Genomic DNA, 72,089 nt, shown 5'->3' with positions numbered 1-72,089 from the left:
TTTATAAGCCATGCTCATAGAGTGCCTCCTCCATAGCAATACTGACGATGAGTCTGGGTATCCTTGTAAGGACAAAGCATTTCTGTTCTCATGACAGTGGAAATGTCATTGCAGATTTCAGGGAGGCCCACGCCGGTGGACCTACTTAGAGAGCTAGTCTACCTCTCCAAGCCTACTGAGGGAGCTCATGGAGCCCTGTCTCCCTCCCTGTTGACACCCAGCCTTTCCTGGACCTGGGGCAGGGTAGCAAGTCTACTGCACATCAAGAGTTCCCAGTACATATGATTCAGGGTGTGACATCCAGTAGGCTAGGGTAGTGCAAAATACAACCTTAATTCATGGGCTCCCTGAGGCCTATGATCACAGGGTTTGTTGTTCCTGTGGCTACTCCCTACCACAGGCTGAATTCGGAGCATGAGATGCAGAACACAGAGCATAAGAAGGATATGTCAGATGTGAAGAAATTACCCAAGGATATTAGTGAGTCCTTGTACAAGTGCAAAGAGCTGAGTGAGAAGACCAAAATCTACCATTGAGTGCCTGACTTGGGTGAACTCCAGAACTTGGTTAGGACTGCTTCTTGTTGTCTGAAGTTTCTCCAGTCCTGCCTGACCCCGCTGTCAGGAGGAATCTGTCCCTGATGCCTCCTACAGCCAAATGGTCCAAATAAACACACAGAGCCTCACATTACTTACAAACTCTATGGCCAATGGCTTAAGTTTCAGCCTAGCTACCTCTGTCATCTTAAATTAACCCAATTTTATTCATCTGTGTTTTGCCATATGGCTGCTACATTGCCAGGCTGTTGGCATGTTGCTCGTTGGGTGGCAGCTGGCATCTCCTCCACCTCTGCCTTTCTTCTCTGTCTCTCCTGGATTTTCCTGCCTGGCTCCTTACTGCCATGCCATAGGCCAAAACAGCTTATTTATTAACCAATGTGAGCAATACATATTCATGGCATACAGAAATATATCCCACAGCATCTTCTTCCCTTCTCCACCTTTAAACCAAAGTGAAGGCTGTGGTTCTACTCTGTTTACCCCTTACCAAGCAGCCTGCCTTATAGCTCTTGGACTTGTGCATTCTAGACTGAGTTCTCTTAAGTGTGAAGAGTCTGAGAGCCCCTCCCAACATTTTCCTGTCAGCTTCTGGAACTTCTAGACAGAAAACATGGTTTGCACCATGGCTTTTGTGGCTCTGACAGGAGCTAAGAGAGCTGTTTTCTATGAGACACATGGATGGAATATATTCCAGATGGGTCTTCTGTCTCCCTCAGAGCATTGTTTCCCTCTACCTGCTCATGTTTTCCCAATACTGTGAACAGTTATGTACCAGGATGTGTGTTCAGGAGGTAGCAGATCAAGTCTTCAGAGGTACATGGATCCCTTTTGCTGTCAGGGTCTTCAGAAGTAGTATAAATCTTTCTGGATATTGGCTATTCTCTTTCTTTGGCCTGCACCTGAGTGATTCTGGCCTGGATAATGAGGGCTTCAGCCCAGGGCTGTTGGGGATGGTGACATGGGACCTTGCAGGAATCATGGTATTAGGAGGCAGGAGTGGCAGATGGAGGCAGAGCTCATCATTTTTGGTGATATTTCAGCACCCTCTACAGTCAGCACCTGAGTGAACAGTCTCAGCTGAAAGAAAAAGTGAGAATGTTGCTAGAGGACAAGAAAAAGCTGCAGGGCGAGCAGATTTTACTACAAGAGTCCTGTGAGGAGGCAAAGAGGCTCTGTGAGGAGGCCCATGAGAAGATGTATGACCTCTGGACAAGGCAGCTGCAGGTAGGTTGAAGCAGCAGGGCCAACCTGGTCACCAGTCTGACCATAGACACACATATGCACACACCCATGTAACCATCTACTCACTTATCCACCTGACCCAACCCATCCAATAGTTAGTTCACTTCTGTGATCATTCACAAATCTTTCTGGGAGTTAGCCTTTTAGAGCAAGCAAATCCTACTACTCTGCTGGAAGCTACAGTCCATTGAGGGAGACAAATAAGTCACATATCACTCACCTGTATGTCAGGATGGGAGGAGCCGGGCTGTGATGGGAGCCAAAGAGATCAAGTGTTTCAGATCAAGGGTCTGGGTCTCCTTTGCTTGGCAGGGGTCATGTCAGATCAGAGCAGACACAGCATGGAAGGAGGAACGCCCCCTGAAAAAGTCAAATGACTGGGTCTCATAGACATCTTTTTGGGTGTCATATGGCATTTTGCTCTCTTGTTCCCAGACTGCCATGGTGTTCTCTTTACCTGGCCAAGCTCTTGGTTCACAGTGACAGAAACTAAATTAACAGTTTGTCAGTACTGTTTGCTGTGAGTGGCATTGGCCAGTTCTCCCATCCTGGATCTTACATTCTAAAGCTCACTGGATGTCAAGGGATTTGGCAAGGGCTTATGACAGGCAGGGGTCAGGGTGGCAGATTTGAGCCAACTGCATCAACATAGCCTGCAGAGACTCAGCATGTTTCTCCAGGCATTTTTAGTCCAAAATTATGCAGAACTGTGGGACTAACTTATAACAGCTATTGTGAGGAGTTTAAAACCAACTGGCAATGTCATCCTCATCCAGTGTGATGTCCTCCTCACTGCATTCTGATCACTGATGATTGGAGGGATTTGTGTCTGTGTGTGAGTATGCCTGTCTGAGGGCACATACATCTGTGGGTGTTTTGGAAGGTCTGATGATGACATCGAGTGTCCTCTGTTGCTTTCTCCCTTATTCCCTTCAGCCCGAGTCTCTCACTGAACCTGAAAATTTCTGTTCTGTCTAAGCTGGATAGCCACAGATCTTTGGATGTCCTGTCTCCTCACAGTAGAGCGTCCTGTATTATTCTGTCTCATTTTGTTGCTATATGGTTCATTTGGTCAGAAAGAGAACTGACTTGTTGGTTTCTCTTAATTTTTAAACATTTTTATTACTTTGGATTTAATGCAACTTATAATAAATCACAAAAATCAAACAATGGAGCTACTTTAAATATAAAAAGTAGACTTCTTTTCTTTCATGACATAGAGGTAACTTTCCAGGAAAGGTCTGTTTTGTCTACTGGCTTCACAACATGGAACCTGACATTTTGATACTCACTCTTAGGACAGAGTCCAACTCATAGTTGTATCGAGTGCTGCATTTTAGAAAACTGCTGTGGATGACCTAAGTAGCCTTCCACTGACTGGCCTGGGGCTGTTTTCATATAATGTGCACTGTAATCTGGTCAAAAGTTGTTGGGTAATGACAATGGGTGACTTCCATTCTCTGGTGCTGTCAATGTCTTCTGTGAAGGAGTCTAGGTAAGTTTAGTGAGGAGACTATAATGGGTCAACTTAAATCTATCAGGAGGCTTCATGTCCTACCTTCTTCCCCCAGCACTTTGTCTTTTGTGGTCCAACTCAGTTGTGCAGAGGTTGTTACTTCTCTGTATGATCAGTGAGTCTGGTGATAAAAACTTCCCTGGGAAGGGAAATAAGTTCAGGCCAGGGTAGAAGAGCTTGGCTGGGTCTAAGAGGCTTGTAGACAGCAAGGAGGACCCACTACCTCCACCTGGAGTAGAATAGGTGCTGCAACATTCTAGTCTTCTCCCTTGCCTTTCTGGATTCAAGAAAGTTGTGTGTGTGTGTGTGTGTGTGTGTGTGTGTGTGTGTGTTCTTCTTGTTGTTGTTGTTTTTATGTATATCTTTGGGGAATGAGAATATATGTTTGAACCTCTATGTGTATGTTCACTCTCTCACGGAACATTGGAACATCTTTAAGATTGATGGAGATGGATTTCAATGAGAAAGTACTGTGCCTAATCTGGTTAGTATGACTTTGCCTCAGTCAAAGAACAGATGGAGTTGCCCATTCTTCTGCATGTCCACACAGCTAACTACAACCAAAGGCCATATAACTGATGCAAGCTAAAAGTTTTTATGGTATTTGTAGAGGAAGAATTATTTATCTGCAAAGAAATCCTCTGGAGAAAAACAAAGTAATGGGGTCCATGACGTTGAGAAAGAGGCTACTGAGAGGCAGGAAAGGTTGCTGTGGGATTGTATCCTTCTCTGTTCTGGGTGAAAGGAGGCTGACCACTGATGACTTCCCTGCATCCTGTTTTGTTCTTCTCCTCATCGCCTGCTGCCATTTTCCTTTCACCTTTGCCTAACCTTTGTTCACCTAACCTGGTCCATAGAGCTTGGCCTGGATTTTATTCTCAGAAATTCTGAACTGCAGAGGGGCTTGTGGCTGTATTCCAGCCCAGCAGGAGTCCCACAGCTATGCTGATGTGTGAGATGAGGTTGTCTTTGGGCACCAATTAGGATCACCATACTCTCAAGCACCCACTCCATATTGTGTCTGTAGCACTCAGAAATTGCTTTTTTTCCAAAAGTCTTCATCCTGAGTTTAATTCAGCCTGATGGAGAGTTGGGAGAAATGAGATCTCTCAGACATTGCTAGTAGTGTAAAATGGTGCAGCCCTGGGAGAAGCTATGTACAATTATTCAGAAAGTGGAACTGCAGACTTCGGGAGGAGCATTGATTCCAGAATGGAAAGTGGTGTCCACAGAAAATAGGGGACAACAGGGATACAGCAGGACTCATCAGAACATTCCCACTGCAAACTCTTCAGATACCCATCACTGATGAGTGCAAACATACAATGTGGTCCATGGGATATTGTTAAATATGGAATAATATATGCAATCATTTGGCCATGAGTTAGTCAACCTTCTGTTACTCAAATAAATCCCTGACACAATCAACTTCTTTGGAGGGGAGTTTAATATAGATGCCGGATTGTAGAGATTTTCTAGTTTTCTGAGCTCATTCCTTTGGGCCTAAATTGAGGCAACCTGTGATACAGAGAGCTTCTTTAAGAGGAAGCTGCCCTCCTTGTAGGCACTGGGAAGCACTGAGTGAGAGCAAGGGGCTGGTCCACTGCCATCCAGTGGTCCTGTGCTGAGGAACTAAGCCTTCAATGCACAGACTGGGAACTTGCTAGAAGAGCTTAGATTACAGATCAAGCAACCAGGTGTTCACCTGTGTGTGTACAGGTTTTCATGGCAAGCACTGCATTGACTTATCTGCCCGCTGAGTTCCTCTAGCAGGTCCCCAGGCATGCACATGTTATACAGATACACAGGCAGGCTGAACACCTGCACATATAAACTAAAAATAAAATGAAAAATTATCAAGACTGAATAAAAATACACAATCCTCTCCACATCCCTGTGCTCAAAGCATCATGTGTTTCCTGCCTCTGTGCAGGAATTAGGGTAGAGAGGATGGGGGTTAATGAAAGGTAACTTTCTTCTCCATGGTATCCCAGGTGATCTCTTCTTACATTAGTGTTATCTGGGAAACTAAGTGTGGATGGAATGTAGTGTGCTTATATGTGTGCATCCATATACATGTGTGTGCTGGAGAGAGAGAGAGAGAGACAGACAGACAGAGAGAGAGAGACAGAGAGAGAGAGGAGAGGAGAGGAGAGGAGAGGAGAGGAGAGGAGAGGAGAGGAGAGGAGAGGAGAGGAGAGGAGAGGAGAGGAGAGGAGAGGAGAGGAGAGGAGAGGAGAGGAGAGGAGAGAGACAAAGAGAATGCATGTTTATGTACATGGTTAGGACAACCTCCCCATGAAACACAATTTTCTTTTGAACAGGAACATCAAAGACTTGAGGAAAATCTTCAGTCCCTGATGAAGCAGAAGGAGCTGTTCACCCGGCAAAGGGACTTGGCAGTAAAGCTGCAGCATCACTTCACTGTGTCCCAGATGAGGTAGGAGCCCAGGCTTCCAGAAGAAGGTGGATCCAAGTGGGTCTGCTGTACCTGGATCTCCATCCTCTTTGAGTTTTGTCAATTGGCAAAGCTGCCAGCCACGGGCAGGGCCTCAGAGTGTCATTGCTGGCTCAGTCAACAGGAAGCAATATGCTTTCTCCTTGATCTTATGGGGACTGTGTCCCCTTCTTCCTTTCTGAGAACTCTTGTATGCTCTAGTATCTCATCTCTTAGATTAGATCTCCCCATGAATATTCCCATGGCAGCCAGAAACCTGGAAAGGAGGATCTTTGATCATGAAGGAAAGTGTGTCCCCTGCATTTTTTCCATCAGGAACATCACGTTTAGAGAGAAGTGTCCACCCTTTGCAGATTTGCATACAGCACACTCCTGCTGACTGCAGGCTCTCTGCAGTGTTTATCAGTTTCTCATGAGAAGATTTTCTCTGGTCATAAACAGAGTAGGAGCTGACAAGTTAATCCCATGCAGGGTTCTGAGCTGTAGGAATAAGCAGAGCTTTCTCTGCATTGCTGTGTAGGCTCCACCAGAGGGCAGGCATAGAGTTTTCCAGGAGCGTCACATTCACCTGTATCCATTCAAGGCCAGAGATATCTTTCCTGAACTGTGCCTAAGACTTTATCATACTGATATTTCTCCAAATTGATGTATTTGGACTGTTGGAAAAATATGCTGTTTTTTTTTCTAATCCAGCACAGTATGTACTTACCAGTTCAACTTCTAGCAGTTTTTAAAAGCTGAGAAAAAAATCCTGCCCAAGTGCTCTCTGACCCTTTTCCCATAGGGAAGCAAGGAATGAACTCACGTAAAAGGCAATGCTCGAATGTCTAGCTGAGTAGAGCTGGTGGGAGCTCAAAAGCTGACATGGCAGGTCCCCACCAGGCTTGTGCCCAAGCTGCCTTCCTCCCCTAGGTTTGAAAACTTCCACCAGGAACTGGAGCAGACCACAGCCCAGGAAGAGAGCCTCCTGCAGAAGGAGCTGCTGGTGCAGAAACACTATGTTCCAGGCAAGTAAGCCACGATTGAGCCCCATCCCCAGCAGCCAGGGTATTCATGGGGTGTGTTTTCTTCCTTAACTTTTGTCTACTAGGGATGAATAGGCCCTGATTTTTCTTTACAGTGGCACAGCAAAACTGATTCTGAATATTTTCTTTGATGATTTTTCCTAACAGCACCTCTTCAGAAAACTGAGAAGGCTGGAAGAAGCCAGAGACACCTTGAAGGCACAATATTCTACACTCCAGGTTCACGGCCTCCTCAGAAAATGTCACCTCTTTTCAGCTGTGAACTCACTAGTGAGGCAAATATCAACTTACCATCAGACAGTCCAGCCACAGTCTGATCCACATCCATTGGCTCACTATTCCCAGAGAAAAGATTGTATCACAAATAGTCTGAGATTCAGAGGACACAACACAAATTACTAAGAACCCTGACATCTATCAGCACGTGGCCCCAGTGAAGGGCAAAACAAAATGAAGAGGACAAGAGGAGCAAGAGTTCTTCTGTCAGCTTCCTATCAAGGGCTTTGACAAGCTGACTCCATATGTGATGGGAAATCTGACAAGGAAGACTGTGTTAACATCACACTGCCGTCCAGACAGACCACACCCAAAAGCATAAGATTCTCTCCAGTGCAGTGCTGAAGCTGACTTGTGCAAGCTGACTTGAAGCCATGTTATGGGCAAGTGTTGCTGAAGATAATTCACTGCAGAGAATAACAGTTCCTCACCTCATTTGCTCTCCCATAATGAAATTCCAAGTGATCCTGAAATTTGCTTAATTTTTTTGTTTATATGTTGGGATATTTATGCTTTGGATTTTGGTGTTCTTCATTTTGGTTTAAGGTTTTGTTAATTTTTGTTATTTCTTATATTCTTCTCATTGTTTTAATAGTTTGCTAAGGCTATACATTATATATAAGGACTGCTGTTTTGAAAGCCCCCATTGAGTAAAATGAATGTGTTTTATGAATAAAATGCAATTTGAAACTTCACTCTGAGAGTCTTCTTTAGGCAGGCGAGGTTTCACACTCCTGTAAACCCTGAACTCTCAGGCTTTGATGTATCTCAGTAAGTTCCAGGAATCTTGAGCTGCACAAGGATTTCCCAGCCATTGGACTCAGAGCTATTGTCAGACCCAAACTACTCTAAAAATTCTATACCTGTCTGGTGCATTGTTCAGGGTTTTATGGGGTAACAGAATGAATTACTATATATACAAAAGGCTATATTTTAGAATGACTTAGTGGCTGTGGTCCAGCTAATTGAACATTGGCTGGCTATAATGGCAAAATCCTCAAATCCAGGAGTTGCTCAATCCACTATGCTTGATGTCTCAGCCCATCAGCAGTATAGTCTGGAATCCCCAGGAAGTTGGCTCCAATGCCAGTGAAGGAATGGACTTGCTAGCAAGGTGAGAGCAAGCAGCTAAAGAGCCAAACTCCCTTCTTCCATTTCGTTATAAGGGCTTCCAGCACAAGGCCTGGCTGAGATTACAAGTCGGGTTTTGGGGTTCAAAATATCTGAGTTATAGGTGTTTCTTTCTTCATCAATATCCAGATTAATAGAATGTCTTTCTAATGCAAAGATCAGGATTACATGTGGATCTTCTCTCTTAAAATTAAGCAAAAATACCTCACAGGCATGCCCCTCCATTTTGGGGTTTTAATGAATTTCAGGTGTAATAAATTTGACAAACAAAAATAGCTCTCATAATTACACCCTTATCAACTTGACACACAATTATATCTTTTGATGTCATGATTAATTTCCAAATGTAAAACAATAACCAGGTCTTAATATTGCCTAAACATGATATAATTATTCCAAGTACAACACGAACACATTATGTATTAGAACAGCTCAAAATTATGTCTAACATGATTTAATTATCCCTTGTAGTTGGAGTTTTCCTGTGTTCACCCAGCTCCTTCAGCAGCCTAGAACCAAGAAAACACACAGAGACTTACATTACTTATAAACTGTATGGCCGCGGCAGGCTTCTTGCTATCTAGTTCTTATATCTTAAATTAACCCATTTCTATTAATCTGTAAGTTGCCATGTGGCTTGTGGCTTACCCATACTTTACATCTTACTTCTCATGGTGGCTTCTCCTGACTCAGCCTTCCACTCCCAGCATTCTCCTCTCTGCTTATCCTGCCTATACCATACTTGTTTCCTGGCTACTGTCCAACCAGCGGTTTTTTTTTTGTTTGTTTGTTTGTTTTATCAATCACTCAGAGCAACACATTCACAGCATACAGAAAGTCATCCCCAGCAATTGCTGTACAACTGCAAACACATTATAAAGTTAGAATAAGTGGCAATGTTCCTGGAGGGACATTCTTTTAGTATCTCAAATTTAAATATGATAACCATCAATAGTCTCCCTCTTTTGGAATAAATTTGGTTTTATTTATTTATTTTTGTTTTTACATTCTAACCAAAATTTCCCCTCCATCCTCTCCTCTCAGTCCTTCCCCCAAACTCTACTCTTCCTGCTCCCCATCCATTCCTCCTTTTTTTCTCTTCAGAAATGGGCAGACCTCCTGTGCATTTCTGCCTGCCATGTTATATCAAGGCATGACTTTTTACATTAAGGCTGGACACAGGAATTCAGTAGGAGGAATGGGTCCCAAAAGCAGGCATTAGAGACAAGCCCTGCTCCCACTGTTAGGAGTCTCACAAGAAGATCAAGTTATACAACTGTAAAATACATGGAGAGGACATAGGTCAGTCCCATGCATGCTCCCTGGTTGGTAGTTCAGTCTCTGAGTCACTATGAGCCTAGGTTAGTTAGTTCTGTGGGATGATTGTGGGGCTCCTGACCCCAGTAGCTCCTACAAATATTTAATTGTTTATTCACTATTTTATGTTCATTGGTGTTTTGCCTTTATGTATGCCTGTGTGAGAGTGTCAACTCCTCTGGTCCTGGCGTTACAAACAGTTGTGAGCTGCATGAGATTTTTTTCGTTATTTTAAAAAATTAATTATATCATATGATAAGAGTATAGAAATCTTCTGATTGGTATTTAAAATAATAACATCTATCTATCTACTTATTTTGTGATGAGGAAATAAATACATCTATACAATAGAGAGAGAATGAACACACAATACATGCCATGCCATTCTGTCATTCTGTGCATATGGAGGTCAATGAACAAATTAGGAGGAGTCAGCTCTTTCCTTCCACCCAGCTACCCATCTCATTGGCCCTTCCCTGGTACTTTTCATGATTAACTTGTGGCTTTCTGCCTTAGAGGGTTTTCTTGTGGTTCTGAAAGTTAGAGAATATTTTAATATTAAAAGGCATTGTGAAAAATTTGTGCAGAATTTTGTTTCAAATGAATGATACTGTTAATAAACATAACAGTCACTCAGAGTTGAAGGCAGGAAAGAGCTGACACATCAAGCCAGCCACTTGGAAAGTTCTGATGCCTCCTTGTCTGGTGTCTGGGAGTTGGGATTTCAGTTTATCTTTATATTTATATACGCATGTATATGCAGTTAGATATGGTTGTACATGTTAGGTATATCATATAGATACTGATAAAAATATGCACATAACTATACTCATAGTTCTGTATACAACATGCATACCATATACATGCATACCAATGCCACAAAGGTTGTTTGTTTATATTTAATTTCTTGTTATGCCAATCTATTGAATATCTAATTGGAATTCAAAGTATAATTCTGTGTGTGTGTGTGTGTGTGTGTGTGTGTGCATGCAAAGGTGTAGACACATACATGTTCTTAAATGTATGAATGTGGACACATATTTGTGTGTGTTGTACGGAAACAAGCATGTGTGTATTGTTGCACAACACTGATGGTGCCTTCATCCTTTACAATGGGGTAGTAGCACTATTACAGTGGGGTGGGGCATGCACTGATGTTCTCTACCATGTTACTAATAATGTGTCGATGTTTCAGGATCTTTCTTAAATGGATATCTACAATCTATGTCACATGTTAAGTCCCCCAGATACCATTTGGCACCAAGCACAGATAAATTTTCAGTTTCTCCTTCATCCTCCACTGCACTTTCAGATTAGAGGAAATCACCCCCATCAAGTAAGTCTAACTATGCTTACTGGCTATCCAGAATTTGGTGAAGAGCAGGAAATTGTGGTATCCCAGGATCCAGTGATGCTGACAGGAAGACTTCCAGGTAGGCTGTTCCTACTGCAACTGCTGCCACAGGCATCCAGGCTGAGACAGCAAAGGGGCATCTCTGCTGGGCAACTGTATAACTTCTCTTCTTCCAGATTCTGCTGCTGCAGACAGGAAAAGGATTTCAAGCTCTGTGATTAGATAGCTGGTTTATTTTATTTTATTTTTTTAATTTATTTATTCATTGATTCATTTATTTATTTATTTATTTATTTATTTGTTTGTTTGTTTGTTTATTATGTACCCAGAAGAGGGTACCAGATCTCATTACAGATTGTTGTGAGCCAGCATATGGGTGCTGGGAATTGAACTCAGGACCTCTGGAAGAACAGTTGGTGCTCTTAACCTCTGAGCCTTGAGGCCACCCTCCCTAAATCCTGTTAGGCTTTGAGGGTAGCACAATGCTTACACTTCATCTAGAAATCACAGGAAGAATTTCCCCTCAGTTTTTCTTTTATAACTGAGATTGGATTGGTTGAGGACCAGTAGAAAAAGATGTTAATTCAGTTTTTTTCTCTTTCTTTTTGCATGCGAAAATTCTTAAGTGTAGGTTTCCATCCACAATTAGATAGAGGAATGGAACACTGTGATACCTTGACTAACTCCTCAGATCTCTAAGGTGCCTCCTTCCCACTGTCCTTTAAATGTCATGTTAGGGCAAGAAAAAAGTATCTATGGAAAAGAAGAATAAAAAGGAATCTCAACGCTAAGGAGAGTGAGTTGGAAGGATTTCTGGAAATCTGTGACCAGCCTTGAGAGATAAATTTTCAGGGAAGGAGAGAGGCATGAAGGTAAAGGACAGTGGGAGATTGGGAAGGGGTAATCTCATAGGGGGATATGTCCATTGTTTTCTACTCCTATTCTCCATTTGTGTTTGTTAGAAAAGATGAAAACAGCTGAGGCAGAGTCAGCACCTGTCCCAGGACTCTACTTTCCAAATGGGACAGGATGAACTGCTGTTACATTGATATCCAGTGAGTGACAGCCTCAGAAGTCATCAACTACCATGATGAGAGGAGGCAAGGAAAGCCTCATGGCTTTCTGGTTTCTGGTCAATCAAGGTGTGTTTAATGATAGTGAAGGGACAGACTGGAAGGCAAATTTCAAATAGCTCTGTTCCCCAAGCTGCAGGTCCTGCAGATGGCACAATACAAGCCTCACGATGAGAGACTCTTCATGATAAACGGAGCATCAGAAATGATAGACCAATATTTGATCCGTGTACATATGGACTGAGTCTGACCTTTCCCAAATGACCTTTCTCTTCTCAGCAGTGAAGTTCTGTAGTAGGAAATGATGATTGGATGGAAAATTGTCCCCAAGCAATGATGATAACTGAAGCCTTCAGGCACCTCCCCTAATTACTAGTCCAAAAACATCTGCATAGCTTCACCACCTATGTGCTTCCCTGAGCAGGGTGTGGCCTGGTCTCTGTGACACTACACAAGGAATCATTGTCATGGTTACATGTGTGCCCTTGACACATTGGCAGCTCACTCTATTAAAGTGGGCTGTGATTCACAACAATAATAACATGAGCAGGAATCAATTTCTGGTAAGTCAGTGCAGACATTCTTTGTGGGAAGACCTGATCTCACATCAGTGAGTGGACATGACAAGAAGCTTTCTTGAAAGAGATCATGAAGGCATGGTTCATTGTTCCAGGGGTTTTCAAGGTAGAAGACAAATTACATTTTGAGAAGTGTTTCCATAGCAAGGACAAGAGGGACACACTCATAGTGCATGCCATGAATGACATACAGGAGAGGACACCATACTCATACTGCATAACAGGCCCCATGAAGATCTTTACAACCCTCATGTGCCTATCAAGGCAGCATCTAGATCAATGGAGGACCAACCTCTGTTGTTATATTAACTCCCTGTGATATCCCTTCATGGGAGCAGATCACGGAAGGAAAGGCAGCAGGGACCTTGTTGGAACTCTATTTTGTTATCTTTATTGAGAAGCAACAATTTTCTACATGAGCTCATGGTGCCTCTTTACCATGGCCACAGTCACCAATGCAACAGCAAGGACTCTCCCAAGCACCACTGTCTCTTCCCTACTTCCCCTTTCTATTTGTGTAATATGTAGTTTATTTCATCTGGAGTCTGTGCTTTGTGTTGGTGTCTGTGCCCATTTCCCTTGGAAAGAGCCAATGTTCCTCAGAATATACTTGAGATGTAAGAGAAGAACAATAAATACAGTCCTCTATCAATATCCACATGTTATTTTTATTCAGAAAGGCTGAGCATAATTCAAGGCTAATTACAAATAAAAAGTAGCTCCAGTCAAACCTGCACTCAAAATTATCCGCTGCTTCAACCCTGAAGAGAAACAGGTACCAACAGTCCCAGAATATCAATATAACCAGGCTTAACTCTAACACAAAAACTGCCTGGACACAGCCACACACTTAAAAGTACACCAGGCCAAAACAGCCCGTGAAAAGGCCCATGCTAAGCACCTAAAGTGAAAGTAGACCAGGATTAACCATTAAACCATGATATCAAGACAGAAGTATTCCAAGGCCTAAGCATGAACCTGATGAAGACCAGAAATAACGCCTACATTAGCAGTGGCTTCCCTCACACAAAAGGCCAGGGACCAACCCTAGGAATGAAAAGGCCAAACCATGACCTAAAAGAGGCCTTCACCCAAACCTGAAGCTGAATAAGCTCTGGCTCAGAGGAAAAATAGAGGTATCCCTGGGCAAGTCCATTAAATGGAAGAGCCACGGGCAAAGGAGAAGAAGGAAAAGTAACAAAATGAAATGAAACAAAAAGAAAAGAAAAGAACACCCATGCCTAACCTTGACCCTGAAGAAGGCTGGCCCCAACAAAGAGGGAGATGACTTCTACCGTATCCCTCAGAAGAAAAAACCTGGCTCAAAGAAAGAAAAGGAGAGTATCCATGCCCCAACTTTACCTGGACTGAAGCCAGGGCCATAACCAAGATGAGAAGTTGGCCTCAGCACACCTCTGACCCTGAAGAAGACTGGGCCAAACTAAGGAAGGATGTGGGCCCAGACCAATCCCTCAAATGAAAGAGGCCAGGGGCAAAGCAGGAAAAGGAGAATGCAAGAGTGCTAACACTTACCCTGACAAAAGCATGAACCAAAACAGAGAGAGAGGACGACCTGGGACATTCTCCAACGACCAAATGAAGAAGCAGGTCTGGGGCAAATATTGACTGGGGAAGAATTCAGAGCTCATACAAAACTCATAGAACAAGCCAGGCAAAATCAAAAGTGGAAATGTTACAGGCCAACAATAGACCTTCATGAAGATAAACCACAAACTCTAAAATCAAGGGAGCTCCTGACAACCCAATGAGAGATACGTGGTCAGACTTAATGTTGACCCTAGGAAGCACAGTTTGAAGAGACAATTTAAATGGAACCTGCTCCAACCACAATGGAGAACTCTTCCTAGGCCAAACACTGATATCAAGTAGCCAAGGACCAAGCCCTGTGTGAAAGGATTCCAGGCAATCCAAGAGAAGAAACATCCTGACCATAAGCTGCTATCAGTGGAGACCTGCAGCCTACTGAGCAAGAATTAAACTCAGAATCCCTGAACTTTAAGGATTTGTGGGCAGAATATTCTCTTCTTCATCCAACACAGTAACCAAAAGGGAGCCAGAAACACCTCAATTGTTGTCAGTTGAGCTAATGATTCCCTTACAGATGAAAGCAAATGGACATCATTAACATATTTGGTAGTTAGAGGGAACCTTGAGACACACTGATCCCACACCTCAATTTCACTCGATGTTTTACAGTCAATCAAGGCCTCAAAAGAGACACACAGAAGAATGTTTATTGAAGATCTTAGACTCACAGACTTCATGTACAGATATAAGTTAACATCCCGAGTACCAACTGTGTGGATCACATATATTCCATTTACAACACTTATCATCCTCAGTACATTCAAGCCAGGATGTGCCACTTACCATGATCCAAGCTCTCATCTGAGTAACCAATGAATATGGACATAGCATAATACAAATGGTGTTATACTGCATGACGTATTGGTCTGATAAAACTCCTAATCTTGACTTCAGCTGATATTTTTAGGAACAAACAAGTCTCAAAAGTAACATAAGAATAACCCTTCCTACCAAGAAGCTCAGACTAACCCACAATCTGCTTCAATAATTCTTTTCTACTTCTTTTAACAGAAACATGGTCCATAATGTTCCTCTTTTCTTACAAGATTTCAGAGAGATGAACTTAATATAAAATATTATATCAATTATAGAAATGATTCCTCAAAGAAGGATCCCATTGTATTAGTTTTTAAACTCCCAGGATGATGTGTAATTCCAATCACCAAAGCATTAACAAATACAGACTTTTCTCACATATTGTCAGAGTTCCTCCCATATTTAATTTTTCTTATTCTGACTTTTCTTGGTTAACATTCTGGAGTGACCCACCTCATCCTCACTTCTCAACTGCAGGCACTTCCACATTTCATTTCATCAACTTGCTGCATCTCCTCCTTCCTTAAAGAATTCCAGACTAATCATTGAGTGGGGTGTCCTTGTGCTGGTGAGCTCAATGCTAGCAACCCCCCCCACTAAGTCTGTTGTTTTTATAAAAATAACATCCCCCAAAGACAAACACGATCAGTCCAACACATTCTAGGGAAGTCTATGAGATGGCATCAGACATTGGTCATCTTAAGTCCCCCATTTCCCTCTGACATTTCTCTTAAAAGTCAGGCGATAAGCCGGCCGGTGGTGGCGCACGCCTTTAATCCCTGCACTCGGGAGGCAGAGCCATTCGGATCTCTGTGAGTTCGAGGCCAGCCTGGGCTACCAAGTGAGCTCCAGGAAAGGCACAAAGCTATGCAGAGAAACCCTATCTCGAAAAACAAAAACAAAAAACAAAACAAAACAAACAAACAAACAAAAAAAGTCAGGCGATGGGGATTTAGTTCAGTGGTAGAGTGCTTGTCTAGCAAGCACAAGGCCTTAGGCTTGATCATCAGCTCTGAAAAAAAAGTGGTCTAAATTTTATCTTCAGTGTGTCTAGCCTGTTGCATATTCCTGACACAGAGACTCTTGCCTCTCCATTACAATAATCCATATCACCATGTGATAACTCAGCCTGTTTTGTCACAACATTTCTGTATCATCTGCTGTATTTAGGGTTCCTTGTTCCTTTTCTAGAGTTATACACAAAACCTGGAGCATTCATTTAGAAAGAATCTTGGGGGTCTAGAATGCCAGGGCTCCCTGGATGACCAGTATTTGTCACACCTCACCTCATATATCAGCCTAAAGTAAAAGTGGGACCACTGAGAGACAATTAAAATGGAACTAAATTTGAGGGCTATTTCTGAGAACCAGAAGTCCTAGAATTGTCCAGATTCAAAGGGCTACAGATGCTGAAAGAAAAAATCCAGAGTTCTTCACCCATAACAAGTTCTCTGACCAATATGGGAAAAAAGGACAAACGTTCTGAGTCCATTCTGCCTTCAGTGGACACAATAACCATTATATTGTATAGCCTGAAAAACAGCATAGACTCAATCTATTTTTCTATCTATCTATCTATCTATCTATCTATCTATCTATCTATCTATCATCTATCTATCTATCTATCTATCTATCTATCTATCTATCTATCTATCCATCAGCTATCTCCATTCTTCAATCATCTATCCATCTATCTACCTCCATCCATCCATCCATGCATCCATCTTCTCCTACTACTACTCTTCCTCTTCTATTTCTCCTTCTTCTTGCTCTTCCCTTATTCATCCAGGATATTATACTCATTTTTGCCTCACTAAGTTTTTACAGGGCCTTATAAAATGCTAGTTACATTATAACAAATAAAAACTTTTTTCTATGGGTTTTATTCTCCATATTTTCCCACCCGAAATCTTTGTAATCCATATCTTCCCCAGCACTTGCTGAAATGTGACATTCCTTAGATCTCTGACACTGCGACACTAAAAATCTTGTGTAAAAGTGTGTTTGTTAAAAAATGCAACTGTGCTTCAAACCAGCTAAAAACCTACATCTAAAAACTTGATACGTTAATAACTTGCAAACACACCATCTTAGTTTGTTTTTATGACAAATGTAATTTAGATATAATGAATTCAATGAGTTGATATATTCAGTGTTTATTAGTTCTTCATTAGCCATGAAGTTCACAAAAATGTTTTCTCACTAAATAAATTTTTGTCAAGAGCCAAAATCCATAGAGTTTTCTAAATGAAAATGGAAAGATGTACACAAAGCCAGGAAATAGAAAGCTCTATTTCCTGGCTTTGTGTACATGTCAAAAACATGTCAAAAGTTTTATGGAAGATAAAAAAATCAAGTTCATATATGAAACTGCTGTATTCATTAAAATTCCTTAGGCCAAAATTCAGTACACTTGTATACAATTAGGATGTATTTCTCTGTTTGGAATAAAGGTGATAGAAGATGTCACATAGTTCAACCTTTTATACAGAGAAAAGGAAAATCCATGCTAGAACTTGCATTTGAGAGCCTTAAAATGGCCTACAAAAAGAGACTGTCTTAGTCAGGGAGTGATCTGTCTCTCAACTGCTTGAATTACAAAAGACTTTCAAAAGGTCAGTGAAACATCCTGCCAAAGCTTGGCTCATGGGATTGTAGGCCATGAGAACAGATGTGATCAATCTGAGTGTTACAGAAGTGGGAAAGTAGGTCATGCACTTACTTACACCTCCTTGAAATACAGGCTATGTAATCTAATGAAATCTGAGAGAGATTATTCCTGATGGACTGGCTCACAGGAAGCATTGGGGATGCTTGGTTATCACAGGCAGAGGTCTCTCACAGAATGGAAGATGATGAAGGAAGGATGGGGTTTTCCTGATAAAATACATGTGAGAGAAGCAGTGCTTTACGGCCAATTCACTGAGCATGATGGAGCACTGGGCTGTGGTTACAGAAGAGGTCAAACATAAAATGGTTGATTCATCAGGGACTTCAGGACTGGTGTTTGCCGTCAGTGCCTTTGCAGAGCTCAATGGGAGAATGTGAACTTGTAGAAACAACTAACATTTTAAGAAAGGGTAAAGTGTTGTGTAACAGTTTTCCTTTTTATGACATGAAATAGTTTTCTATTATTTTTGAGATTATTATTACATTACTTTCTCCTCTCTTTCATCCTTAAAACCCTCCCAATACTCTTCCTTGCTCCATTTCTAATTAATGACCTCTATTTTAATTAATTGTTGCTACATGCTTATACATATATATGTGTATGAAAAAAATATATCCATATAGTTATATTTCCTAAATGTAAACCAATCATTTTGTATAGTTAGCATATATATTTTCAGAAATGACCCTTTGATATTGAGTATTCAACTGGTGTACTCTTCCCTGGGCAGGACTATTTCCTTAAGTCTAAAAAGTTGTATGAAAAAAGATAAGAGGTTCATAATATCCAGCAATTAAATCATGGCAGGGAAAGCTGAAACTTACAGGAATTCCAAGGCCCTTCCACTTCCAAGGTTAAATGGGTGATAACTAAGGAGAAATGAAGAAAGGAGACCCTCTGTCCCATTCAGCTGCAAACAAGTCATGCAGACACATTCAGAGTTCTAGTCCTCATGAGTCACCCATTCTAATGTGAGCCTTTGTGATGTCACACATTAGAGTTATTCATATTCCTATAAGTAATCCCATACCTATACTCCTGTATTAACCTCAATAAACTCACTAATTTGAGGGAATAGGAATCACAGTTTTCCCTGGGAGGCAGACAGATAAAGAAAGGGGAACTAATAAGTATTACAAATGGCCAACTTTGATAAGAGCTTCCATCCTGCCACGAGTTCCCAATTGGACAAGAGAGCTCCCATCTGGAAAAGAGAGAGAGACTTCCTGAATCTGTCAGCTCTGTCTGAAACAAGTGCGCTGATAAGACCAAGAATAAACCACAAGGAGATGGGCAGATGTCAAGGCAGAAGTACATACAACAAAATGAAGAGCAATACAGCATCACCAGAACCTAGCCCACCTCCAACATCTAGACCTGAACATCAAAAATTGGAAGAAGCAGAAGAAAACAGCCTTATGAATAACATCATGAAGAAGGTAGAGACTTGTGTAGAGGAAAGACAAAAAAAAAATAGGAAGAACGCTATAAACAACTAGAGGAAAGAACAAACAAATTAGAAGAAAACAATAAAGTCTTGGAAGAAAACAATAAATCCTGGAAGAAAATAATAAAGTACTGAAAGAAAATCATGAAAAAGCAATGAAACAAATGAAGGAAACAGTCCAAGACCTGAAAAGGAAAATAGAAAAAATGAAGAAGACACAGAGGGAATGCTGGAAATACAAAATCTGAGTAAATGATCGGGAACTTCACATGCAAGTATAACCAACAGAATGCAAGAGATGGAAGAGAGGATCTCTGGCGTTGAAGATACAGTAGAAGAAATAGATTCATCAGTCAAAGAAAACACTAAAGCCAACAAAGTCATGAAGCAAAATGTACAAGAAATTTGGGACACCATGAAAAGACCAAACCTACAAATAATAGGGATAGAAGAAGGAGAAGAATACCAACTCAAAGGCACAGAAAAACAAAAACCCAGGATATCCAAAAGAATCCTGTAAAATAAAACAACCTCTGGAGGCATCACGATCTCTGACTTCAAGCTCTACTATAGAGCTACAGTAATAAAAACAGATTGGTATTGGCATAAAAACCGACAAGTGGACCAATGGAATCGAATTGAAGACCCTGACATTAACCCACACACCTATGAACATATAATTTTTGACAAAGAAGCCAAAAGTATACAATGGAAAAAAGAAAGCATCTTCAACAAATGGTGCTGGCATAACTGGATATCAATGTGTAGAAGGCTGCAAATAGATCCATATCTGTCACCGTGCACAAAACTTAAGTCCAAGTGGATCAAGGACCTCAACATAAATCCAGCTACTCTGAACCTGCTAGAAGAGAAAGTAGGAAGTAGTCTTGAACGTATTGGCATAGGAGATCACTTCCTAAATATAACACCAGTAGCACAGACACTGAGAGAAACAATCAATCAATGGGACCTCTTGAAACTGAGAAGTTTTTGTAGAGCAAAGGATATGGTCAACAAGGCAAAGCAACAGCCTACAGAATGGGAAAATGTCTTCACCAACCCCACATCTGACAGAGGACTGATATCCAGAATATATAAGGAACTCAAAAAATTAGACATCAAAACGACCAACAGTCCAATTAAGAAATGGGCTATAGAACTAAACAGAGAATTCTCAACAGAGGAAACTCAAATGGCTGAAAGACATTTAAGGAATTGCTCAACATCCCTAATCATCAGGGAAATGCAAATCAAAACAACTCTGAGATATCACCTTATGCCTGTCAGAATGGCTAAGATCAAAAACACTGAAGACACCTTATGATGGAGAGGATGTGGAACAAGGGGAACTCTCCTCCACTGCTGGTGGGAATGCAAGCTTGTACAACCACTTTGGAAATCAATATGGCGCTTTCTTGGAAAATTGGGAATCGATCTCCCCCCAAGATCCAGCTATACCACTCTTGGGCATATACCCAAGAAATGCTCAATCATACCACAAGAGCACTTGCTCAGCTATGTTCATATCAGCAGTGTTTGTAATAGCCAAAACCTGGAAAGAACCTAGATGCCCTTCAACTGAAGAATGGATAAATAAATTGTGGTACATATACACAATGGAATACTACTCAGCAGAGAAAAACAATGACATAATGAGGTTTGCAGGCAAATGAATGGATCTAGAAAAAATCATGCTGAGTAAGGTAACCCAGAATCAGAAAGACAAATATGGTAGGTACTCACTCATAGGAGGATACTAGAGGTGGAACAAGGATGACTGGACTGCTACTCACATCACCAGGTTGGCTACCTGGAAAACAGCACCCCAAGAACGACACGAGGATCTCCCAATGACGGAGAAATGGCTGCCATCTACATGAACAACCTGGACATGAGTGGGAGTAATGAAGGGCGAGGGTCGAGGGAAAGAGAGCCTGTGAGAGCGGGAGATCCCAGCTGGATCAAGAACAGAGAGGGAGAACAAGGAAGAGGAGACCATGGTAAATGAAGACCACATGAGAAAAGGAAAAAAAAAAACAAAGTGCTAGAGAGTCTTACAGAAATCCACAAAGATACCCCCACAATAGACTGCTGGCAATGGTCGAGAGACAGCCAGAACTGAACTACTCTGGTGATGGGATGGCCAAACAACCTAATAGTTGTGCCAGAAACCCCATCCAAGGACTGAGGGATCTGGATGCAGAGATCCACGGCTAGGCTCTGGGTGGAGCTCCGGGAGTCCAATTAGCAAGAAAGAGGAGGGTTTATATGAGCAAGAATTGTTGAAACCAAGGTTGGTTAAAGCACAGGGACAAATAACCAAACGAATGGAAACACATGAACTATGAACCAAAGGCTGAGGGGCCCCCAACTGGATCAGGCCCTCTAAATAGGTGAGACAGTTGATTGGCTTGATCTGTTTGGGAGGCATCTAGGCAGTGGGACCGGGTCCTGTGCTCATTGCATGAGTTGGCTGTTTGAAACCTGGGACTTAAGCAGGGTTGCTTGCCTCAGTCTGGGAGGAGGGCAATGGACCTGCCTGGACTGAGTCTACCAGGTCGATCTCAGTCCTTAGGGGAGGCTTTGCCCTGGAGGAGGTGGGAATGGGGAGTGGGCTGGGGGGAAAAGGAGGGGGGTAGAAGGGGGGAGAACAAGGGAATCCATGGCTGATATGTAGAAGTGAATGGTATTGTAAAATAAAATAAAAGGAAAAAAGAAAGAAAGAAAGAGAAAGAGAGAAGGAAGGAAGGAAGGAAGGAAGGAAGGAAGGAAGGAAGGAAGAAAGAAAGAAAGAAAGAAAGAAAGAAAGAAAGAAAGAAAGAAAGAAAGAAAGAAAGAAAGAAAGAAAGAAAGAAAGAAAGAAAGAAAGAAAGAAAGAGGAAGGAAGGAAGGAAGGAAGGAAGAGAAAGAAAGAGAGAGAGAGAGAGGAAGGAAGGAAGGAAGGAAGGAAGAAAGAAAGAAAGAAAGAAAGAAAGAAAGAAAGAAAGAAAGAAAGAAAGAAAGAAAGAAAGAAAGAAAGAAAGAAAAGAAAAAAACAAATGGCCAGCTTCTAGCTTCCTTCTTATTTTCTGTACTGAGACAGAGGCTTAGTAGGCTTTGTCTTCCACCAGCAGGCTGCCTCTTCCAGCTGTCTGGTTCAGGACAGATAGGTGTGTTCAGAGTCAGTCCTGAACATGGTCACCTGAAGCTTCAGGTGATCACAGCTCTTGTGAGTGAGCAATGGTTATGTTATTTCCAAAAGACAGCATGTCACAGAAATTCCCTCATGCTCAGTCAGGACATTCAGGACCCACTTCCCGGATGTTTCCTATGCCTAGGGGAAGTGGTTGATCTACAGGTTCCATTTAGGATGAGCATTCATGGTCATTTCAACATTTTGAAGTTATGAGGCTGTGCATTTGCTGCTGCATACCACAGAAAGAGAACCTCTGGCCAAGACTGAGAGCTGAAGAGATCTATGTGTAAAACAAAATATTTATAAAGCAGTTGCTACTACACTAAGTAACAATAGTAGCATCATCCAAAGGGCTATGACCTGCCAAGCCAGTGTCTTTTGACCAGCTACACAGTAGCAGGTACCAATTCCTTCCTATAGTGCAGGCCTCACCAGATCAGAAGGAAGTTACTTACACAGTTACTCTGATGCCAATATTACACCAGTGATTTTCTCATATTCTGTATGCTACCACTTAAATTGTATTTTCTTATGTGGAAATAAAAAGTCTTAATTTCATGAGATCCTATTTGTTGATTTTTGGTCTCATTTACTATTGGACAAGAGTCCTATTCAGATAATCCTTACCTGTGCTTAGCAGTGGGAGTATTTTCTCTACTGTGTCCTTTGGCATTTTCAGGGTATCTGGTCTATGGCACATTTGGTGCAGAGCTTGTGAATGGTAGAAGATAGAGAACAGAGTTTCATTTTCAGCATGATGAAAACAATTTTTCACAATAAGCATATTATCTGAGACAGTATCTCAAATGCCAACAAATGTATGAACTACAAATATGGGTGCAAAGTTAAACTAGGTACTCACAAGTACATTCTCCTTACCAAATGGACCACTTTGAGGTCACCAGCCATGCAGTAATATGAGGTCCAGCTCTGACCACTCAGCACAATGCATGGCAACCATTTCAATAGAATAAATTGTCAGCAGGACTTAAAGCCTGGCTCAAATACTATAGACTGTGTGGTCATTTTCTTGGGCCCTAGACCCATTTGTCACATTAGTAAAATAATATTCAGATTGCCCCATAATTCCAGCTTTAAGTGTCTTTAAAATGATTACATTTTTCACCAAATCTAATTTTTTAAATGCTGCAAAGGAGGTGGAACAAGAACATATACGTTATGTTCATTGTAAACTAAAACATTCCAGGTACTCTGGATGCTGTAACGATGGTTATGAATGAAAATTTAACATTGTCACACCTGCTGTACGACTCCAGGGTGTGCACACTGATCGAAATGAATGACGCTGAATCACTACATATGTAAGGTGAGTTTGTGTGTAATTTTTTATCACTGCACTACCTGCAATAGATGATTCAGGGAATGAGCTCAGAGAAACACTATTATATGAATGACTAAAGACAACACAATATGCATAAATAATGCAAGATAATTCAAAATAAAATTATAGAAAAAAGTTGTATAATTCTCAAGAAAATTGTTCCAACTATGTATCATGAAGTTTAGAAACAGACAACTCTCCAAAAACAATTAACACATATCCTCTCATAAATGGAATCTAGAAAAATAAGAAAAGGGTTAAAAAATTTTGCAGTGTGAGGGGAAATATTTTAAATGGAGGGAGTATAACTGGGAAACAAGGTGGTGTACAGAAACAAATGACTTATTTTACATAATTAAAATGTACAGAATAATATGATTAACTTTAGAAGTAACAAAACAGAAAAAGAATTACTTATTTGCACAAGGGCTCATATATTTTTGTCCCAGCCAGCAGAGCTTCAACAGCTTCTCGACCACCCTCAGGAGAGAATGATAGGGACAGGAGACACAAAGGAAATATACCAAGTCAAGATTCTGATCAAGGTGCCACTTGATTTTTCTCCAGAATGGTTTATATAGTTCCTGCAGGGTAGGGGGAGCAAGAAGCTGTTATCTGCACAGGGTGGTGCAAGCTAACAGGATGTTCATGGAGGATGTTTACAAGGTGAAAGGGTCAAGGGCTCTGACTCAATATCCTGTTGCTAGGCAACCTGACTGTAAGATGATCTAGTTCCCTGTCTTATCAGGGGTCTGTATTTTTCCATTAACTAGAGATTCTGTCCTTGTCCCTGACATATTTTTATACAACTAAACATAATGACTACATTTTTACTATCTTCCAAACTTTTCTTAAGGTTTTTGAATGATGGGGCCAGAGTTGGCCTAACAGAAAAACGCTGTACTCTTTTGAAGGACTTGAGTTCAGTTCCCATCACCCATCACAGTGACCCATAATCAAACACCAATATCTCTAGTTCCAGGGAATCTGGAGCCTCTTCTCATCTCTGTGGGAACTGCACTCATGTGTACATACCTACATGTCTAAACACATATGTGCAATTTTCAAATCATTGTTTCATAATTTCTCGATTTATTTTATGGACCGAGGGAGGCAGAGAGGCTTGCACCCATGCAGTACATGAGTTCAGTTCATTGTCATGCTCTCAGTTGTAAGAATAAAGGATTGTGACCACACAGAATGTAAGGACTATAAGGTGATTCTGGAACCCAGATCCATAAAAAGATAGTGCCAGGGAAATATAAAATAATTGGATCATGCAAAAAACCTGGGTTGTACAGAGTTGATGCAAATAAATCTGCATAAAATTTAAACTTTATAAGGGATTTCTTAGCATTTCATAAGTTTTAGTCACTAAAAGGCACAGTGTTCCATCACCATATTGTTATTCACCATGTGTATGTAATTAAGAGAGGTTTACAAAAGTCTTGAATTCCACCATAACAAAAGACAGAAATTTTGGCACAAATAATCTGTAAAATATAAACTATTATTTGGCTCAGCTGAAAAAACACACAATGGATGAGCTCCAGAAGTCTGGCAGCTTCTGGCATTTTTAGCAAGGAAGGAGCTCTGAGTTTAGTAGCTCTGAGGCCTTCAGTGCCTGAAAAGCAGCTATTAATTTTTTTTAAAGATGTCTAAATAGCAAGCTAGGTAAGGGGATAAATTGAATGATAAACTGAACCCAAAACCAGACAAAAAAGACATTTTGGACAGAAACAGTGAACTGAAAACAAGATAGAAGACTCAAACTAACCATGTAACTGCATTAAACATAAAGTTCTAGATGGCAGAAATCACCAGAGAAGATAAACAACCACACAGGATTTCACTCTATGATGAATAGAAAACAAATGTATGGGCAGAGTGTCAGAGTAATGAGACAGGAAAAGGCAGAATTCTTTAAAATGACCTAGTATACATGCTGCTACCAATGTAAACTGCTGAACAGTAATTTTTACTAGGGAAAGTATCTATTCTAAATAACACAAATATTATAATATACATGTGTGCGGTGAAATGGGATCAATTTTCCAGGCAGACAGAACACTCCAATTGAAAATTATTTAACTATGAATCCTCCAACCTGGATGCGAAAGTGGATGGAAACTGACAAATCCACAATTGAAGTTGGAGATGGGAGTCGACAGAACAAAAGGAGGGAAAGTCCAACAGCTTCACTTGCAAATGTTCATTGTGTAATGGGATGTTGGTCAGGTTCAAGGCCCCTGGCTTCAGTACACCATCAATACTATACCTGCATGATACAAAGCAGCTGTCAATGCCACTACGATCATGGAGAGATGATGGAGATGTGATGGAGACATGATGGAGAGGTGGGAAAGATGGGGGCTGGGGGAGAAAAGTGCTTTACTGTTTTCTTCTTTTTTATTATTATTATTATTTATTTTTATCTTATTTTTATTCCTTTTTTGTTTTCCGTTGTGGTGGGACTCTACAAGAGGTAGGGGCAGATATGGAGAGTCTGGGAGAGGAGTGGGATTTGAGTATACAGCATGAAATTCCCAAAGAATCAATAAAAAATACAATGTATATGTAAAAAATTGACTTTCACTTTCTACCATTTGTTAATATGAACTAAACAATAAGAAGTTGTCAAATGAATGAGGTTTTAAACTTTTAAAAAAAACATGAAAAAATTGAATAATTCAGTGCAATTTTGACATAGGGACAGAAGTTCCTATATAACAAGGCTTCAAGATGTTGTATTTGGAATAGAAAATTCCATTTAACTCCTGATATATCCACATGATAAGATTTGATAATAAGAAAAATTTAAATTATAACCAAATTAAGTTCTTTTACTGTAAAAAGAGAAAAGAAAGAATGAAAAGCAGAGAAAGTCATTAAGGACAAGGAGAACATGAACACTGCTGTCAATCAAACCTGACAGACATTTACAGAACACCTCCTCAAATGACAGCTTAAGACAGCATTTCCAGAACACACAAGTCACTTTTCAACATATTCCACGTTACAAGCTACTAAATAGGTTTAAATAAGCATAAAAGACCTGATATAAGTGATGTGTGCAATCTGAATACAGGGAAATTAAAACACAAGTTAATAACTGAATAGTATCTTGATAATCCCCAATAAATAAAAATTAAATATTTAATTTTTAAAATAATCAATAAATTAAAAAGAGAAAGTCATAGTGAAAGTAAAAGTATTGAAGTGGAAATAAAATATAACCAAATTTATGGAATAAGCTAAACTATGATTAGAAAAAAACTAAAACATTAAATGATTTCATATGAAAGTGAACACATTCGGATTTTGTTTGTATGTTATACAATAAGATGTTACTCTGTAGCAGTGTATCCAGAGCTACGTGTGGAACCCACACTGTTCTCAAACTCATGAAATCCTGATTCCCAAGGGCTTGGATTATAGACATGAAATACTTATCACCTGACTTAAGTAGATTTGTAATCTATGACATAAATTTTATATAAATCCTAAAAACAAAGTGATTAAGAAGCCTCCAGTCAATTTTTAAAATTCAATCAATTGAAAATAAACATGACAAGAGGTAAAAAAAAGACGTATATCTATACAACACTGATAAATCTTGAGGCACACTAGCAAAGAAAAATGAGATTATTAAAATTACTCACATAAGGAATGAGAAAGGGGATATTGCAGATCCCACAGGAACTTAGATGAAGTAAAGAAATACGGAAAACGTTAAGCCCATCATAATCTGGATGAGAGCCTACAATTTTTTTCAGAACTGCATCCTGCCATCCTGGATCTTCACTGAGGGCATCTCAGCCTCATGAGGACTGGGCTGTGAGGAGTCTCCAGGCTCTGAGAAGATGGCCTCACTAGACCTGGTCTAAGAGGAGACTGCTGTCAAGAAGGCAGGTTTGCCTCCCCAGAACAGGGGCTGTGAGGAAGTCCAGACTCTAAGGAGACCCTGGCCACCCTGGCCTGGGACTGCCCTCACCAGATGAACTCCACTGACCCCCTCCACAACGGCTCAGCAGGTCTTCAGCATTTCCTTAACGACCTCAAGTCTGAGCATGCTCAATGTCCCAGGCAGGAAGACCAAGGTAGAATAGGGGAGGTTTAGAGTCTCTGCCCGGATGCTCATTGGGCCGGAGTTCTTCAGGGGCGGGCTTAAGCCTCACATGCCATTTATGATTGGATGTGTTGCATGTGGCTCTATTTGGAGGCTGGCATTTTCTGGTGAGATGTGGCTTTGGTGGGTCTGCAGTGTCTCAAAGGTCTGCAGTGTCTCAAAGGGACAGATATTGTGGAGCCTCTCAACACTGGGGTCTGCACATATCAGACTTACAGCTCAGCACAGGACAAGTGGGATGCTTAGGCCTCGGTGGTCTGCTCATAAGTTACAGAGGGAGGCCTTGTGGCCAGAGCTGCACACCTACCATCTTATAGTTCTTGTTCTGTCTCACCTTGCCTCATCTTACTGACCTAGCCTCACATCCTCTTACCTTAACAGAAATCCCATTTGGTGCTCTTGGAGGCCACCAGATAGTGCTGCTTTATTGCAAAAAGGAGAAAATTAAAATGACAACCAGATAGTTCTTTCTCAAAATCACACAGCTGCTTGTATGGGACAGGGACCCTAGTCAAGTCAATTCCACAGAAAACTAGATTAGAGTTGACTTCTATTCCGCAGAACTGGCTCTGTTTATCCCAGTGAGGAAGCTGTACATAATAATGTTGATTTTGTATCAGGTCATCAGCTTGGCATTCCTGTGACTCAGCATGGACAAGGAGCTTACATCAATGGGACTGCACCCTTATCATTCACCTGCCCATGTGGTTTGGTAAACATTCGGCTTGTAAAATGGCTTAGTGTCTCATGGCTGAGAAATAACAAAAGCATATGTTTGAGTGAGTTTATGATTTTTAAGATAAGAACTGTCATGCAGAAGAGAAAGGAAGAAAACAGTTTGTGTCCAGGAAAACAGATTTTATTGTAGTCTTACTGTGAGGCTTCTCAAGTTGTGCCTCCTCTTTGTCTTCCATCACTGTCACTTTTGGTCCTGACGGTTGTAATAATGATAATCTGTGCTGGTTACCAGCGCTGGATACTGTGAGGAAAGGTCATGGCCACGACAAACCCCAGTATCAGTATCAGAGCTTTATTAGGAGGAAGAGGGTTAGGGGGGAACAAGAGAACCAGGCCTGGGGAAGGAGAGAGAAAGAAAGATGGTGGGGGGCGGGGACAACAGAACATACTGGGAGGAGGTGAGGTCTTTAAGGTGCAGATGAGCTTACAGAGCTATGCCATGCATGCTAGATTGCTTGACCACACTACACATACGTAATCACCAGCACACACTGATGACTTAAGACACAAGACCCCAGACCCCTTGAGTAGTTCCTGAACTGAGCATGTGTGGTCATGCAGCTGGACTGTGGCAAAATCCCAACAAAGGTGTTGTTAAGTCAGTTGCCAAGATAGAGAAATGATTTAAGGTTGGGATAATTTTGAAAAGAGGCATCAAGTTCTACCTTCATCAAAGTATCTATCTAGAGCTTTGTTTGTGCAAACTTAAACTCAATATCAGTAGGACCCTATGAAAGACACAAGTGCTGAGTCACACTTCTGCAAAGTCAGAGGCGTCAAATGTCTGGAAGTGACCAAGAGGTAAATATCACAGCTCGTCAGCCCTCAGCCTCTCTTGTGACCATTCATTTTTGGTATTGTAGCAAAAGTGGCCACATGCAGTATTTCTGCCTTGATATAAAACTTTATTTATAAAAGCAGGCAGAAAAGACTACCACACCCTCCTTCTACTGGCCAGTCTCATGAACAAACTCCTCTTCATCCTTCAGAGCCCCTCTTTTAGGTTACCATACCTTTTCTAGAGTGCTTGTCAGCTCTGGAAGAGACACTCCTACTGTGTTTCAATTTTTCTTGGGTTGCAGACCAGCTTCTTTTGCTGGCCTGGAGCAAAGGCCTCATTTGTCTTCAGTTGGTGCACAGTGATCTCATGCACTTGACCCATACGGCATTTGTGTCTCTTTCTGTAAGATACCAGACAGGCTATTAGGAGCTTCAACCCATTCTTTGCTCTTACAGCCTTCAGAAGTAAGTGTATTTTATTAAAAATAGATCTTTTCAGGGTTAGGGCATGATTCAGAGTTGGAGCACCTTCCACCCCATCAAATAGACCTTCCCTCTCTCCTGCCCCAAACAGATTGACTTTCTGTGTTCATCTCATATACACACCATTATCCTCTTTGCCTTCCTCCCTCCCTTTAGGTCCCCTTCTCCCATCTCATAGTCACTTTTCTAGATGTGCACTGCGTGCGTGCGCGTGCGTGTGAGCTCATGAAAAAGAGAGAGAGAAAGAGAGAGAGAGAGAGAGAGAGAGAGAGAGAGAGAGAGAGAGAGAGAGAGAGAAAGAGAGAGAGAGAGAGAGAGCAACCCCTAGATGGCACACTTTATCACATCCTGCCACGGTCTACCTCACTGTGGTCACTTAATCCTTTACATGACAGATAATATATAATTTATGGTCTCTTGAAACTATGAGAACAAAGGGAGTTCATAAAGGTTTTAGTTACCAGTTTCAACTAGTCATGACAGGCAAAGGCTAGAGGTTATCTTCCTGACTACTAAGTCAATTCACAATATAATGGTAAACAGATCTAATAAAACACCTACTTTATAACTAAGCAGTCTGATGCTAGGATGGAAAAAAATCACAGAGAGTCTTGATCTTAACCCCCAGTAAATCTCTTTATACCACATTTAATCCACGATACAATTTCAGAAATGAACACAGATGCCAAGTTCTCCTTTTACAACCTACTTCCTGTTACGTCCACGTCATGAGCCCCTCAGAGACCACTGGAATCTGAGTTCATATGCAAAAGCAAAGAACCTTAATGCAAGATGCAGCTTGGGCTCTCCATCCATTCTGACACAGCAGTTGGATCAGAGAAAGCATCAAACTCAGTTGAGGCAGGGGGGTTTGGGGGAATTCTGGATTCAGATGGGAGTTGGACTCCTGATTGATTGGGCAGGAGTAAGGTAACAGAAGTTTTGTCAAACAGTGGTTGGTACTGGCTGCAAAGAAATTGCCAATCTATATACAAATTATATAAGCTATCCTTAATGTTCTAGAGCACTTAGTACTTGTTTGTCTCAATTCTGATTGATCTCCTGCAGGGTATATTTGTGGCTTTTTCCTAGTTACTGTAATAGTGAGGCCTAGTTCTAATATTGTTAGTGTGCAGCCTGTCATGGCTGCACTAATGTTGAGTTAGGCCTCTTCACTTCTCTATAGAGAAGGTAACATTCAGAGGTTCCCTTGCATAGCAGCACTAACAGACTTCCACAGCAGCAGCAAATGTCTGGAGGAGTTGCATGTGTTCAAGAGGGAAGCTGTCAGGAGGTGTTTAGGAAGGCATTTAGGAATCACCATACAGATGCTTTAGCATCAAAGGAGCGTCGGAAGGAAGTTGACAGCTCTAGTGTTTGTCTGGCTCTTCAGGTTGCTACCAAAAGATTGAACTACCAGCTCCTCCCAGCCTCCCCTCTGCTTGGCAAAAATAACACCCTTTGGATAGAAGGTATTGACTTATTACAATATGGTGTCTTTCCTTCCCTTATTTAGTTTCTACTCATAACCACAACCTTAAATGTGCAATCCAGCTCCACCTCAGGGGAATGAGGAAATTACAAACCCAAAGTGGAGCAGCAGGACTCAAGGACTATAAGATATGAATAGCAGAAGGATGGGTGCCACAGATGGATGAATGCCCTTTGAGCTGCAGATGGGACAGTCTGGTGTTTAAGGTGTATGTCAATCAGAACTGTCACAGCTGTGCCATAGTTGGCAGTGGTGAGCTTCTTGATGAACTTGCTCTTCTTGGACCCAAGGTGCTCATGGCATCAATGATGCTCATGTCTTCTTTAGCATTCCCAAGGACCATGTGTTTGCCATGAAAACACTGAGTCTCTGCAGTGCAGATGAAAACTGGAAATTGCCTTGGTTTATCATTTGCCATGGACAAAATACCAGGACCTGAACGTTCAGGATGATGTTCTCATCCTTAAATTTCACCTCATACATAAATGGACATGCTTTCCTTTTCCTATTCTGGGAACGGTGCTTAGAGTCACTCAGAATGGCCAGCGTTTGACATGGTTTCGTAGGCTTTCCGACAACACAGCCTCTAACAGAACTAGGCTGTCTCAGACCCCTGGCAACAGGGTTGTTTAACTTTATACCAAGAAGGTTGGGAAAGCACCTAAATTGGCATGCAGTGTGTGCCCAGGCAGGCTTCGAGGGGTTGCCTTGAAACTGTTCTGGATGTTGGATCATCTGGGACCTCATGTCATTGGAGACCTTTCAGGGGGTCTTGGCTAGTCAAAACCTGATGTATCTTCATCTGGAACAAATCCATAGCCTCTTGCTTACTGTGGAAACAAAAGCAGAGCCTCCTTTCCAAAGTGACATATCCTTACATCCAAAATTTGAAGTCAAGTTGCCTTTAAAATATACATATTAGTTTACCTTAGCAGATTTTACAATTGAATGTCTTTCTGCTGTTAAAAATATCAAAGACAACACAATCCAGATTTTCTGTGTAATATCCATCTTTACATGGCTTATTTTTTATATTACTTTTACTGTTTCTTTAAAGACTATTTTTTAAAATTATTTGTTTATATAACTGTCTATATTCACTTTCTTCTCTCTTCCAAGCCTACATACATTTTTACACACATTGTAAACCATTTAAAGTCTTATTCCATCGGAATCTGCCTTATTGTGTAACTATTGCTTTAAACTGCAGTGGCTAGTACTGAAGCAGAAGCCTTGGCTGCTGACTCCACCCAACTCAGCTTCCCAACATGGAGGAACTATGGGGAGCAGTGGGTCTATGCTTCCATCCAACCATTTTTAGCCCAAAAACCTTTTCTTTTCCTTCCTTCCTTCCTTCCTTCCTTCCTTCCTTCCTTCCTTCCTTCCTTTCTCCCTCCCTCCCTCCCTCTCTCTCTCCCTCCCTCCCTCTCTCTCTCCCTCCCTCCCTCTCTCTCTCTCTTTCTTTTTTTTTATTAGCAGAGGCTAAATTTACCATGCAGTGTAATGTGCAACTTGGAAATGCCTCATTGCTGCCATGCTGCAGGTCAAGCCCACATGCCACAAACCTGCCAAGACGTACCTCAAACCCACATGGTGTCGCATCTCACCACCCACATGACACATGAAGCAGGAACATGTTTGGGGCCCCATTTAGAATTGTTTATTAAATATTCTCAAGATTCAGGTACAAACTCGAGCCATTGGGTGCAATTTGTATCTAAAGTTTTCTTGGTCCTGCCTGGCTACTGTGGCCCTACAGCCACTTGGACCCAAGTAAAAACAGAGGGGCTTATATTAATTAAAACTGCTCAGCCATTAGCTCAGGCTAACTATTGACTAGCTCTTACTCTTAAATTAACCCATCATTCTTATTTATGTTCAGCCACGTGGCTTGGTACCTTTTCTCAGTTCTGCCTTCACATCTTGCTTCCTCTGTGTCTGGCTGGTCACTCCTGCTCAATCTTCCTGTTCCCAGAATTCTCCTCCCTGCTTATCTCACCTACACTATACTTCCTGCCTGGCTACTGGCCAATCAGTGTTTTATTTATCAACCAAATCACAGCAACACACATTCACCACATACAGAATGACATCCAGCAACCCTCTGTTTTCTAAGATGTCCCAATAAAGGGTCTATCTGCTCTTCTGCTCTGTACATTCTTCTTTACAGAGCAGATGTTAATGATATATTTTTTCATAGAAACTTGTGTTCATTACTGCCTCAAGAAACAGATGCCTGAGGTTTCCAGGATGACAATTGACTGGAGGCTCCTCCCCTCACACCTCCTGATGTATGTGAGCCATGCAACTCCCAACTCCTCTTCCCCACATCACCCCATGCCTGAAGGAAGTAGTCAGACTTGAACCATTAACCCTATACACAAAGAGTCTGGAATATTTTAGTGGGAGCTCCACCTCAGCCCCTGACACCCTGGCTTCCCGTTACACAAAGAATCTGGAATGTTTGGAAGGAGTCTGGTGGAAGATCCATCTTAACACTCCTCCCCCATCTCTTTCCCCAAACCTACCCCTTCAAACCCGTCAAACAGAGTTCCTCCCCAAATCTACCCCTTCAAAGCCTGCCAAACACAGCTCCTCAGCCAGAGCTGCATCCCAGAAAACAGACATGTGGTTCTTCCAGTCTCCCGTCCCTGTCTCCTCTCTGAGGTGCAGGGGATTCATCTGGGAACACTTTAACCATTAAACCTGGGCATTTCTAATTCTGTCTGATTCATTTTAATTGGGATTGCCTTCAGTGAGCAAAAAAATTATCAGAAAGGTCAATGACTTCCCTAGCAGATGGAGGGCCTGTATCAGGCATGTCATGCCCATGTCAGTGTTACTTTGTTTTCAGATCTTGGCATAAGGGATGACGACCAGGGCAGTACAGATATGTAACCCTAGGCCCCTGGTTTACCAGGGAGTACTGTAAAACCTAAATGCAAAGGTAATGTTCACCCCATCACCTAAAGTCTTCTGAGAATTTAAGAACTGGATAAGTGTGAACCAGGGAAAACCAGGGCTGCAGATAATTTTCAAGCCAGTGTTCATTGAGCTCTGTGATTCTGAATTTCAGTCCCAATCTTGATTTGAAGGGGAGTGTTTAGATGAAAGGAGGGGCCAACAGTCTCACAAGAACTCAAAATGGGTAGTGTTCTCCCTTTGTTTTCCCCACAGAACCATGTGATCCCTGAGAAGTCATCAATACAAGGTGGAGTCAGAATCTTCATTTGTGTCCACATGTGAGTCAGGGTACCAGAGAGGTGTCCAGGACTGGCTTAGTGATGGCTGCAGAAAAGACAGATCCCCAGTCGCTCCTTAGTGATTGGGGAACACTTGCTTGGTATAAGGTGTGTTAGTGTAGGAAATGAAGTCCCAAGGCCTCTTATCCACTCAGCTGCTCCTGGCATGGGCTGCTATGGAACCTATTACCTTCATCCAAACTCCCACTTTGCTAGCTTTTATTGTTATAGATCTCTCATGGTATGGGTGCCATCTGGTTCTTTCTGTTGGGCAATGAGCCAGCAATGAGCAGACCCCATAGTCATTAGTGTCATGCCACTTGCTCTTTGGCCTTGGTCTTTAACTTCATTCTTACAATCCATGGAGGATCAGCATCATTTGGGAACTATTTTCTATATGAGATCTTGGTCATTAATATGACACTGAATGGCTACACAGTATGATTTAAAACCAAGGGAGAATGCGAGGTATTCTGTGGTCAAGACACAGCTGAAGGTCAATGGTCATGGCATTCCACATTGCTTTACTGGGGTTTGCATCACTGTGGAGCTGTCCTCCTTAAGTCTCACCAGGTGGTCTCCATAGCCCACTGCTCTCAGAGTGGTTTAACATTCCTGGGGTCCCAGCAATGGGCATGCTGGGAGTAAACTGCTGGGTGAGGTCAGGAAAGGCATGCATAATAACAAGCCTTACCTATCGGGGACATTACTCATGGGCAGTTTGCTTCCACTAATGGAGCATCAGTCCTTCCTTGACCTGGTCCCTGCCATGTGGGTTTTCCAAATCACCACCCAGCACTGGATCTTCCAGATCTTCAAAAGTACTCACATCCCACATCCCACAACAGTATCTGCCCAATGACACCAATATATTCCCAGATTAATAGCCACGGTTTTTTTGTCCATCTATATACCTCCTCTTATTCCCGTGTTCTCTACCGTTCTGGAAGTCAGGACTTGCCCAATTGGGATTATACTGAGCAGTATGTGTTAGGAAGCAGAGTGGTGCACAGCAGGGACTCACAAATAGGTTCCCAAGAGCCAGCCAAAGCCAAAGGAACAGCCCCACTATCATTTTTAGGAGTCACACAAGTAGACCAAGCTACACATCTGTCACTTAAATGTAGAAGGCATTGTTCATTTCTATGTAGTCTCCCTGGTTGTTGGTTCAGACTCTGTGAGTTCCAATGACCCAGGTTACTTGTTTCTGATTTTTTGGTATTCTTGACCCTTCTGACTCCTATAATCTTTATTCCTTTTCTTCAGCAGGATTCCCTGCACCCAAAAGAAATCTAATGTTTTGCTTTGAATCTTTGCATGTATTTCCATCAGTTACTGAATGAAGGCTCCCCGATGACAATTGAGGTAGCCATCAACTAACCACTAGAAATGGCTGGTTCAAGCTGTGCATCCACTATTACTAGAAGTCTTAGTTGGCATCATCCTTGTAGATTTCGGGGACTTTCCCTTGCATCATGTTCTACCTGACCCTAAAATGCTCCCTGCTTCCAATCATCTCTCAGTAGAATGCCCCTTCATGCACCTCCCAGCCCAAACCCTCATGCTCCCATCCTAACCTGCCTCCCGGAGATATTCCTTTATTTCCCCTTCCCAGGGAGATCCATGCATCTGCCATCGGGCTTTCCATGTTACTCTGCCTTGAATTTGGTTAAGTCTCTCTTATTGTTGGCTACTACTTTGGAACTGGTCATTTTGGGAGGAGTTATGTTGTCCTGAATTTTAATGTTACTACTTGCTCATCTGGATTTAGTTTGTTGCTTGAATGTATCTGTTTGCTTTCTGTTGGGGAGTATTTGTATTGATCCTTGGTGTTCCTAGTGTGGCTGTGCTAGGTTCATCTGTGTTCTGCTTGAACTCAGGTGTGGAGACACACAGTGCTGGTTTGTCGATGGGATAACTTCCTGATGCTGGATGACCTAGGAGGGCAATCCCTTCTGACCTCATCAACCAGAATGCAGGAATTGAAATGAGATGTCTGCTGGGGCAGGATTCAGAATATCCCACATGCTCTGATCTCATGAGCCAGGTTATGTGTATTACAATGGTTGTGTGTGCTCGTCACAGTATGCTAACATGTATTCTGACCTCATGAGCCATGTTCCACAGAGTGCAGTGGGTATAATCACCAACATTGGATCCAGAGCATGAACAAACCATGATGTTTTCACAGCTCTGCCAGCCTCCTAAACTGAGGTTTCAGCAATCACTGTTATTAATTACATGCCCCATGATTAACTACCTCAAGTCATAGGATTCCACTCTTCTATTTATACTCTGTTTGGTACTTAACATATTAAAAAATAAACTAAGATTCCTCCCCTGTCTCTGTATATACCGTCGGGCACTATTTGTGTGTCCATTCTCATTCATCAGTATTTCTCCATCTGTCTGCTTGAGATGTATTCGATGATTAACTTCAGTAAAATAACCTCACCTGATGAAATTGTATTGCACTGGTCCTTGATTTGTTTTCTCCCTGAGATCTAGTCAACCTTAAAGCTTCTATTTGTTCAAACATGTTTATATTATATTCTTAAAGCCAGCGGTCAGTAGGTGAAGTTTGGAGGATTACAAATTGAGGCCAGTCCTGGGATACAGTCTTAGTATACTTTGTATTGTTGATAGACAGGTCCTGACATAACCCAATGTGGAAGAAAGAGTTTATTTGGCCCCCATGCCCTGTTCAATGTCCATCATTAGGGAAGTTTTCGAGGAACTCTAGCAGATTCAGAGAACAGCTCTTTCCTGACTTGCTCTTCATGGCTAATTCAGTTTGCTTTCTTTCACAATTCCTGACCAATGTACAGGGGTGGAGGCACCCACATTGGGCCTGATCTCCCACATTAGGCATTAATAAAGAAATGAGTTCTGTAAACGGCATGCAACTGCAAAATCACAGTACTAGTTTCAGACACTCAGCAAATAATCCTCTTTGTTTAAGCCATTCTTCTGTGTAAATGGATGAATGTGGAAAAGATATTGAGTGAGAGAACCCAGATCCAGAAAGACAATGCCAGAGGTCCTCTCCATCAGCTGTTTCTGAATCACAAACTTCTGAAGTGAGTATAAAACATAGAGATACACAGAGGGGAATGGATACCAAAAGAATTGACACCTAGCTTTTGTGTCTAGCTTTGGCTGTATATATATTCCTCTTCCTCAGCTAGATACCATGTCCTCTTAGAGGTACTTCTGAGATCATCCTAGGGAGATTGTACCTAGCAGGAATTGAAGTCTAGCCCTGAGTGTGTATGTGGGACTTTCCTGCGGGGAGGAAATGTCTAGAAGTAACAGATACATAGTTGTGTGTGTGTGTGTGTGTGTGTGTGTGTGTGTGTGTGTGTGTGTGTATGAGAGAGACAGACAGAGACAGAGTCTTTGATTATAAGTCTGGGGACAGTCAGAATGATCTAACTCCATCTCTTTGTGTACCTGTAACATTAGCTGTAGAGATTAGGGTACCTAGCATGATGTGACACCTGGCCAGTATATTTGAAGCTTTGCTTTTGGGGACGTGATACTGAGGAGCACATGATGTTCTAGTCATAGGTGGGTCTTTTCAATATAGGGTGATATTCCTAGCAGGTTCTGAGATTTGTGTCAGTTTGGCTAGGCAGTAAGGAAGGGTTTATCAAGCAGGAACTGATAGTGAGCCATATATGTGAATGAAGGTCTTTGGCTGTAGTGTAGGTGTGTAAAGACCTGCTAGGCATTACTTCACCAAGCTAATACACAACCCTACACACACACACACACACACACACACACACACACACACACACACGGAGAGAGAGAGTCAAGTCCTGATGGACTTCTTTCTATTTTAAGCCCTAGCTCTCCACACAGGGCTAGGTGTCAAGGGTAGCATTGTAGTCCTACCCTTACAGCCAAATCCATAAACATATACATGACTACTTGTATTCCTGTGAGGAAGACCCCAGTTCTACAACAATACCACACATTCACAGGTAGGTGCCAAGTCCTAGCTTTCCCCTAAACCCATAGCTCCATTCATGGGGCTAGGGGAAAAACTCTGGGGACTCACAACCTGGGAAGGGTTCCCACAGACGTGCATGCATGATAGTTTTCATATGTGCATATGCGCATGCTTGCATTTGTGTGTTTGTATGTTTGTTAACCTGGTGTGTTGCTGTGGGGAAGAAGGTACGTAGCAGATCCTAAAAGCTAACCATGTTTGTGTGTGTGGAACTTTGGTTGTAAGGCTAGAGACAAATACCTGACCTGACACTTGCCTTATGTGAATATGAAAGCTGTGCCTGGGTGTTTGCCAGGTCCGGGGCTCCTAGCAGGATGTGACACTTAACCCTGTGCATGGGACTTTACTGTATCGCAGTGGATCTCTAGGATGTCATGATACCTAGCTGCATAAGAGGAATATTGGCTGTAGGGAAGAGTAGACCTAACACAGGCTGACACCTGGCCCTGTTTAGATGCTTCGGCTCTAAGGAAGCTGTAAATCCAACAGATCGTGCCAAGTAAATGCACTAGTGTGTGTGTGTGTGTGTGTGTGTGTGTGTGTGTGTGTGTGTGTGTGTGTATTGTGTGTTGATGAGGGGTTGGCTTTGCCTATAATGGAGACAATAATCCTGAAAGTCCAGTCAAATCGCATGTATTGGGAGTCTTTGGCTCTAGGCAAATGTATACCTAACAGTACAGGGGCTTAGATGTACATATATACATGTGTATGTGTGCGACAGAGGGATGGGGATGGAGGGGGAAACAGGAGAGAAAGAGACAGATGGAGAGAGGAGAGAGAGAGAGACAGAGACAGAGACAGAGATTGGCTGTAAGTAATGGACACCTAGCAGCATAAGCACCTTGTTGGCTGTGTGTAAATAGGGTTTTGGATCTTTGTGGGACACCTCACAGGACCTAACACCTAGAGGTGTATTTGGGGTTAATTTTTTGTGGCTGATACCTCTACCTCACAGGACTTAACACCTAGAAGTATATGTGGTGTGTGTTGGCTATCTTCTAGGACCTGATAGCTAACTGAGAGTGTATTGAATTCGTGAAGGCATTTATAGGAGCATGCATGCCTGAGTGTGTTTCTGAGTGTGTGAGTGTTTACCTAGCATTTGGTTATAGGGGAGGGGTGCATATTGGTAAACTAGCTGTGTAAGAATATTGCACTGTGAATATAGAAAAAGAGGAAGGTATCAGGGCCTGACACCTAGCCCTGAGTAGACAGGTTTGTCTGTTATGGAGTGGGAACAGCAGGACCTGACCTCGGACTTTGTGTTTCTCTGTCTGTCTCTTTATCTCTGTCTCTCTGTCTGTCTCTGTGTATGTGTTTGGCTGCAGGGGATGGACATCCAGAAGGGCAGCACTTTGACAGCTGTGTGTAAATAGGGCTTTGGGTGAATGGGGGAGACCTTGTTGACATGACAGCTAGATGAGAGTGCATGAGCACGTGCATGGGATCATACAAGCATGTGTGCCTGAGTGTGTTTGTGAGTGTGTGGCTGTGTACAAGGCATTTGACTATAGGGGAGGGGTACCAGTACTAGAAAACTCGCTGTGTAACTGTGTGGTCCTTTGGATGTAGGGGAAGAGGTGCCCAGCAGTATCTGATGCCTAGTTCTGGGTGTGTTGCACTGATGTAGCTGAGGCGATTCCTATCAGGAATGTGACCTAACCATGTATGTATATGTGGTTGTATGGGAAGAGATAAATACTGGCCCCTGACACTTGTGTCATAGTATGTGGGTGTCTGTTTATAGCTTCTGCTGCTGTAGGTAAGGGGATTCTTAGAAACAAAAGATACCCAGCCCTGTGCATGGGGCTTTAGCCATTGTATTGTTGATCTTGTGGATGACAAGCTCCCCAACTGTATGAGAGGAGCATTTTCTTTAATGACAGTTAACATACCGGACCTCACGCCTAGGCATGTGTGTTTGGCACCTGCTGTAGAAGACATTTTTCAATGTAGAAGTTGACACCTAGCAATGTGGGGGTGGGTTTTAAGTGTGGGTACACCTTAGAGACGATGATACCTAGTGTTGTTGGCAAAGAGAAAACTTGACTTCTTGGTACAGTAAAAATAAAGTCAAATTCTTCCCTGAGGCCTGTATTCGTCAAGCCACACATTTCTTGTTTTCTACCCTTACTCTTCCAAATCTCTCAAGTCCATGTCTTGAAGACACTTCCTCTGATCAACTTCATTAATAATATATTGACACTGGAGTTCTATTTCCCTTGCCACTGACTCATTTTCTCTAAGACAGCTATCTCCATGACAATGCAGCACACTCTCTAACCACTCACCACAAGTTCAAACATACATGTGCATGCACACACACACACACACACACACACACACACACACACACACTTTTCCTTATAACATCATCATCTTTAGCACTGTTCCACATATATTACTGTTGAATAGACAAGGCTACAAACTCCCCTGGTTTCCTACATAGACTGCTAGGTGTCATGTCCTAATGGATCAAGACAGCTCCCAACTGCTGCCACCCAATATACACCATAGTGTTCATAAGACACACTGCAGAGAATCCCCCTCTTCTCCCACAGAGACTCATCCCACTATCAGGGGTTGCCCACACAACAGGCCTTGCTAGCTACTGCCCCCTAGTCCTGCTGCCAAACCCACCCATGTACCACTGCCCGGCTGGACACTCCTATCCCTGCCACTATAGCCTGAAACACACTGCTTGGTTTCAAGCTTTGCTGGAAACCTGCCTGAGGCCTGGATGCCCTACTGTGTATCACATCCTCAGGACTCCCCAGTCCTAACCCGGATATTGTGCATGATAACAGGCCTCATCTAATAATTTTCTCTTCCTACATCCATCCTGCTGCCACAATAGCCCTGCAAATTTTCAGCTGTGCTTAGACCCATGCTCCTGTCTGGTAGTGTATGTTGTCAGCAGAATGGTGCTATTTTGGGTAAGACTTGAAGCCAATTATTGTATATGCATACAATATACTTCAATACACATGATTGAAATCTGCACAGAGTGGTAGTAGGAGTATGTTAGCAAGAAACTTGATATGTCAGGGATGGAGGTGTCTAGAAGAGCATTTAAAATTCCAATGTTCACTGGGCCAGTAGTGTATATAGGGGGTAAGGGTGTGTGTCAACATTGTCTGGTACCTAGCAAGTCGTGTGTGATGAAGCTTGTGATCAAGTGAACTTGACACACAGCACTTTATATGCACTGTGGTTTAGACAGGATGTTAATGTCCAGCGTGGCCCAGTAACTAACAGTAGAGCCTGAGACCCAGCACATGGTATAGCATAGGAAGGAGTCCAGTAGAAGCTGATGCCTAGCAGTGTGGGTGTGTCTTCAGCAGAAGGAGGGGGTCTGTCAATGCTAATTGCTAGGTATTGTGCAAGACCTGACAGGGGGAATGTTCCCCACATGGTCTGATGGCTGTAGATTAATGTGGGGTATGAGGTCAAACTGGACCTGGTACCTAGAGTGGATGTGTGGTCACAGGGGTGGTGGTGTGTCCAGTATGTTTGATGCTAATTGTATTACATCAGAGGGGAGCAGTGGAAGAATGGGGTGTCAAGCTCTGCACAATCCCTACTGAGTATGTGTCAGCTCATGGCTGAGCTGGTGTCCGTCAAGGTCTGATCACATTTTGAAGTACGTTGGCAGTGTGCAATGTGATGTCCAAGTGTGCTTGACACTTCCGAGTATGTGTGAGGCATTGAGGGAGCCAGCAGAGCCTGACACCTGACAGTGCATGTGAGGGCTGCAGGGTGATGTGTGCATTCCAGGGCCTCCAGCTAGCCTGGTAGGAGTTGCCATGGAGTTTGGAATGCCCAGCAGGTCTGATATCCAACAGGGATATATGGGTTGATGAAATGTGATATCCTTTGGGCCCTGATGCTAATATTGTAGATTGTAGTGGTTGGGTGTGATATTCAAGAGGACATGAACCCTAGCAGTGTATGTGGAATTTCAGTGATATTAGGGTGTCAACTGGGTACAAATACTAGCAGAGTATTTGGGTACAGTGGCAAGAGAGCGTCCTGTATGGCATGATAAGTAGCTGTTAATAAAGAATTGTGTGGGTTACATTTTGGATCCAGACCTAGGAATACATGTGAGGTATGTGTGAGGGTTTGTTTAGCAATGCCTGATACCTAGCAGTCAATGTGTGGTTTGGTGGGAAGTCATGCATGGCCTTATACTTAGAAGTGTATTAGAGGGTGTGTGTATGTGTGTGTGTGCGTGTGCGTGTGCGTGTGCGTGTGCGTGTGCGTGTGCGTGTGCGTGTGCGTGTGCGTGTGCGTGTGTGTGTGTGTGTGTGTGTGTGTGTGTGTGTGTGATTTCAGGATTGTTTATCTGGCCTGACAGCTGGTAGTTCAAGTGAGGTGGCATGGCTGTAGTGTCCAGTGCTGCTTTATACCTGGTATTGTATGTCAGTGCAGGAAGAATCCAGGAGTGTTTGAAATAAGCAGAAACTGTGTGTCCTTGTCAGGAGGTCAAGTGTCCAACAGGGCCTGATACCTTTCCCCATGTCTTAGTACATTGTGGTTGGAGGCATGTCTAGCCTGGACTAGAATCTAGCATTGTGTGGGTGACAGCAGAGGGGAGTTGATTATCTAGTCCTAATACCTAGAGACCTATGTGGTGAGTGTGGGTGAGGGGCGTCCTTCATGTCCTTACACTGACACTGTATGTATGTTGTTAACAAGGGGAGGGGCATGGGTAACACATGTGGGTATCTAGATGTCAGCCCTGCTTTTTTCCCCAGCTGACTAGACCATCAATACAGTGCTGTTATCAGATCAGCTGGACAGCTCATCTCCATCCCACATGATGTGATAGGTTTCAGCCCTCGTCACACCACACAGCACACACTACACCTCCACATCCTCTTAGCCACACAACGTTCACTGTCAGGAATTTGTTGTCTGCTGGGGTGTGTCAGGGGCCAGGCTCTCTCTAGATGTCCTGGGGGAGTGTCCTGCTCCTGCCATGCTCCAGCTTCTGTATTTTCATTGCTGGTGGAATCAAGGCTCTCAAGTCCACAGTTCATCTTCTCCGGCTTATTTCTTATCTTCTGTTCCATAAGGCAGGGACTTAGTAGTCCTCTTCTATAACTTTATGTGAGCATTATAGTGTTTGTATTTGAGGTCAATTAAAATAGTGACTGTGTTCACTTTTACAATTGGTTCCTTATTGCTTGTTTTTAAATCTTCTTCTGCAGTCAATTGTGGACAAGCCATTCTCTCTGCTTTGATTTCCATGGGTGACTATGAAAAAAATCAGCTGCCAGGATTTCGATGGGTCTGTTTCTGAGCTTTCTGTTCTGTTCCACATATCCAGTCTCCATTACTTCCATATAGGTGTTTATGGATCTCTTAGGCTTTGTGGGAAGTCCTGGAAGAAGAATATTGGGGTCTGGAGGGATCTCTCCTGTTCTCTGCCATGTCTTCCAGGTTTAGGAACTGTTGGTTGTTACATCTTGTGTTTGAGCATCTGACTGGATTTTGCTGAGTCTATAGATGAAGTGCAAACATCTACCACCTTTAGAATAACAACTGGTAGAAGCTGAGAGCTCATATTGCTTGGATTTCTCTCCTCCAAGGGTCAAAGCATTCTGAATGCCAATTTATAGAAATTACGTTGGAATTCTAATGAAATACTTCAGTATTTCTTTGTAAATTGTTTTTGTCTAAACCAGTGAGAAATGGGCCCAATGTATGACCTCAAGTTCTGCCTCTTCATGTTCGTGGAGGCCTAGGACAGGTTGTCTATGGGTACTGCCCTTCTCTGGAGATCCAGTCTTGAATTTAGAAAGAGAAGCACATTTAATTCCCAAGCTCTTCTGAGATATTTCTTACCTGCACAGGCAGGTTTTGTTTGTTATGTGTGAAGACAGAGACGTATAGGTGACTTTCTGAACCGTCAAAATGCAAAGGCGTCTAAGTTGGGCAGGATTCAACAGTAAGTACCCACTGGGAGGCTTCCACAAGGGGATGCTTTTGTAGATTCCCCAGATCTTGTTGGTAATTTGGGGTGGTTGTCTGTAGTTGGATGGTGGAAGAGAAACCATGTCGTCTTCCTCCACAGAATGTCCTCCTGTTGCTGTGTGGAGCCTCTGAGTTCCTCTGGAGCTCAGACAATGACATGCTACTCTGCTAGGAAGGAGAGGGGAGAGGCGCTCTTTTTCCTCAGTGTACACATACTCAGGTCAGGAGTTCTCAGGGTCCAGGATTCAGGATATGGCCAGGTACCTAAAAGAAAAACCTTATATTAGATATTGGATGAGGCTGGCAGAAAGATACATTCACCACCCTAGACCTATGGCCTTTCAGATAATAACTGATTTATTTTTGATGGAATTCAGGACCTAATGAGGCATCAATAATGACCCGTTTCTTCCCATGTGTCTTACTGTGGAAGAACTCACCGGGGTCTCCTTGAGAAGCCCTGTTTGCAGGGATTGGTTTGTCCTAGCTGCTCTGCTACTGTCCCATAAACAGGCTCTAGGATCAAGAAGGAAACGCAGTTTTACCAACATGTCTGTTTCTAGACGCTGTGTTTCCTGCACCCAGCTCACTGAACACTTGCCTGGATGAGACAGGATGCACATACAATGAAGATGAGCTTTGTCTCAGAACATATCCAGCAGAACCTGCAGATCTGAGGAAAGAAAGGATGTCAATGAGAGGTCTCAGGTTGGCCTCTGAGACTACAAGACCCAGGCTCTTACCACACTAGTCATCCTATCTGTGTCAATGACCTGGGAGGAATTTAAACAGTCCCAACCAGTCAGCCACTGTCCAAAAGTGCAAGCTACCCAGCATCACTTGGACTCTCTTTATTCCACTTGGAAGTGAGTATTACTGATCAGCTTTGTGGTATCATGTGAAAAGATCTAGGTACAAAAAGAATATATTGTCTGTACCTGTTCCTGCTGCCTCCAGGAGGCAAGCAGGGGGGAAAAGGGGGTGTTAATTGTGTGATCCTGATCATAAGGTGACTTCTCTCATGTAACTATCGAAAGGCCACAACATGCTCCCTGCAGTGACCAGTGATATAAAAAGTTTACATTAAACTCACCTGGCTTCTTAGGCACCAACTCTGATTCTTAAGGATCACATTCTTAGAGACCATCATTACAAGGGCTTGGAGTTCTGTTCCGCATGTGCTGACTCCTGAGAGATTCTATGCCTGGCCACAGTACCCAAGACTCCCTTCCACAGGCCCTGGTTTCAGTTAAGTGCATCAGGGTGAGACATTCCTTAATGGTCACTCACTGACATACAGACAAGCTGTTGTCTTGAGGAGCAAGGGGGTCATTGTCTCTTGGCTGCTTTCCCTTGCTAGGTTGTGTGCATCCCCATTCCCCAGTCTCTGGAGCCCAACAGAGACTAAGTCACTGGTCAGTGACAGAATGGATGTCACAAGATAAATGTGTGAGAAGATGTTCACCATCTTTGTTTCAAAGTGTTACTTCTCAATGGTGTTAGGATCAGAGGGGAGAGATGTGCCACCTACACCAAGTTATCTCAATATCCCTCTGTAGCCATTCCCCAGCTGTTTCTATCTATCTATCTATCTATCTATCTATCTATCTATCTATCTATCTATCTATCTATCTATCTATCTATCCATCCATCTATCTCTTGTCCTCTGTAATACAAGCTAAGTGACCACCTACTCTTGGAATTGAGGGAGGCCTGCCTGATCAGCCTCATTCTTCCTATCCCCTAAGCCAGAGTCAAGTTTAGACAAGAAACCAAAAACTTAGCACCTGCTACAGGCTGTTTTATAGTGGTCTCAGTGATGCTTTAGGCCATGTGCTTCCCAGAGGTGAGCCTTGACATGCATCCCCATCAGAGTGGCCATCCTTCACTGCATGGAGACCCTGTCTTCCTGTCAGGTGCACCTGATAACACTGTGGACAATTATTCCAGCAGGACAAGCAAGCAGTCAGCCTAACTGAAAGCCATAGCTCTATGGTCAACAAGGCTGTCTAGGCCTGACCACTGTACCCAGTGGGACCTGGGTACAAAGTAGTTTTAAGAGTGCTGACCACACCTCTGACCACTGTGCCCTACACTAGGGAAGGCCTACTCACTTCCAAAGTGGAGCAATGTCCCAGCATTCCATCCAAAGTGGTACCCATTTTCCTCCAGCTTGCTGTCACTTTCCTGTTAGAAGACAAATATGGTTCTGATAAAACTCCGTACAGTAAGGCCCCTTCACAAACACATAAACTAGATCAGCATTCAGTGGGGCTATGTCTTTTCTGATGGTCAGGACACAGAGATAAATGAAGGCTGCAAATACAACAGTAGGGAAGGAGGGAGAGGAAGGAGAGGAAGGAGCTCTCATTCCCTCATGTGGGGAAACATTTCACTAAGTCCAGAAACCTAAAGGGTGGACAGATTAATGAGTACTGCTAGTTATTCCCCTGCAGACTGGTCCACAGGGTCTGCACATTCAAGCGTAGCTTGCACGTGATATTGGCTCAAGTCCCCCTCAGAGAAGGATGCTGTGAAACACCAGGCATGGAATCTTGGTAACTAGTGTTTCCTGGAGATTAACCTGTGGTAGCTGGCTTACCTCCTCCTGTGCTGGACACAGACCCTTCATGCTGGGGAAGTGGGCACACTGCCATCTGGACTTCCTGCAGAGCTTCTACTTCTGCTGTCTCAGGCCACACCTGAAAGTTACCACCTTGTGTCTCCTGATGTAGAGAGTTCATCACTTTAAAGAGGAAGGACATGTGAAGGGACTTTAGGGGACCTTGAAATATGCAGCACTTAAGCCAAAGCCATGGTGCATCCCTCTCTCCATGGCTCCTCCCCTCTTCTCTTCCATCCTCTCAAAATTCCTCCTTAGCCAATTCTTTTCTGATGCTTCTAAAATCTCTGGTTCTCATCTTTTGCTCTCCAGCTCCAGCTCAACTATGTCACTTTATTTAGAAGGGAATTTATACTGTGGCACTGGTGACTTTGAAGTCAGAGTTTTAAATTTGCATGTCCATGCAGTGAAACAAGTTAATGTGCCATTTGCAAAGTCCAGATGACAGTACCAAATGCATAAGTAGTGTAGTAGACACCCGAGCCCTGGAACCAGCCCAGTGACTCTGCCATGAACACTAACAAGTAAAGACTGTGACTCACTCTGTCATACTCGATCACTGCAGCTTCCAAAAGGAAACTGTGAAGTCTCTCCTTTTTAAAATTTATCTTACTTTCCCTTTTTATTCTTAAATTTTGTTTTATTTGGGCAGGTGTAAGTGTAAAGGACAGGTGTGAAGAGATGGGATCGTGAATGTGATCAAGATACTGATATAAAAGGCATAGAATGAATACATAAACGAATAAATAACTCAGTAGAGAGATAAGTAAATAAATAGATGAAATAAATAAATGAAGAGCATACAGGGTAAAAAGCATATTCTCCTCCTCAAGAGTGAATGAAATTTAGACATTTTTCAGAAAACAGATATAGCTCATGTCTTGTTTTTTGACCTTGAACAGATGTCTTCCCTATGCTGATTCCCTGCCAGTTTCCTTCTCCCTGAATGCTCACCAGAGGTTCTTTGTGTAACCTGCATTTGGTGTAAACAGCTTAGATGCAAGAATGGAGAATATTAGATAGCAAATTTCTGCCCTCCAGGGTTCCTCCATAGTTCTGTAAGCCTGTATTTAAGGTTTCCTGCCTTTTTCAATAAACTGCATTAGGCATTCTGCTGAGGCGAATGACCTGCTGTCTCTTGTCTCTGTTTTTTGATCCACAGCCCCTCACTCAGACATGGTGAACAGGTGGTGGTAGTGTGGGCGCTACTGCTACAAATGGAGGTTCCACCGAGATCCAAGAAAGAAGGGATGTCACAGATGGACACCCAAAAGTGATGCTGGCCAGCATTTTAAAGAAATAGAAGGTAAGGGTAAATTGTCATGGGTGCAATAGGGCACCACCAGTAAAGACAGGACAGCTAAAGATTTTAAATCTTCCCAATAGAGAAGAGGGAAGGAAAGGAAATTTCCCATTAGAAAAGGGAGAAAATTTTAATTAAAGAAAAAAAAAGGATTTTCCTGGTAAAAAGGGGGAAAATTTTGAAACTAGGCCTAAAGATTTCGAGGTCCTGTAGAGAAAGGATGAAGGAAAGGAAAAAACTTCTTCCCAATGGTAATGCAGGAAGAAAGGGCTCTTTCCAATTTAAAAAAATTCAGGATAAGCTAAAACTCTGAGCTCTTTTTGCCTGCCAGTTCAGAGCCACAGCATCCGAATGACAAAGAGTTGGCAGGTGGGCCTCACTGCTGCTGGCTGAACAAGCAAGGGAGCCCTGAGTTAGAAGTTTTGTTGTCTGTTGCTTAAATTTGGTTTAATTTTTTTTTAAATTTTTCCCTCATAGTGGGAATAATTCAATATTTAGGATCCTTTCTTAGGAAATGTTTTTCTGTTTTATCCTTACGGTGGGAATAACTCATTATTATTCTGGGAGTAGGGGAAGTTTAAATGGGAGTGCGCATGTGCGGGCCTGTGCAGTGGATAAAGACATGTGTGGTGGTGAGGCCCACGAGGGAAATGTACTCATGGGCAGACAAACAAGTTGTGGCCCAAAGAGGGACAGGTGCTAAAAGTTCAAACTGGCCCAACTTCTGGTAAAAAATGGTTCCGGTCAGGACATGAAATGGAAAGTCAACGCTGTTGAATTTTCAGGGATATTAATCATTCATTGTATAAAGGATGTTCTGTTATTTTGATTGTCCTAATAAATGTTTGGATGAATGTTTGATTCTTATGTTAGATAAACTAAAAAACAGAATTCATAATTAACTATATACTAGGTATGCTCTTGTCTGTTGATCATTACTAAAAATTTGGCTCTGTTAAGTTGCTTTCTAGAAATTTTTAAAAGTTCTATAAAAATATAACACCTAAAATGAATTGGGTTGTTAAATTATTAAATAATGTTGTTGCTAAGATAAACCCATAAAAAATCTCTTACTAATAAAGAGTTTACAAAATTTTTTCCAGTAAATAAAATACAGGTAAATTGTTTAGTCCATATTGTTAATAATTGACTACTTACACCAATGTGTTACTTAAAATCAATAAGAAAGGATCCTCTTTTTAAGATTTTATGAAAATACTCTAAGAGAGTATTACCTAAAGTTACCTCTTCAAATCCAATAAAGTTTGTATTTAATGCTTTTATAATTGACATATGTAAAAAGGACCATAAAAATAAAAGCTGATGATAAAATTGCTCAATTATTATTGCTTTCATATTTTATATACAAAATGGCATCTATATTTAAAACTAGAGGCTTTAACAATACAAAAAAGGGTATTTTGACAAACAGCTATCAATAATAAACAGCCTAAATTAAAAATAAAATTATATGGAATTGAGATAAAAAGATTATTAGATTCTGGTGCTGGGTATATCTATAATTTCACAAGAATACTGAGATCCCAGCTGGCCTCTATAAAAAGTCAAAAAAATAGAGAATATTACAAGATGTTACAACTGTAATAAAACCATGCTTCTCATGGAAGCAACACAGCCTGGTTTGCCTGATGTGGGAGCCCGTTCTTGGGTTCCTCGTGGCTTTACCCAGCAGGTCCGCATAGAGGATGATCAGGACCACGGGCCTGAGTGCAGGTGTCTGAGATGGTCTGCACTTGGCTGTGCTGGGGGAGGAGGTCTTTTGCTCCACCCCTTGGCGTCTCTATAAAAACCCTGGGCCAGAGACAGTCGGGGCCCGTTGGAATAGGTTCCAGGCCCTCTCGAGGCTATCCTTTATTTTCTATCTGTTTATCTCCGCAAAATTCTCCACTATAAATCCTTCTATCTAATATTTCCTGCTGATCACACTCAAGAAAACTCTGGGGAACTGTGGGGGTGGTGGGTAAACGCCCCACAGCCTGACCCTGTGACAATTCCTAAACATTGATATTTAATAGTGATTAATTTATATGGATGATATTTTATTGGCTGCTAAAGATAAAAAACTTGTTTTTGATGCCTTTTCAAAATTACAAGAGGTTCATAGCCTGACTAATTTACAAAGAGCCCCCAAAAAAGGCACAGGTATCCTTTCCCTATCATTATTAAGGTTACGTATATTTTGTTTTTCTCATTCACCTACTAGAGTGTTTTGACAAACAGTTTCTATTCTATGGGTACATTCCCCAGCTTCTCCAGTAAAAATCACTACTCCTTATCCTCAGGCTGTTGCTCAGATTATATTTAAGAAAATCAAGATAAGTGTTCAAACTTTTGGTAAGGAGCGAGATATTATGTTGACCTCATACACTCAATCTCAAATATCATGGTCACAAGCCATATTGACATGCTCCATTCAGGGTCAGTTTGATACTCACTACCCCTCCAGTGATGTGTGTCAATTTTTTAAATTGCATCCTGTTATATTTTCCAAGACAGTACAGATGACTCCTATTCCTAAGGCCCATATGATATTTACTGATGACACTTCACGTGGTTTTGCTGTGGTAGTTTCTGGCAACATCGGAAAGAGAAGAAAAGTCCAGGACACTTCTGCCCAGATGGCGGAGGTACAAGCACTGTTGCTTGCTTTACAGATGTTTTCTAATGAATATGTAAATATTTATACTGATAGCATATGTGACACATGCCATTATGCCTTTAAAAACAACAGCCTACATAAGGTAATAAGAGGGCTAATGCCATTACTCATATGGCTGTCCCATTAATTTGTTCTGCCTTTGAAAAGGCTACTCAGTTACATCAATGTTATCTTAATGTTGGATCTCTTCGTCATCACACAGGCATAACCTGGACACAAGCCATCCAGATAGTTAAATCATGTCTTCTTTGTGCTGAATTTTTACCTGTTCCTCATTTGGGAGTTAATCCCTGAGTACTTTTACCTAATCATGTGTGGCAGATGGACGTCACACATGTACCTTCCTTTGGAAAACTACAATATGTCCATGTGTTTTCAGGATAGCTGAAAACTCTTGAGTTTTTTCGTCCTGCAAGTGCAGAGCTGCAGCATCTGAATTACAAAGAATCAGCAGGTAGGCCTCATTGCTGCTGGCTGAACAGCAAGTGAGCCCAGAGCTTAAAGTTTTGCTGTCTGTTTGCTTAATTTTGAAACTAGGCCTAAAGATTGGGGCTCTGTAGAGGAAGGATGAAGGAAAGAGAGAAGCCTCTTCCCAGTGGTAATGGAGGATGTAAAGACTTCTTCCAGTTGTAGAGTTTTCAGGATAGCTGAAAACTCTTGAGTTTTTTCGTCCTACTGGGCCGCACTCCATCACTGCTCTGCCTCCCACCGGTGCGTACCTGTCCACCTGCTGCTTCAGGCTATCTCGTGTACACCTTTGTCTGTCACCGCCACTGGGCACGTGCCCGCACATACAAACTCACGGTTAAACTTCCTACTCCCATGAAGGGACTACCTAATAACGAGTTATTCCCACTATAAGGGAAAAACAGAAAAACATTTCCCACGAAGGGATCCTAAATATTGAATTATTCCCACTCTGAGGGAAAAATAAAAAAACATTTGAACCAATATATTTCGTCGTACTCATTCACCTACTGGAGTGTTTTGGCAAACAGGTGCTATTTTATGGGTACATTCCCCAGCTTCTCCAGCAAAAATCATCACTCCTTATCCACAGGCTGTCGCTCAGATTATATTTAAGGGAATCAAGATCAGTGTTCAAACTTTTGGTAAGGAGCCAGATATTGTGGTGACCCCATACACCCAGTCTCAAGTAGCATGGTTGCAAGCTAATGATAATGATTGGGCCATACTGACATGCTCCATGCAGGGTCGGTTTGATACTCACTACCCCTCCAATAATGTGTGTCAATTTTTTAAATTGCATCCTGTTATATTTCCCAAGATAGTACAAATGACTCCTATTCCTCAGGCCCGCATGGTATTTACTGATGGCACTTCAAGTGGTTTTGCTGTGGTGGTTTCTGGTAACATCGTAAAGAGAATAAAAGTCCAGGGGACTTCTGCCCAGGTGGCAGAGATACAAGCGCTGTTGCTTGCTTTACAGATGTTTTCTGATGAGAGTGTAAATATTTATACCAATAGTCAATATGTGGCACATGCCATTATGCCTTTGGAAACAACAACCTACATACCATCCATTTCTTCCATTCATGAATACTTATTGCAAATACAAGGACTTATATGGTCCTGCTCACATAACCTTTATGTGGGCCATATTAGAGCTCATACTCAATTGCCTGGACCTCTAAGTGAAGGTAATCAGAGGGCTGACGCCATTACTCGTATGGCTGTCATATTAGTCTGTTCTGCCTTTGATAAGGCTACTCAGTTGCATCAACGTTATCATCTTAATGCTGGATCTCTCCGTTATCATACAGGCATAACCTGGGAACAAGCCATCCAGATAGTTAAATCATGCCCTATTTGTGTGGAATTTTTACCTGTTCCTCATTTGGGAGTTAATCCTCGAGGACTTTTACCTAATCATTTGTGGCAGATGGACGTCACACATGTGCCTTCCTTTGGAAAATTACAATATGTCCATGTGTCTATTGATACATATTCTTCTCTAATTTTTGCTTCTTTCCATTCAGGGGAAAAGGTTAAAGATATAAAAAAATCATTGTCTTCATGCTTTTGCTTACATGGAAGTGCCAAAATGCATAAAGACTGATAATGGTCCCACCTACAGTAGTACGGGATTTTCAAAATTCTGCCAAGATTTTTCTATTGTTAATAACACTGGTATTCCTTATAATCCTCAAGGGCAGGCTATAGTAGAATGCTGCCATCGTACCTTAAAAACTTATATTGCTAAAGTAAAAAGGGGGGAGCTAGGGGCTCATCTCTCCTCTCCACATTCTATTCTTTCCCTTGTTTTATATATTTTAAATTTTTTATCGGTGGATTCTGCTGGAGTATCCGCTGCAGATAAGCACTGGAGGGCTCCTGTTGCAAATCATCCTCTGGTGCGATGGAAAAATCTTTCTACTGGCACTTAGAGGGGACCTGATCCGGTGTTGGTGTGGGCCCGGGGATCTGTTTGTGTCTTTCCGCAGGACAATGAAGTTCCTCTTTGGGTTCCTGAACGCTGTGTGCGCCCTGTGGCTGCTGCTGCATCCCAACATGGCAGAGACCTATTGGGCCTTCGTAAAAAACTCTCCCCTTCTGATGCCAATGGGGATTGAGAGCCCAATACCGCCAGCCTTGGCAAACATTATTGTAAGCCTAGGAACTGTAGCCATGTGGCTGGATTCTTCAGAAGGTAATGTATGGTAACTTTTTTCAAAAATGTTGAGAATGTATCACACCTTGGAGATTAAGGATAACTCTGAAGGTCAATGAACTTCATTTGCTAACAGTAGCATGCCAGCGAAGCCTTTTTTGCATTTTGCAACCCCCTCAAGCTGGTGTAGTACCTACTTTTCAGGAATGGCTCTGTGCAACATTTATTGGCCACCCAAAATTCATCTAGCCTTTTTGAAGATACCTTAAAATTTGGAGCCTGAATGTAGCCATTATTGAGACCATTAGTTTTGCTCCTTGTTTGCTGTTTTTGTTTTTTTTTTTTTTTTTTATGTTTCTCAGTTGTTCTCTTGCAGACCTGCCAGCCTAAGTAGTACTGGGATCAAGAAAAATGGGCCTTGGTGGTTCGTGTTCCTGGAGCTGTGTCCATGCCAGTGGACCATGGCAGCTAGACACAGATGATGCTCACATGCTCCAGAAGAGACTCTGACATCGCTGTTGCTGTTGTTGCTGTTATAGCAGTGGTGGCCACTGCTGCTATTGTTTCTGGGATTGCTATTTCATAATTGGTTACTACAGCTAGCACAATGGAGACCCTGGCAGCAAAAGTAGCTACCACAGTTAGTTAATCTTCTTATTGGGCATGATAAATTTAATTCCACTATTACACATTAAAATTGGCTTTGAAAGTTGTAAAAAATAAAACTCAAGTTCCATTTGCTTATGGGATATCACCTTATAGGACTCCAATTTGCAGTAAGGCTCGTTTAAATAGGGAATGGTTCAATTGCCTTTAGCCTCCTGGCTATGGGTGGGTTAGGACTTCTGTTGGTCTTTTCTGTGTCGCACAGATTGCAAGCCCAGTGCCACTTTGAGATCTTTGGCAGCAGTCACTCTACAGCTCACGTGGTTGAGTCTGTATGATAATGAGTATTCAGAGATGGGGTAATGCTTGGGGGTGGCCATCAACCTAAGACAGAGCACTTGTGTGGCCTGGGCAGGTGTCTCTATGACGGGTAAGGTGGTCTGCTGACGTCCCACGCAACCTAAGTCAGAAGCTCATTTAATAAAAAGGGGGGACCTGTGGGAGCCTTGGGCCCTGGCCCCCGACTGTGATTGGCTGCCACCTTGCTTTCTGACCTTTACCAGATGTCCTCCCTATTCAGATTCCCTGCCGGTCTCCTTCTCACCTAAGGATCACCAGGGAGCTTACCGGAGGTTCTTTGTTCCTACATCCTGTATTTGGTGTAAACAACTTAGATGCAAGAATGTAGAACATTGGGTCTAGAATGTAGACCATTGGTAGCGAACTTCTGCCCTCCGGGGATCCTCCATTTGTGTTGTAAGCCTGTATTTAAGGTTTCTTCCCTCTTTCAATAAATGCCATTCGGCATTTGGCATTCGGCATTCAGCCGTGGCGAATGACTCGCTGTCTCTTGTCTCTATTTTTAATACGCGGCCCTTCGCTCGGACATGGTGAACGGGTATCGGTAATGCGGGCGTTACTGCTACACCCACCTACAGTAGTACAGGATTTTCAAAATTCTGCCAAGATTTTTCTATTGTTAATAAGACTAGTATTCCTTATAATCCTTAATGCTATAGTAAAACACTGCCAACGTACCTTAAAAACATATTTTGCTAAAGTAAAAATGGGGAGCTGGGGGCTCATCTCTCCTCTCCACATTCTATTCTTTCCCTTGTTTTATATATTTTATATTTTTTATCAGTGGATTCTGCTGGAGTATCTGCTGTAGATAAGCACTGGAGGGCTTTGGTTACAAATCATCCTCTGGTGCAATGGAAGGATCTTTCTACTGGCACTTGAGGGGACCTGATCAGGTGTTGTTGTGGGCCGGGGATCTGTTTGTGTCTTTCCACAGAACAATGAGGTTCCTTTTTGAGTTCCTGAGTGCTGTGTGTGCCCTGTGGCTGCTGTTGAATCCCAACATGGTAGAGACCGATTGGGCCTTTGTGAAGAACTCTCCCTGTCTGATGCCAATGGGGATTGAGAGCCCAATATGGCCAGCCTTGGCAAGCATTAATGTAAGCCAAGGAACTGCAGCCATGTGGTTGGATTCTCCAGATGGTAATGTATGGTAACTGCCTTTTCAAGTATGTTTGAAAACATGTCACCCAGACATCTTGGAGATTAAGGATAACCCTGAAGGTCATTGACTTCCAACAGTAACATGCCAGCTAAGCCTTTTCATTTTCACAATTCTCTTCAAGCTGGTGTAGTACCTACCTTTTAAGGAGTGGCTCTGTGCAACATTTATTGGCCTCCTGAAATTCATCTAGCCTCCTTTAAAGATACCTTAAAATTTGTGAGCTTGAAGGTAGCCATTATGAGACCATTAGTTCTGCTCCTTGTGAGCTGTCTGTTTTTCCTTTTTGGTTCTTAGTTGTTCTTTTGTAGAGCTGCCAGCTTAAGTCATGCTGGGATTAAAAAAAATGGGCCTTGGTGGTTTGTGTTCCTGGAGCTGTGTCCATGCCAGTGGACCATGGCAGTAAGACACAGATGATGCTCACATGCTCCAGAAGAGAATTTGACATTGCTGCTGCTGTTGTTGCTGTTGTAGCAGTGGTGGCCACTGCTGCTACTGTTTCTGGGATTGCTATTTCATAATTGGTTACTACAGCTAGCGCAATGGAAACCCTGGCAGCAATAGTAGCTACCATAGTTAATTAATCTTTCCTTCTATCGGGCATGAAAAATTTAATTCAACAGTTATATACATTTTGATTGGCTTTAATAGTTATAAAATTTATAAAACTCAACTTCCACTTGCTTTTGGGATACCATCTTACCAGAACTCCAATTTGCAGTAAGGCTTGTTTAGGAAGGGAATGACTTAATTGCCTTTAGCCTACTGGCTATGGGTGGGTTAGGACTTCTGTTGGTCTTTTCTGTGTTGCACAGATTGCAAGCCCAGCGCCGCTTTGAGATCTTTGGCAACAATTAACTCTGTAGCTCACACATGGTTGAGCCTATATGATAATGAGTATTCAGAGACAGGTAATACCTGGGGGGCACTCACCAACCTAACTCAGAGCACCTGTGTGGCCTGGGCAGGTGTCTCCATGATGAGTAAGGTGACCTGCTGATGTCCCACACAACCTAAGGCAAAAGCTCATTTTTTATTAAAAGGGGGGACCTGTAGAGCACTGGCCCCCCATTTTGGGTAGCTGTTGCCTTGCTTGCTTATGTCCTCCCTATACTGATTCCCTGTCAGTTTCCTTCTTTCTGAATGCTCAACAGGGTTCTTTGTTTGTGTATCCTGCATTTGGTGTAAACAGCTTAGATGCAAGAATGTAGAACAATGGGTTGCAAACTTCTGCCCTCCAGGGTTCCTCCATTGTGCTTTAAGCCTTTATTTAAGGTTTTCTCCCTCTTTCAATAAATGGCATTTGGCATTCTGCTGAGGTGAATGACCTGCTGTCTCTTGTCTCTGTTTTTTGATCCACAGTCCCTTGCTTGGGCATGGTGTATAGGTGATGGTAGTGCGGGCACTACTGCTACAAGATACAACTGAGGATGACTGTGTTGTGTGTGACAAGCTTGTCCCAAAACAAGGATCACTGTTTTCTTTCATATGCAAAATGTGCAGGTCATAGGGGTCAGAACATGAACAACAGAACACTCAGGACATGGAATAGGACAATGGTCTATCTGGAATTGTCCACAATGTTCTTGGGAGGAGCTGATCACCTCCACCATCACACACTGTGTAGAGTGGGGTGTACAGAGTCCTAGTTGGTTCAGAATCCAGAAATCTGCAGCCCTGGGCTCTCCATTAACCAGGGAGTATGAACAAGTTTCAGTGGCCTAAAACCAACCCAAAGTGGTTTTCACAAGTAACAAAAACATTGTGGGACCCATGAGCAAGAGTAGCCATGGAAGTCAGCAGACAAACAGACAGAATCTGGGTGTCAGATGAGTAGAACTGGAAACTCCTATCTAGAATATGTGGCTTCATGTACTGCCTCTGTCACTGGTGTCCTTAAAGTGAAAGCCCTGCCTCCAACATCCCAAGACAGGCACCAGCTGTCTCAGTGACCCACCTTGAGTCCTCAGCTGTGATCACATGGCTCAAATGGAAAGAACTCAATCAATCAGACCAGGTAGCCAATCTGGACGCTCCTGGTTGGTCAGGTTGAGGTCATGGGATTTGTGACTGGACTGCAGGTGGGGATCCTGTGAAAAAGGATTCGAGAGTAGCCTTTGCATGTTCTGTGCCTTGTTTCCAAGGATGTATCAGCTAGTGCATACCTTCCCCAGCCCACTGACCTGAGTCCCCAGAAGAATTCATGACAGCAATTCTCACCTCCAGGTGTCTCTATTTTATAGGTTAGATTTGGATGTTTCTGCTGTTTGTAATCCATCCTGGATGACAGTACCTTCAGTTCAATCCTTGACCCTGTCAGGATGAAAGAAGCACAGAACTTGTCTCCTTTCCCTCACATGTTTGAGGAATTTACTATTGATGCTATACATACAGTACTTGAAGCCAGGCATGGCAGTCCACATCTGTAACCCCAGCACTCAGGAGGCAGAGAAAGGGGTCATACTCTGTGAGGTTGAGAGTTGCTTGTTCTACACAAAGAGTGTCAGAATAGTAAGGGCTATATAATGAGATACAGTCTCAAAAAAAGTAAAATATAAGATGAGGATTCAGAAAATTTTCCTATCTCATTTGTAGAATTCAACAGAATCCTCAAACATTTCTCAACCCTGCCTTCACTGATATGCAGCAGAAACACAGTCTGACACCAGGTGATACCCACAAACTGAAAATTTCTCTCCATGAACAAATGGACTGATCTTGTTCGCTTCACTTGGGACTCATCAGATGGTCAGGGTTCTAGAAGTCAGTGACAGCACATCCTGGCCATCATCCTGCTGGGAAGATCTGGGCAAAGCCTTTAAAATTCATCAGTGTTTGCTAACAGGCCAGGGTCAGATGGTCAGAATGGAGCTGGAGGCCAACTACAGCAGAGAAGCTGGTTCCTCCATTGTCACACCTCTGCAGTCTCTCAGTCTGAGTTGGCAATCAATGAGAACTTTCCCTCTGTGTCAGGGATGCTGGCACAGGGCACCTCATGGGATCCTTTTCACCACATCCAGACCAGGCTTCAGAGACTCATCTTCTACCACAGATACTTACTGTACTCAGTCTTACCTTCAGGTGCATGATTCACACAGATTAGAACCTGGAGTCCCTGTCGAGTTCATTTCCCCTTGCCAAATCAGTGAGCTGCTCCCTAACTGGAAGGTGTCCTGGAAAACAGTTGAGACACTACACCTCAGCCAGTGCTTCACACTGCACCAGGGGCTGTCATCAAGAGATGCATGATGATCAAGGTTTCCTTGTAAGCCTGACCTCAATGGTGAGCATTGGTCATAAAGAAGTCCCTTGTTGGGGTCTTGTACAGGCAATACCCAGGATCAGGCCTGGCAAGGCCTACTTACCTTCCCACATTGGAGCAGAACAAGGTTAATGTAATGTCAGTTATAAATCCCTCCAAGAGATTAGAAAATGATGCAAGATTCTTGGATCAGGAGGTGGGAGACAGCAAGGGAATCCTGGATGAAGGAGGCTATGGAGACAAAGACATAGACATCATCAGATCTGCCAAAGGACATGTCAGACAGGAGCGGCAGAGGACTCCACTGCATGATGGAGCCACCCTTCTCTGCTGCCAGACCCTTCTTCAGTAGCCCAGAATGGAAGCCCCGTTCCAAAGCAGCCTCATAGTTCTCTACCTTGACATATGCCAGGAACCATCAGAGCAGGGTCTTTCCTCCTCATGGCTGGCAATAAACCCATGGTCACACTCCACTCTGTTTGAGATATTGTTCCTGGTCTCACTTCTTCAAGACCCCTGACCCAGCAAAACACCCTTTTCTCCTGATTCATTTCAGGTAAGCTCCTTTGGACAGACTCTACCCCTTTCTACAGGTCCTCTCATTTCCTCTCCATCCTCTCCACCTCCGTTCCCCTGTTCCTCCTCTTATCTCCATTCTCCCATCTCCAACTGGATTTACAATTCCTGCAGTTCTTCTGAAAGACAGTCAGAAAGCAGTTTGGAGGTGATGAATGAATCAAAGAAAAAGAAAGCCTGAGACCTGTGTGCCAGTCTGTCCTGTTGACAGAGGCAGCCCATTTAGATGCCGTGGAACCCTGGTCCCACAGGAACCATGAGGGATGTAGACATTCATTGGGTCGATGCTACATGTGACTCTCAGGGATGTTCAGCCACAGTTCAGGGGCAGCAGTGAGGTGAAGGATGGGGAAGATGGCAGCTGAGACCCTAACCTGGAGGATGGATACTGGAACCTGTAGCCCTAACTAATCATCACACAGGACACAGATTTCCAGCCTGGATCCTTCCTGTTGCACTACACCACACCAAGACTGTAGTTCAAGTAGAGCATTTCACTTTCCCCAAATAAAACCAAAAGAATAAGGAAAGTGCCTCTTTTAGTGAGACTTTAACAGACAAGGCTTACTCAGCGCTGAGGAGGATGGGACTCCACTGACCAATAGTGCTGCACTTTTCTCCTGCTATACCCCCAGCTCTGTAGGAAAGAACAGGATGTTATTTCCAAGACAACATCCTACTTGTGTGCATTGACACATGCTAGGAACCATCAGAGCAGGCCCTCTCCTCCTCATTGCTGGCTATTTCTAGCTCCCTCCCAGTCTGCACTTCAGGGAGGTTTGTTCTTGCTCTAGACTGTGCACGGCCCCTGTCACAGGTCAGCACACACATCTCTTTCATGTTACTTTGTTGACAGGAAGTTCCTCAGAACAGACTCTATTCCGTATTCTACACCACCTCTCATGTCCTCTATTCCTGTCTCAAAATTGTTCCCCAATTAGTCCTCTTTATCTCCTTTCACCCACCTCCATTTTCCAGAGGATTTACACAGGTCTTGCTGTTTTGTCCAAAAGGCAGTCACAGAGTAAGTTGGGGGGGGGGGAGTTAAAGTGACCAAGATGATGTGCAGCCATGATTGGTATAAAGTCCTTCCTGGTTGTAGAGGCTGCTGTTTTCCATGCAGTGTGAGTGGTCCTACAAGAACAACCAAAGCTAGGAAGGTAGAGGGTCAAGGGGTCCATGTGCTTTATGAACCCCAATTGTCCCAAAACAGTTCTGAAGCTGGATTAAACTGAAAGAGATGCAAAGTGGCAGCTCAGACCCAATAGCTGGAGGATGAATGCAGGCAGAAGCCTGGTGTCCTGGGTTGGAGGGAGCTGGCACACTGGAGATGAGTTCTGGCTCACTTCTGTGGCAGTCACTCCTCACCAGGTCTGGAATTCTATTGGGCCATTTCAGTTTCCACACTTTAAAGCAGAAAGAAACGTGAAAGCACTTCTATTAGTGACTTTGACAGATACATTTCTGTGCTATATTTCCCTTCCTGATTCCTCCATTCTGAACCTTTAACCCCATTAGAAAAACTCTCCTCCCTCCCTTCCCACCCTGTCTTCCCCATTTTAGGCAATCTGCTTTTGCCTCAACCTTCCAGGACTTTACATGAACAGGAAGCTGTGAATTTGCCATCTAATGTACTACATATCAAATTCTGGGCCTTCTGAGTGGGTATAAGGATATTAAAATGGCATATTGAAAAGACAACATAGGAATTCATCTGTGTGGCCCAACCAACTGTTCTCCATATAGGTCTCCACTGTCCTCTCTTTCCTTGTGGCCCCTGATGCAAGGGTTCAGGACTCACCTTGGGGTGGCCAGGCAGCAGCAGCAGCACAGCGCTCCCAGTGCATCGGAAATTTGCTTCCTCACCAGCTTCCAGACCCTGAATGGCCTGGATCTAGATGTTGTGGGTGCCACCTGGGGCTGCTCACTGGGGATGTCTGGCTCCTGGGATGAATCTTCTTCACAGAAGCCCAGGTTCAGAAATCCTGTGGGTGTTTCATCCAAGACTGATTCAGGGGAGGAGAGATTGCCAGGCAGGGGGTCAACAGAATTCCTGTTGATTGCAATGTCCTCTGCAGCAGTGTTGATGACGTCAGCCATAAGAGCATCTCTTTCTGGGACTGTGTTGTCTGAAGAGGACAGCACCTCCAGGAAGGAGGATCTGTGAGGCATGGTGTAGCTTCTACATCTTTTGCCTCTTTCCTCCACACCCTCTTCCTTAAAGTGACCCTTCCCAGCATGTGTACTGGTTGTAAATGCTGGTTCACTGGCTCTCTTCAAGGGTAGAGGGAGGTGAACAGGAACTGCAGGGCTGTTGGTTAACCAGGGCATCTGCCCTTGCTGATGGCTGTCACCACCACTCAGCTGATATTTGAGAATGTTGCAAGTAGCCGTTACATGATTATCTTCTTGCCTGTGAGTTAGGGATGAAACAATCTCCTCACATGTATAGCCGATGGTGCAAATTGTCTCCACGACCTTGGGCAGGATTTCTTTGGTGGCAGGCAGTACATGTTCTTGAATTGGGCCCAGCCATGCTGTTTTCACAAGCTGACAGATTGTGAATCGGTAGCAGATAGGGACCATGAGTAGTCGGGCAATGATGAAATTACAGGGTTTTGACAGATGGTAGGGAATGGGACACATTGTGGTGGTAATGACCCTGTGCATACCTTCAAGGGTTTCTTCCATGTATGGAAAGTGCCCTGTGACTAAGACATATAGAACAATACCCAAGCTCCACATATCACCTGCCAGTCCATCATAGGGCTTTCTTGCCAAGATCTCTGGGGCCCAATAGAGCAAGGAGCCACAGATCTCCTCCAACTTCTGCCCCTCTGTGATTTCAATTGCCATACCAAAGTCACAAAGTTTTGCATTTCCTGCTGCATCAACTAGGATGTTTTCTAATTTGATATCACGGTGTGCAATGTGTCTCTGGTGGAGGAAGTGAACTGCTGACACCACCTGCCGGAAAATCACTCTAGCCTCCTCCTCCTTAAAACAGCCCAGAGCCCCGAGGCAGCTCTCCAGGTCTTCTCCTGCCACATACTCCATAATCAGATAAGCGGTTGTCAGTGTGTCGATCATGTCAAAAAATCGAACGATGTTCCTATGTTCTAAAGACTGAAGGATGTTCACTTCAGTACTGATGTCAGCCACACTGTTGGTGTTTTTCTCAAGGACCTTGACAGCCACTCGTGTATGTGTGGGAAGGTGACAGGCCAGCTTCACCTCCCCGAAGGAACCACAACCTAGAGATGTTAACATCCTGAAATCCTTTTCAAGAATGTCCTCATCCATGTGGCTGCCCATGGTGTTCTGCTCAATTTCAACCACTTTATCTTGTGTTCAATCTCAGACCCACACAATGCTAAAAGAAAAAAGATTAATTCCAGTTTTAGAAGTGGAGGACATAGCTTTGGATTCTCTGTTATGAAATTGAGATATCCCATACAATCTAATGATGCTCTTCAAGAATATAAAAATACTAGAAGAACCAAAATCTAAGGCAGTGGATGAGAAATCATAGGAAAGATCAGAGTTGGTATTAGTAAATTTGGTATTCAAAGGAAAATACTGAGAATCCTGAAAGAATGATCTGCTCCGTTCACAGATGAGCCACTATGCAAAAAAGAGAGATCAGATAAAAATAACACCATAGAAAAATCGATGTTGTAACTAATACAACTACAGTCCAGATGGTCTTTAGGATGTTACAATATTTATACTCCAGAGAATTATAAAATATGAAAGGAATTCCTAGACATGTGTGAATATTGAGTTAAAATAAAATAAAAACACTTAAACACATAAGTCATAAACACCAGTGTGGATTGGCAACAAAAACAGCTCCAAACAAGGCAGAGCCCAGATCTCATGGATTCCCTGAATCATTCAAAGCTTTGCAGAAGAATGAAGACCAGGATAATAGAAAATACTGCAAGAAAGAAATAGCAAAGGAACACATCCAAACTCATCCCTGTGCCAGTGTTAGCCTGATCCCACAACCAAGTAAGCTCAACAAATGGAACAAGTGTGAGCTCCTTTCCTTGATGAACATAGATGTGAAAATCATTCATGAGAGTCCCTCATACTTCACCTCCATCTCAGCAACACACTAAAGAGCCTTTGTTCATGGTCAGAATGGCAGAAGTAACATTTGTAACAAATGGAAGAACAGCATAGCACATAAGGAGACTGTGGGAAGAATCCACACTCAGCACAGTGACTTGAGAACTGCTGTGTTATAAGGAAAGTAGCTAAACTAGATATAGTTTTTAGGAGACAAGGCAGGTCCACAAACAGAAACAGTCTTTTTGTCTACTTTGTCTCTCCTGGTCACAGGAAGGAGAGGGCTAGGCTTGTGTAAAGTCACAGTATCAGTCACAAAGATATGGTGGGGGACTGACATAGTGCAGAGGAACATGATCAAAGAACAGTATAGGCATGTATGGAAATGTATCATGCAATTGCTTATGAAAATGTATATAAAAATTATACCAAGATAACCCATACTCAGAATGATAAACATGGTATGTATTCACTCACAAGTGGATACTAGATGCAAAGCATAGGTTATCCAGATTTCAACCCACAGCTCCAGAGAAGCTAGCTAACAATGAAGATGCCAAGAGAGACACATAGATAGCCCACCAAAGGAGAAATAGATGAGATCTACATGAGCAAACTTGGGGTGAGGTGGGGTAATGGAGGGCAAGGAATGGAGAATGAGAACATAAGGGAATGGGGTGGGGGTTGACCTGGAAAAAGGACAGAGTGGAAGAGCAAGGAACGAGATAACATAATAAAAGAAGAAATCATTGGAAAAGAGAGAAACAGGGTGCTAGAGAAGTTCTCAGGAATCCACAAGGATGACCCCACCTTAGGCTATTAGCAATAGTCAAGAGGGTGCCTGAACTGTCCTACTCCAGTAATCAGAACAGTGAATAGCCTAACTGTCATCATAGAGCCTCCATGCAGTAACTGATAGAAGCAGATGCAGATATCCACAACCAAGGCCAGGCCAAGCTCCAGGAGTCCAATCAATGAGAGAGAGGAGGTATTCTATGAGCAAGGGACATTGAGATCATGATGGAAAAAAGTACAGAGACAACTAGCCAAACTAGAGGACACATGAACTGTGCACCAAAAGCTGAGGGGCCCCCATGGGACTGGACTAAGCCCTCTGGATAGGCGAGACTGTTGTTTAGCTTGAACTGGCTAGGGGGCCCCCAGGCAGTGGGATTGGGATCCATGCCTGGTGCATAAGCAGGATTTTTGGAACTCAGTGCCTATGGTGGGACACCTTGTGCAGACTTAGTGCAGGGAGAGGGGCTTGGACCGGCCTCATCTGAATGTACCAGGCTCTGCTGACTCCCCATGGGAGACCTTGCCTTGAAGGAGTTGGGAATGAGGGGTGGGTTGGGAGGAGGCTCGGGGGTGGGGGGAAGGAGGACTGGAAAATCTGTGGTTGGTATGTAAAATGAAAATTTATAATAATAAAAATAAAATGAAATTCTCAAAGAACAAAAAATTAAATGTTTCTTCAAAAGTATTTACACATTAAAAAAAGAAAAAAAAACCAAAATTTAAATGTACTCTAATTGAATCTCGTTATCCCATGTTTAGTTGCTATCCCTTGGGGCCTGCTCTTTTTTCAAGGAAAACTGGAGAGCAGTGGATCTGGTGGAGAGAGGAGGTGAGGGGCAACTGGGAGGAGTGGAGGGAGGGGAGGATGCAGTCAGGATGTAGTGTACAAAAGAAGAATAAATATAAAGAAAACCGAAAAACATAAATATAAATATGAAGCAGCAAATCTAGATCCCAGGACCCAAAACTAACAAACTGGAAATCAACTTGTCCAATCTCAACAACCAGCAGCAATGATCCGCAGTATTTCAGTAGTCCATAAAACTGAGGGAAGGTACACTTTCAAGCACATTTCATGAAAGAAATATTACCCCAATTTCCAAACCATATAAGACATTTCAAAAAGATCCTAGTATCAGCCAATATCCTTGCATGACAGATTGGAAAAAAACCTGAATGAGAATAATTGATAGCTCACCTCAAATTCAACACCACATTAATAAGACCAGTCTTCATGATCAAAACATCTTTAACCAGGAACACTCAAGATTCGTACACAGACACAAATTGCCAAAGGGCATAGCATACACACCTCACTGAGGTAGGTCCTAAATCAGACACCAGTGGAATGGAGTGCCTAATTCAGGAAAAACTTGGAATTAGTGAAAGTGTTACTACAAACATGCCAGTTCCACAAACACAAGTGTCACATTTTGTTCACTGTAGGTCATGAGCAGGCAGGGGGATAGCCCTTGTATAAGGGGTCCAATTTAATGGGACTTGGCCCTTTGACAAAGTACTTGTCCAATTCAATGGGTCGGGAAGTAAAGTGTAGCAGATAAATATGATCAAAGTAGAGTACAGCCAGATGTCAGTCATGATCAAATTCCTCATCCTATGCATTTAATATATAACAATAAATTTGTAAAATACACAAGAACACTGCCAAAAATAACAAAGAAAAGAAGGTGATAGAAGGAAAATAAGTTGAGATGAAGAAAAAGGAATTATAGAAAAAAAATACTACCCAAACCAATAATGTAAATAAAGAAATAATTAAATACAATTGACAAAATCCCAAACTGAGAACTTGGGAATCAAACTCACTATGTCCAGATCCAACAGGTCAGGGAAAAAGTCAAGTGTATGGAAAACAACAGAGTCCAACTGCTCTCCCACCAACCAACAGATTTTCCGAAGTACAGACTAAACTCAACCTCAGGCAGTGCCTTTTCATTGGCTTGTATCTAGCATACATCACAAGGATTCCGTGTGATGTCACATACTATGGACCAATCAAGGCTCAGAAAAAAACCACAGTGATTTTTTAAAAATTATTTTCTGTTAAATTATTAATTTTTTTTCTATTCACATTCTTGTTCCCAAGGAAATGCCCTTAGCAGAGAAGGCTACTATCCTTCCCAACCCCACTCCTGTTACTTTCCCAGAAGCCAAGACAGATTCATTGCTGTCACACAGTCACACATTGAACATATCTCTCCCATCCACCCTGTGAATGAGCTCTTCAAGTAGCCTAAATTCCAGATCCCATCCTCTGTCATGTAGCATAGGTCTCATATTAACCAAGCCTGCTTCTTGATATTGAAGCAACTCCTTTCCCCTCAGACACCATGAAGTTAATGGAGACACACTTGTCTGGTGGGAAGAAAACTCCTCAGACACCCACAGAGTGTCCAGACCATCTTTACTAATGACCTATTGTCTGAAAGGAAGATCTGTACATGCATCACTGTCCTTCTGTAAGCTCTGGGCATTCCCTCCTTCCCCTGATAAAAAATAAAAATACATCCAAGAAGGAGGGAAATAATAAGTCAAAGGGAAAATTAAAGTCTAGGAAATAAAACTAGACAAACACTCTGAGTACTGAGTATCAAGAAAGACTCATACAGTGACCAGGACAATTCACTGATGAATTCTGTCATCTCAACATAAAACAGCAATGTTCTCCAGATATTTCAGTATCCTATAAGTCTGAGGAAAGGAACATTTTCAAATTTTTTCTCATCAAAGATTCATTACACTTATTCTCACACCAAGTAAATAAAATGTAAAAGGGGGCCAGTGTCAGGCAATATCCTGGACTAACAGATTATAAAAATCCTTAATGAGAGATAGCTCACACCAAATTCAACAACACATTAAGACCATACTTCATGATCACCCAGGAACATTAGGATTTGTCCACACATACAAATTGACACAAAGCAGAACACACACACACAACACTGAGGTAAGTTCTATAATCGGACATCAAAGGAATAAAATGCCTTTTTCAGGAAAACATTTGGAACTAGAGAAAATGTTACTTCATATGTTCCAGTTCCACAAAGACCAGTGTCACATTTTGTTTCCTAGGGATTCTGAACAAGCAGAGAGAAGAACCTTAGATCATTTGGAAGTACTTGTCACATTCAATGTGTGGGTAAGTGAAATAGAGCATGTTAATATGATCAAAATGCAAAATAGTCAGATATGGGAAGTCATGATCAAATTCCTCATGCTATAGAGATAATATATACCACTATATGTGTAAATTCCACAAGAACAAAGGCAAAAATGATAAAGAAAGAATGAGGTGAAATAAGGAAAAAGCATTTACAGGCACAAATCAAAACCCAAACCAAAGATGTAAATAAAGCAATGAATAGATACCAAATAGATACAAAAGCCCAAACTGAAAGCCTGGTAATTATACTCACTAAGTTGAGATCTGACAGGCTTTGAAAAGTCTAAATTTAGCAGAAGCAACTGAATCCAACTGCTCTCCCACCAACCAACTGCTTCTTTGAAGTACAAAGACAAAACCCAGCCCTAGGTGGCGCTCTTTTATTGGCTGATATCTAGCTTACATCACTTGGACTCCATGTGATGTCACATGCAATGGTCCAATCAAGGCTTGGCAAAATCCATAGTGATTTTTATTTTTTTTTCTCTCACATTCTTGTGTCAAGCCACTCTACTAGTAATTTTTTTCCTGGTTATGATCTAATAGTTGGCAAAGATCTACTTACAGGAGGCAGGGTTTATTTAACTTCAGATATAGAAACACAAGTCAACCAAATGGGAGGAAATAATGGCATGGACATCAGCAGAGTTGTCCTGTTGGTTATATGGCATTTGTCATCTCAATATTCTTCTGACATTTCCTTGACCTATCCAAGTAGCACTAATGCATTCTCAAGCATGTGTCTCTAGTCAGAGTGTCAAGTTACATTTTAGGTGCCCTGACAGATACAGTCATCTGTGGTTCTTTCTTCTTGACTTTAGCCAGAGTATCTGCATGTGAACAGGCCAATGTTCATGACTGTCTATTGGACCACCTGACACACACAAACTCAGTCAGTGTGATCCCCAGGTTCCTTGGTATTTGACTCTTCCATAAACTGTCCAGTGGGCCCCTGATAATAGTACTCTACGAATTGTGAATAAATGGACTCCCCATGTTCACAAATCTAGTCTGCCTTGTAGACTGTCACAGGAAATTTCTCTATTAGGTTGACACACACCAACACCACATGTCTCTCATTTGAAATGGAAGACCAGTCTTTCAGAAGCAGGGCTCTTTGTCCAGATACCTTTTCCTCTGTGGGTCCTCCCATCTACTATCAGCTGGTCTCCATGTGGGAAGAGTAGACTGTTCCCTTCCTTTCTCCACATTGCCTTTCTGGTTTCCTCTTTATATGGGTCCTGGCTCATTTGTGGATTCCAGTGCTCTTACTTTCTTGCATGTCAAAGAATGAACTCCCCCTTTGTTACCCTGAACCTCTATACTCATCTTGTTTCATGGAAATACTGTCTAAACTTCCATCTACACTGAGACTTTTCAGCTTTATAGTTTTTATTTTTTAAGATTATAAATGTGAGTCCAGCATTATTCCCCATTGTCTTTAGGCTGCTGAGTTCCAAATTTCTTTTTAGATTGTGATATCACACACAATGACGTATTTAATTTTTAATCAAACAGGTGTTATATTCCAAACTGTGAAAATAGTGATGTCAAAGTTAAGTAATGCAAAAAGATGCTTCTATTCAGAGCAGGTGGTGTCTAATACTGAGACAAGCTATTGGCCAAGGTACATGGAATAGGAGTGGATAATGATCAGCCTTAGGGACATTTACATCGTATCACCTCCTCACCAGTTCATGAATCACTGTGGAGGAGTAGAAATATTCTAAGGGACAGACAGTGTTGATTACTTCTAGGAAACAGTGTCCTCGGTACACAACATGGCAGCTGAGTCATGAACTCACATTAAGTGTGACAGCATGCACAAGCCTAGTGCAAGCACACAGGGAACCACATTCCTGCATTGAGATGGGAGGTAGCCATGAAGACCTACCACTAGCAGAGGAGTAATTGGCATTTGACACATGCATGGGGAGAAGTAGTATGAAATTTCATCTATAGTTATACCCTGGGTTACTCCACTATGTTACAATGGAATGCAGTCCAAACATATATGTGGACAGGATTCATTTTACTCGATGGTTGAAAACTAGGATAGAAAGTTTAAGGGATACAGACAGGTGTTAGAGCTAAGGTAACTGAGGGGAAGGGACTGAGTGCAGATCTCAAAAGAAATAATAACAAGAAATAAGTAATTCTGTGATCTTGGGTCAAACCTGGTGATTTAAAGCTGTAGGAAGTTTATAACAAAGCTCCTGGCATTGACAAAGACATGTATTATACTAAACAGAAAACTTAAGCTGTGCACAGTGATAATATTTGGGGTCCCTTCAGTTTAAAAGAGCACCCATAGAAGACTATAAATGAGAATATGACAATTCCTTTGGAATGTATTTGACTGAAAAGGCTGATGAGATGGATCCCTGCTAGAGAGTGATTAAATACAGACATATTCCCATGGATTATCACAAAGAGACTACTGTAACTATAACCCAAGGCATCAGGGTACAGTTTAAGATGGTGGTAGGCATACTAGAATTTTAAAAATGGTTCTGTGTTGCAGGAAGTAATGAGTTGCAAACTTGAGGGACCCAAGGAAGTGTGTGTCAAGGTTTCCGACTTAACTGACCAGTGTTGTAAGGCATGCCCGGAGTCCTGTGAGGAGGGAGGGCCTCAGGGGATATTGCATATGGGACGTCTTTTGCCGAGGAAAGTCATATGCATGGTGTGGAGTTGAACCCACATTGTGTGTTATATAGCAAGCAGACCTGATGTTAAGGGATGGTGCATTGTGGATCATATCATCTCAATACTACACTAAGATGTTGGTTGTGTGTCTGAAATTGGGGATATTTTTACTTATGGCTGCTGTTCTTTCTCTAATTCAGATGATTGTGATACTGAGGTTCTGGTTATACAAGGAGATTGTAGGATTTTGAAGAGTTTGGGCCTCTATGGTGAAAGTAGGTCATTATTCACAGACTTTTGAGGGTTCTACCTACCTCAGGTTCTGGCCTCCAGTTCAGGTTCCTTGTACTCTACTCTGTAAAGAGTTGATACACTCAAATCTCACCACCTGCAGCTCTCCTGAATCCTACAATGTCTCCTCTTTAATATTGATGGTATCTCTTAAAAACAAGGAAGCAAAATAAGCCTATCTGCCATTACATTTTTCATTTCAGGTAATTTTTCTCACAGGGAACAGAGAAGTAAATGATAAAAATGATGAGCAACTATTTGTCCAGAAGTCAATATATATAAGTCCATATATATATATATATATATATATATATATATATATATATATGAGCTGATATGTATTTTTGGATTTTGTTAGAATATTGGAATACTAGAAGTGGAGAGGTGTGTTTTAAAGAACTTTTAGGTTAAAGTGTGGGGTCTGAGTGTGTAAATGTCTTTGTTGTACCTTATGTCTCTCTCCACAGTACTTGTCCTTGTTACTATAAGAATTAAATTGAACATTGCTTATTTTAATAAATTTTGATCTAGAGTCAAAGCTATCTTTTGGGAGGTAATCTGTCCAGGTTTGTTTTCCATCATCAAGTATTTATTACATTTTAAAGAAAGAGCATGAGTTCTGAAGACTAGATAGTTATAGCTATAGTTTTCCATGCTAACAAATGCAGAAAAGAAACTCACTAAAGACGTGTAAAGTGTACAAGTGTGAAAGACATCAAAAGACAGTTTTCGGTTGGTAATACAAGTTAGGGTAGGAAATGAATTAGATACAACATTTTGGACTCACTAAAATAGGATAAATAATGGAGCTCTTTGTCTGAATTTGTCAAATGTTAATGGACTGGACATTGTTAATGTAATTCTTGACTGTATGTATTATATATACTTATTGTATATAGCTTTTCTTATATTAGCTATAACCTTCTCTTATTATTTTAGACAAAAATGTGGAAATGTGGTGATATATTGTGCACCCTAATAAAATTTACCTGAAGATCAGAGAACAGAACAAGCCACTAGATTAAACATAGATGCCAGACAGTGGTGGCACCTACCTTTAATCCTAGCACTCCTAAGGCAGAGATCGTCTGGATGTCTGTGAGTTCAAAGCCAACTTGGACTACATAAGATTGACTCAATCTAGGAGATAAACAGAGTCAAACAGTGGTGGACTTTTGGTTGAGGAAGCTCATTCAACCTGAATCCTATCAGCGGAGGAATTTTCATGCTGAGGAGTCCTAGAGGTAAGACCTGGCAGTGGCTTGTTGCTTTGTCCCGCTGATCTTATGACAAAGTTTAGTGTGGTACACAATATATCATGAATGATCCCATTTTAAAGAATTTCCACCTGGGCAGTGGTGGCCCATGCCTTTAATCCCTGCACTCAGGAGGCAGAAGCACGTGGATCTCAGTGAGTTTGAGACCAGTCTGGT

At 42.3% G+C, this 72,089-nt stretch overlaps 1 protein-coding gene across 2 annotated transcripts; it reads right to left on the bottom strand.

Moving 5' to 3' along the window:
- Positions 1-40,854: 40,854 nt before the first annotated feature.
- LOC121826801 (MAP/microtubule affinity-regulating kinase 4-like) lies at positions 40,855-68,077 on the bottom strand. Of its 2 annotated transcripts, XM_076561353.1 has the most exons (13): positions 67,970-68,077; positions 61,459-63,030; positions 60,623-61,063; positions 60,226-60,294; positions 59,185-59,312; positions 58,895-58,992; positions 58,003-58,132; positions 57,777-57,909; positions 47,056-47,199; positions 46,568-46,640; positions 45,055-45,126; positions 44,894-44,969; positions 40,855-44,717 (listed from the first exon to the last, which is right to left on the bottom strand). In XM_076561353.1, exons 2-3 carry the CDS (start codon positions 62,970-62,972, stop codon positions 61,039-61,041), a joined length of 1,539 nt encoding a protein of 512 aa, XP_076417468.1. In that variant the 5' UTR covers positions 62,973-63,030; positions 67,970-68,077; the 3' UTR covers positions 40,855-44,717; positions 44,894-44,969; positions 45,055-45,126; positions 46,568-46,640; positions 47,056-47,199; positions 57,777-57,909; positions 58,003-58,132; positions 58,895-58,992; positions 59,185-59,312; positions 60,226-60,294; positions 60,623-61,038. The 2 variants fall into 2 exon arrangements, 1 of the variants encoding a protein (XP_076417468.1); XR_013047877.1 differs by lacking the exons at positions 59,185-59,312; positions 60,226-60,294; positions 60,623-61,063; positions 61,459-63,030; positions 67,970-68,077 and having other exon boundaries at positions 58,040-58,132; positions 58,895-58,976.
- Between the last annotated feature and the right edge of the window lie 4,012 nt (positions 68,078-72,089).

Source organism: Peromyscus maniculatus, chromosome 23 (genome assembly GCF_049852395.1).
Source record: "Peromyscus maniculatus bairdii isolate BWxNUB_F1_BW_parent chromosome 23, HU_Pman_BW_mat_3.1, whole genome shotgun sequence".
NCBI lineage: Eukaryota > Metazoa > Chordata > Mammalia > Rodentia > Cricetidae > Peromyscus > Peromyscus maniculatus.
This window is presented reverse-complemented; position numbering and strand designations above follow the sequence as displayed.

Coding starts and splice junctions, on each gene's coding strand:
- LOC121826801 (XM_076561353.1), bottom strand. CDS start 62,972: ATGGGCAGCCACATGGATGAGGACATTCTTGAAAAGGATTTCAGGATG. Junction 61,064..61,458: donor TGCTGCCTGGCCACCCCAAG/GTGAGTCCTGAA, acceptor TCTGCTTTAAAG/TGTGGAAACTGAAATGGCCC.